Here is a 72,089-nt window from a genome sequence, read left to right on the forward strand (position 1 = left end):
CCTGTGTTGATCATTGTTGGTCAATTAAACTTACTCTGGACATTCCTTTGTGTCTTCTCTGCTTTTTGTTTTGCCATAAACAGCCAAGCCTTCAAATTAGCTTTGAAAGTTCACTGAAGAGAGAGAGAGGGAGATTGCTCCAGATATGTGGTGAGAGAAAGAAAGAAAACGCTGCTTCTGGTGGATACACAGTGGGCAAATTTGGGACTGGGAAGAATTAGATGGTGATCATTAAGGGAATGAAGGGAATTGGCAGGAGAATAAGGGATGGTGAGACAGGCAAGATAGTCACTGAGGTCCACTCTGAGGGCCTTAAATGTTAATAATGCTACCTTAAAGTGATATTCAACAGGCAACCAGTGATGACATTTTAATAGTGGGGTAGTGTGCTCTATGCAGCGGGCATAGCAAAGCAATCTGATGGCAGTATTATGAAGGGTTTGCAATCATTTCAATGAAGAACGGGATAGACCTGCATAATGATGTTGCAGTAGTCAAAGCAGGATGTAAAAAATGAGAAGGTAAGCGCATGGAAGTTGCTATGATCAAAAAGGACTCCATACGTAGATGGTTCAACTGGATCCAGATTGGGTGACTTCGGAATAGGAGTTAAAACTATCCTGCCTAAAGGTTCTGAATATAACTTGACTGCAAATTAGAATTCATATGTGTTGTGATCCAGTGAAGAATCACTGGTGGAGGCCAATTCAATAGCTTATTTGGGCAACAAGCAAGAGAACAAAAAGATTTCTAGAGAGTAACAGCTCACTATTGCCATAGAAACTGTATGCAGATTTTTCATTTTGCTTTTATATAGTTTTTCTTTTCAAGGCAATTTTGTTCACTAAAAAGTGCAACTTCTAAAACAATAACAACAAAAAGAACCCTACTCATATTCATAGCAAACATTCCCCCCCCTAATCACAACCTAAGCTCCTCATGACAACTTGTAGCCCCCTGAGAGCATCATCCAACCCCCTCTGATCCCCCAACCCCTGGTAACAGCACTAGAAAATATATCATCCTGCCCCAAGAGGGTCAGCATCACCCCCTCCCCATCCAACAAAGAGGCACCCAATCTTTCCTCCAACCCCTGATCATCCCCAGTACTTTCAGGGAGTATTATTGGTGGTATAATGTTGAGGCAGGTTGATGCTCAGGTTCAAAATGTTAGCTCAAGCACCTAGTGGTAGTCTTGTGGTACTACCACTAGGAGCCAAGCTGCCAAATAAGGAGTGTACTTGGAATCTCTACCTGAGTCTTTGGAGTAAGTCTTGAGATCATGGAAGTTGAATTCAGCAATGCAGGATCCCTTGAGGCCAGGTTTAGAACCATGGAAACTGGAATTTCTGGAGCTGGGGGTCTCTGGTGCAGAAGCAGGAACAGCCAGGTCTGGAATCTCTTGAACTGGAGTCTGAAGAATAAGAGACCCCTTGAAATCAAAGCTGGAGGCATGGGTGTTGAAGTCTTGGAAGAAGGGGACACTGAAGCAAAGATAAGTATAACCTGGACTGGAATATCAGGAGTTGGAATCTTGAAAGCAAAGATGATTATAGCCTAGACTAAAATTCTGGAACTAGGGCAGGGGTTCTCAATCCAGTCCTTGGGACACATCTTGCTAATCAGGTTTTAAAGATACCCACAACAAATATTGTTGCTCCCTGCAGGCAGGCTTGAGCTGGGGTACCCTTCAGGGTGAGGTTCAAGGTAGAAGAGACAATTCTCCTTCACTTCAAGTCTCAGACTCTGATAGAGGAATAAATCCTCCCAGGTACACCACATGTTAAGCACAGTTCAAAACACATACAAGAAAGCCTTTAATCCATGCCACATTTTTATTCTCCCCGATTTCAAAATCATTAGACATGTATGTGATAGTGCATAGCTACAAAGGTATTCTCCTTCCTCAGTTACTCAGGCACTATAGCCTAATTAGATTGTAAGCTCTTTTGAGCAGGGACTGTCTCTTCATGTCAGTGCACCTTTTCTAGCAAAAAAAGGTGCCAGTACTCAAATGCCAGGCCACCCTTCAAGGGTGGGGGTGACCACTTAGGAACCCACCCACAATAGCCAGGCCTCCTGCAACCTGTCACAGAATCTATGACAAGGCAGAATTGTTGTATAGAGCCTGAGCTCTTTCATTAACGCTTGGGGTCCATGGGTCAATTTTAGCAGACAATGGAAAAGGTGCCGGTACTCAGTACCCCCAAGTACCCCCTCAAAAAAGCAAGTGTACAGCGCTGCGTAGGTCTAGTAGCGCTATAGAAATGATAAGTAGTAGTAGTAGTAACTCATAGAACCAGTCCCATTTGCATTACCCCATGAACAACCAGGTGTTTTAATTATTTAAGCTTTCACTGCTTCTCCTTTTCAGAATTTCAAATGTGAATGTCCCTGCTCCATAGAGCTAACTTCACTTTCTTGACTTCCTTCTGCTACCAGGGCAGCTAGAACTTTATTCCAAATGTCAGGTTGATTCTTTTCCTTGTTTGCATTTACACTCAGCACCATATCGAGCAGCTTTCAACTTCCAGGGCTTCTTTAATGACTTTCAAACTTTTGCTCCTCCATGGCATTTACCGGAGCAAAGAAGAAGACTCCACCCAATCTCTTTTACTTCAGGGAACCTTCCCACACCTTCCTTGGGCAGGTAGCGATAGCAACAAACAAAAACAATTCCCAAAGTTTCCCCTTTCACTTCAAAAACACAGCATCCAAATTAAACCATGGGCTGGACTCTTTCAGGTCATCTTCCTAACTAACTAATGTCTAAACTTAATCGGGAAACATTTTAGGAAACACCTACTACAGTGACCCCTACAGGTTTAAACAGTGTGTTTTTTCTAGCAAAAAAGGTGTCGGTACTCAAATGCTAAGTCACCCTTCAGGGGTGAGGTGATCACTAACCTGCTTATAATCGAACGAGAAAAACGCCCAAGTTCCGACCTAAATCGGGAGATGGACGTTTATCTCACAAAAACGAATAACGCGGTATAATCGAAAGCCAAACTTGGACGTTTTCAACTGCACTCCATCGCGGAAGCGTACAAAGTTGACGGGGGCGTGTCGGAGGCATGGTGAAGGCGGGACTGGGGCATGGTTATCACCCGAACAGAGATGGGCGCCTTTCACAGATAATGGAAAAAAAGTATGCGTTTGTAGCTAGAATTTAGGGCACTTTTCCTGGACCCTGTTTTTTCACAAATAAGGCCCCCAAAAGTGCCCTAAATGACCAGATTACCACCGGGGGGAATCGGGGATGACCTCCCCTGACTCCCCCAGTGGTCACTAACCCCCTCCCACCACAAAAAATGATGTTTCACAACTTTTTATTTTCACCCTCAAATGTCATACCCACCTCCCTGGCAGCAGTATGCAGGTCCCTGGAGCAGTTGTTAGGGGGTGCAGTGGACTTCAGGCAGGTGGACCCGGGCCCATCCCCCCCCCTACCTGTTACATTGTGCTGCTTAATGCTTAGTCATCCAACCCCCCCCAAACCCACTGTACCCACATGTAGGTGCCCCCCTTCACCCCTTAGGGCTATAGTAATGGTGTAGACTTGTGGGCAGTGGGTTTTGAGGGGGATTTGGGGGGCTCAACACACAAGGGAAGGGTGCTATGCACCTGGGAGCTCTTTTACCTTTTTTTTTTGTTTTTGTAAAAGTGCCCCCTAGGGTGCCCGGTTGGTGTCCTGGCATGTGAGGGGGACCAGTGCACTACGAATCCTGGCCCCTACCACGAACAAATGCCTTGGATTTATTCGTTTTTGAGCTGGGCGCTTTCATTTTCCCTTATCGCTGAAAAACAAAAACGCCCAGCTCACAAATTGTCGAATAAAACATGGATGTCTATTTTTTTCGAAAATACGGTTCGGTCCGCCCCTTCACGGACCCGTTCTCAGAGATAAACACCCATGGAAATAGACGTTTTTGTTCGATTATGCCCCTCCACGGGACCCACCTCACAATAGCCAGGCCCCCTGCACCCAGTCATGGTTCCATGGATCAATTTAGCAGACAATGAAAAAGGTGCTGGTACTCAGTACCCCCAAGTACCCCCACAAAAAAAGCCCTGGATTTAAATAAAGATGTTGAATGGTCCGCAGTTTAGGTCACATGACAATACTCGACCCATCATATAAGAGGAAGAAGATTTAGTGTGCATGTCTCAGCATTTTTTGAGACTAGTGGTATCCAGCTCGGGGCAGTGACTGTGAAAGTGTTTCAACTAATTTTAAAGTATACGTGATTTTTTAACTTTTTTAGAATATGTGAAGGAATAAGTGTATAGATAGTAAATGATTTATGGTACCTCCTATATGGCTTTTTGTTTGTTATTTTAGTCCAGGGCCGCCGAGAGGGGGGGCAGGGGGGACAAGCGGTTAACAACAAATATAAATACATAAGTAATGCCATTCTGGGATAGACCAAAGCTCCATCAAGCCCAGCATCCTGTTTCAAACAGTGGCCAATCCAGATCACAAGAACCTGGCAAGATCCCAAAACAGTACAATACATTTTATGCTGCTTATCCTAGAAATAAGCAGTGGATTTCCGCCAAGTCCATTTTAATAATGGTCTATGGACTTTTCCTTTAGGAAAGCATCAAAACTTTTTTTAAACCACGCTAAGCTAACTGCTTTTACCACATTCTCTGGTGACAAATTCCAGAGTTTAATTACACATTGAGTGAAGAAATATTTTCTCCGATTCATTTTAAATTTACTACTTTATAGCTTCATTTCGTGCCCCCTAGTCTTAGTATTTTTAGAAAGAGTAAACAAGTGATTCACGTCTACCTGTTCCACTCCACTCATTATTTTATAGACCTCTATGATATCTCCTCTCAGCTGTCTTTTCTCCAAGCTGAAGAGCCCTAGCCACTTTAGCCATTCCTCATAGGCAAGTTGTCCCATCCCCTTTATCCTTTTTGTCGCCATTCTGTGTACCTTTTCTTATTCCACCACATCTTTTTTGAGATGCGGTGGCCAGAATTGCACACAATATTTGAGGTGCGGTCGCACCATGGAGTGATACAAAGTCATTATAACATCCTCATTTTGTTTTCCATTCCTTTCCTAATAATACATAATATTCTATTTGCTTTCTTAGCCACCGCCGCACACTGAGTAGAGGGCTTCAACGTATCATCAATGATGACGCCTAGATCCCTTTCCTAGTCGATGACTCCTAATGTGGAACCTTGCATTGCATAGCTATAATTCGGGTTCCTCTTTCCCACATGCATCACTTTGCACTTACTCACATTAAACGTCATCTGCCATTTGGATGCCCAGTCTCCCAGTCTCGTAAGGTCCTCTTGTAATTTTTCACAATCCTCTTGTGATTTAACAACTTTGAATAACTTTGTGTTATCAGCAAATTTAATTACCTCCCATCTCTAGATCATTTATAAATATGTTAACAAGCAGTGATCCTAGCACAGACCCCTGAGGAACCCCACTATCTACCCTTCTCCATTGAGAATACTATTTAACCCTATTTTCTGTTTTCTATCTTTAACCATTTTTAACATAAAATCAAATTATGGAAAAGGAACACCATCATAAATAGAAAAGTTAACAATCATCCACACAAAAAGGAAAAAAAATATTTTAAACTAGCGTGCAATCCAAACAGAAACAAGCTAGTCGAAGCTAACAAAAACTGGACTGAAAGGCTAATTGAAAATAGTGAGACTTAAGTTGTTTTATACATTTCGTCAGGGAAGGTTCAGACCTAATATCTAAAGGTAAACTATTTCAAAGAAATGGGTTAAAAAATAAAATGCAGCATTTCGGGTTGACTCATAATGGGTTCATTTAGTGGATGGTAATACAAGACGATTGCCATCAAATGAACGAAGAGTATGGGAAGGGGTATAGGGGATAATTAAAGAAGAAATGTATGCAGGACTACCAGAATGTACTTTCTTAAAAGTAAGAAACAAAATCATCAACCAATATAAAGTATAACTATTGTTAAAATTAAGTCATAGTTATTGCATGTTTGAGTATTTATTATCAGTGTAACTATACTGACAAAGTACAGTCACGCCCAGCATTATTGATTGAAACAACTATCTTTAATAAAGACTCTTTATCTTCATTCCCAGATTAAGGATTACCTCTCTAGGCTGTTTTACCCAGCTTCCTCACAGAGGCACCTTCCCCCTTTTCAAACATACAGTGGAAGATCCTTGTAAAGACATTTATTGAGCTGCATATGCCCTTCCTGGGGTTTGGCTGCTTACTCCACTTTGGCTGATCTGATCCCACTCTCCCCCAGTCTGCCATAGTAATACCTGAGGCTTGTCCCACTCTCCCCTGAATGGCCCTGATAATCCACAGGCTTCGCTACTTGCCTCACCATGACTGGACTCACATCATCCTCCCCTAGATTGCCCTAATAATCCCCTATATGCCCCTTCCCCAGCTTCTTATCTGAACCCTTAAGGTTCCCTCTGCAACTCCCACCTTAATCTCTGGGATTACAAAATATTCTGATGCTTCTTGAGTCATTACATTCCTGTCTCCCCACCATGGTGACTTCTGTGACACCCTTAGGTATCACAATATGTATGAGAGATTTGCATAGAATGGAGATAGTGCACGCACATTTATCTCATGCATATTTATTATAGATATCCTGAAAACCTGACTGGCTAAATTTGTCCCAAGGACTGAATTGAGAATCCCTGAGTTAGTGGCTTAGAAGTAGGAGGCTGTGAATCACAGCTTGAAGCCATACACGTTGGAGCAGGTGAGGTCATTGCAGTTCCAAAGTTCTTTCAGATTGCACAAGAATAGGCTATTGTCATCCAACAGGGGAATAACCCATGGCCTTTTCTGTAAGAAATTCCACTGGGAGCACTTCATAAGGAAACTCTAATGCAGAGATGCCACGTTAACCATTTCCAGAAGGGAGACTTTGGCCAATCTTGGTTTTGAATATACATCCCAAAGCACTGTGGGATTTAGAGTCCCTGATTCTACCCAGTGTAATTCATGTTGCAGGCCTACTAATGAAACCTGACAGGGTGCTAAGGAAGCCAGAACTGGTCTAAAATCCCCTTTTTACATCTGGGGGACTTGGCACCCAAGAAGCATTAGTACAGTTGCCATCAAACATATTTATTTATTGAAAAAAAACATAAAGCTTGGTACTTCTAAAATCCAATGCATATTACAATGAACATACATAATTAGAACAAAGATCTTGTTTTCCCCTACCTCAAGTGTAATAGATATAAAACCACAAACATATGAATCAGGAAAAGGCTCAGAAGTTTCCTGAAAGGTCACTAGGGGTTTCAAGACACAGGGGATAACTGCAGCCGTTACTTTCTTAGCTATTGTTTCAAAGAATTTCTGAACTGGATCACTAATTGGACAAGCAGGATCTGGAGTAGGATTGGTAAGTGTCCCTGATAATATAATAGCAACTGAGAAATTCTAACTGGGAATTTCCCACAATGATTCAGGATTCTAAGTCCAAGAATTCAACAAGAAAATGTTTTAAACAAAGGTTCCAGAATAATTTCCCCTCAACTTACAGAACTAGGAACATGGCCCAAGAAAAGTCTTTGGAGTTCAGTCTCTAGAGCAGGAGTCAATAGAGTTACAAGGCAAAAAAAAATACAGGAGGAATTTCCCACTGAGTTTAAGACCAGACAGTAACATTTTGAGCCCATCAGGAACCAGGAACCAAGATTACCAAAACTACAAAACACAGCTAAGAATAGGTTGCCTAAAGAAAGAACCCCCAGGAGGCAGATAACTTCCAGAACTCCTTCTGGAAATCTGGGGCTTTCCATCCAAGGGGCCCTCGCCTCAAGACTATTCCATGACAACTATTAAGGACAAAGGATAAAAAATCTAATTTTCTGGGTTTCTTTTGTCTTTTCAGATTTAAAAGGCAACACTAGGCAACGTAAGACCGGACCAATCAGAGGAAACTACATGACAATAAGGGAGGAGCATTCCCCAGCAGAATGGCTCATTATCTGTGCAGCACAGAGAGCACAGAAACCAGCGCTGGGACGAGAGAAGAATATTCCTGCTGTGGGTATGTGCAAAAATAGACCGGGGGGGAGGGGAGAAATTTTTAAATGCCTAATGCCAGTACTGAAGAGTGCCAGAGTGCCCATAGCAAAGACTATTTTGGGATCGCTTGACATGGGATTCAGAGGATCCGAAAACAACGTGCCCGTCACCACTGGGACGTGGGCGAACAGGACAAGCTGTGGCCCAGCTGGAAGGATTACCCCGTGACCCAGCCAGTAGTAAACAGCGACAAAGGAAGGGGAGGAGTAGGGAAACACGCGGAGCGTGTTTCCCTACTCCTTCCCTGCCTAGGAATCGCTGGAGACTTGGCTGCCAAACTAACGAAACACCGCACACCGACGCCACCACCTCCATCTTTCAAAGGCATCCACTCTTTCTTCAACAGAAATGCAAACTAATAATACAAAACAAAGAATACCCGTTTTCTCAACGCAGCTACAGGTAACTCCCCCCCCCTTCCTCTTCCCCTTTTGCCAAAGCGGCCGTGCCCAACCATCCCCAGCCTCAGGCAAGCCGTCTCCCACCTCGGGGATTCCCCGAGCACACGAAAAAGACGGCGCAGCTTCCTGCAGCGCATATTCCAGATGGACCGAACATACCGGATCACCACCCGATGGCCCGAGACCGTGCTCCTCTCCCTTCCGCCAACTTAAAACAACATCCCCGTCCTCAGACAAGCCGTCTCCCACCTCCAGGATGCCCAGAACCCCAGCCCAATGGAAAAAGATGGCGCTGCTTCCAACAGCACATTTCTCTTCCAGCATTCCCCTACAGCAGCCCTGAAACGGCCAAAAAATACCGACAGACCAAGAACGTGCCTCCTCTACCTTCCGCCCATCTAAAACAACACTGCTGCCTCAGCACAACACAAAAAAAAAAAAAACGGAGAAAACAATCCACCACTCAGCAAAGGCTGACCCCCCTACAACCACATTACATTTCACCAACAGAAGACCCCCCTCCACAAACCTCCTTGACAGACAAAAACACACACACACAATACAACAGACACACACCCTCAAAGCCACACACCAATCCATCCCACTTTTCCAGCATAGCACAGCACATCCCCCAACCCCCAAGCAAAAAAACAACAAAAAAAAAAGACACACATCAACAACCTGCCACACACCCCACCCTCACACACTCACACACACCACACACACACACAAAAAACTCTGTGACACATACACACACAAAAAAAAAACACATGCTAGCGCACGTTCATTGGTTTCGGAAACGGGCCTTTTTTACTAGTGTAAATATATAGAATGATATCACTTACACACGTAGTATATACTAACCCACATGTGTATATGCTAACCCTCAAAAATGCCAGCAGGATGCCTGAGCTGTACTCTGTAAAGGTGTGACTTACATAGATAGAGTGTAAATGCAAGGGGGGGGGAGGGCAAGAACATGAAGATGAGGACACCCACTCACATGTGTAGAATTCTATAAGTTACGCCAATCTCTGCCACATTTAAGTGCCCACAGTTATGACAGGTCTATGGTTGGTGTGACTACAGGCCTGTAAATATGCGCACAAGTGTTACACTAGTATTCTGTAATAGAACCTGGGCACCTACAGAATAGACTTCCACTGTGTATCCTCAGGGTACTATATGGAGACACCCCATTGTAGAGTGACTATACTAGCTAGTTCTAATGGTACTAGTGGGTGCTGAGCGCCCCTAATAATGATCAAGCTTCTTGAGTCAGGGAAGGAGAAATTTGAAGTTGTGCTTAGCCCTGGCCCCCTATCACTGTGAAATATTGGCACCCATGGAGTTGACCCCCCCCCCCCCCCCCCCAAAGTGTGTGCTAAATTTAATAACATTGTGTATACTTAAGGTGAACAGTTTTCTTTTGCTCATGTAAACAGCCACTTGCAACCTTCCTGCTCCCAAAAATGCCTTCTCTTCCACCATGTTACTTGAGGTCATATTTTTTCTTTGACCATACTTAAAAAATTAATCAGACATCCTCAGTGAGAGAAAGGCTGATTTGTCCTCCTTGACCTCTCTCTGCCTTTTTCACACAGCTCTGCCCACATGTCTGATGCTGCTGAGGTATGTAACTGGTGGAAAGGTGAAGGAGAAACAGGAGGGCTGGCTCCCAGCTTTCCCCGCCCCTTCAACATATTTATAAGGCACATTACTGAATAGTCAAGAAGGTAGCGACAGAAGAACAGCGTAAAAGAGACTTATAGTGGTGGTGTGTAGAGACAGTGAGATAGAAACAGCAGTACACAAAGACAGTGAGAGAGAGACAGGTACAGCAAACAGCGGAAGAGAGAGAGAACTCAAGAGAATACAGGAAACCAGTGAAGGGACACAAAGTAGAGCTGCACATTGCAAGGTAGGAAAATCTATGGTGTGAAAAGTAAGAAATGGATCTGTTCACAGGGAAGGTGGTTTTCTAAAGCTTCTGTGTATATGTATGCTTACATGGATGGAAGAATAGCCTAATGGTCAGTGCTGTGGCCTGAGAACCAGTGGAACTGGGTTCAATTCACACTATGACTCTTTGTGACCCTGGGCAGCTCACTTAACTTTCAGTTGTCTCAGGTACAAAAGTTTAGGCCCACTAGGGACATAGAAAGTACCTGCATATAATGTATACAATACTACGTACCTCTAGTAGCATCATAGAAATGATTTGTAGTAGTAATAGGGATTTTTATAAAACTATCCCCACACACACACACACACACACATACATAGACAGTGTGAATAAATGTGCCTATGTTTGTGCTGCTACATATGGACTTTTTCCCATGGTGTAAGGAAGACATTTCTGGATGGGATTAGTGTGGCAATGCAGTACTGAGCCTACATTGCTTTTTCAAAACTAGGCACATTAAGTCCCCTATTCAGAAGCTCTTATGGCGTTTTGGCAGAGGTGCCAAAACATATAATTGATATGATTGTGTTTTTCTTTTATCAAAAGCATTTGCACATCTACAGGACTTCTAGGTAGGAGAAGCTCCCACTAACTGGGCCATACCTGGTTTTTAGCAGCACTTAAAAAATAATACAGGCCCCAAATAAAAATCAGTCCACTAACTGGGTTTCTATCTGTATAAAATTAGGACATCAAAAAGGCTTTTCTAACTTTATTTGGTTACTTATCTGGATACCAGTCTGAGTGCCAGCAACTGCCGAAAACCAAGATTTCAGCACAGGTATCAAGGTACAGCCTGATGCTGAAAGTCTGGTATAACCTGCCCATGGCACTCAGTGTTTAAAAATGCCAAATGCCAAGGGCTGAACATTAACCTCAACTTTCACTGTTCACTTTGCTCTCTAGCCAACGATATGCTTTGGGAAAGGGAAGTGTTTTGGGTGCAGTGAAGATGGGAAAAACTTCTGTTTGGCTGTGAAATTCAACTGCTGCTCCTACATTAAATTAAATTAAACTAAGAAACGGACAACACTCAATCCCTTTCCACATGATCCCATTCTTGCAAACTGCATGGGACAATCCACACCAATTCTAATTCATTGTACTTCTACTCTGTATTTGTCCACCAGAGTCTGTACTCACCTCTCCGGAACTTTGTAAGCCAATTGAGCCTATTAATATGCAGAAAAATGCGGGATACAAATCTAATAAATAAATAGCAGGTATAACGTCTACACATAAAACTATACATCTAGAGTTGTACATGTTACTTTCTGAGTGGTACTTATGCATATTTTCAATTGCATGAATACACATATCTTTAGCTGTCTAATATATCTAGGTCTTATATAGCCAGCAGCAGGATGAATCTCAACTTCATTGTTTTTTTCTGGAATAAATATCCTCAGAAACAGGATTTCAAAGAGAAAGTTTATGTGTAATTCCCTTTGAGAGTTCATGAGAAATCCTTGGGCAAAAGTAGCCTCAAACTTTGTACCTACTTCAAAATTACCCTGATAATATAGTTCTTATTGAACAAAGGACTTTGTCTCCCCTGTTGGCTTCCTCTGGGACTTTGGTGTGACTCAGACTTCAAGCACAATTATTTTTTTTTATTAACGTCTCAAAAATTTTACACAAACACTTTGTAAGGTAATAAGAGTACAAATGAAACACTGACTCAACCAAACAAATTAATTATGATCCTATATGTCTGGATCTTTCACAATGAATCTTACATATGTTCCTCAAAACTAGACCACATTGGTGGAGCAAGACAAATCCAAAAGCCTAGGTGAAATGGCCTAAACAAGAAAAAAAGCAAACAAGAGAGAGAAAGAGAAAAAAAAAGAGAGAGAATCAACCCTAATACTATTTCAAACATGGTCTAATGATATGTCGCTAATACTGAATCTACTACTACTTAACTTGAAGCCTCCTTGCCTTCTAAAAAAAAAAAAGTGTAGTTGAGGTTGGTCACAGAAAACATACTTTACATTCTCAAACAAAATTACACATTTGCAAGGGTATGTTTGTTTGAATTTGCAAGGGTTGTTTGTTGCCCATAAGGACAAAGCTTAACCATGTAAGTCCAGAAATGTTTTCCTCCTAACTTGTGTCCACTTGCAAACATCAGGAAAAATACTAATTTTACCCCTCCCCCATAAACCTACAATCAGTACTATGAAAAAAGAGTCTAAAAAAAGGGCCTCTTTATCTTATAAAAAGACAAATGAGGCAAGTAAGTTGCTGCAATCTCAGTGCTGAGGGCAGAACTGGTCTTTGTGGGCCAAGCAAAGTTTCGCTCTCGAGTTCAGAGCTCTTCCCTATGCTCTGAACAGCCATTACACTCTGTGATGAGGGTTGCAGAAAGCTGGGGATCTCCATCTAACGAAGGGGATCTATAGTGCACAGTCAGGTAGGTAACTGTTGTTTTCCATGACGTTTATGCATATTGAAATATAGTAAATAACAAATAGGAAACTTTTCCCAGAAGAAAGGCAACAGAGAAAGATTCACAGTGTCTCACTCAGTAGCCATCTTGTTTCCCCCTCAAGTGTAATTTGCCTGACTTGCATCTGATCTGAGGACAAAAGCAGTGATAGAATTCAAAAACATATTGGATAAAGACAGAGGATCCCTATATAGAAAGAGGATGGAATCAAAGCAAAACTGAAATGGCAGCTATAACTCTGGCCGAGCTGTTGAACAGACTGGATGGACCACACAGGTCTTGACTGTCATCGTTTACTATGTAACTATGGGCCCAATATTCAGTGGATGGCAGTCAGTGTTGTGCTGCTGGCTGCCAGCTTTATCCCTGGTATTGAATATCCAGGTGTACACAGCTGGTCAAAACTTAACAGGTTAAGTGCGATCTTCAGCACTTAACCAGTTAAGAAGAACCATATAAAGATAGGACTGTCTTGATTTTCTACGTTTGCACGTGTTCAAAATAGTATTTTCAAAACTAAAAAAGATAGGGGTTTTTTTTTTCAAAAATGACTTTCTTTCCTATTCAAATCTTGGACATTTTGTGCAAAATGTCCAAAGTCGGACTTAGACATCATATTGAAAATGCCCCTCCACGTAATCAGTCAGTAAGCAAACCAAGCCAAACTCCTGCTTCCCTCCTGGGGAACACTCAGGTGACATCTTTTTGCTGTTACACTGCTTCCAAAGACCACAGGCCAAGTGATTGCTTAGATTACAAGATGAATTTCTATTTATTGAGGAAGTGTGGAAAGTTAATTTCTTATAGATGTCATTATGCTAAGACATAAGTTCTGCTGCAAAATGGCAGGGCTCATAGTAAAGTGGAGGGGCATAATCGAACGTCGCCGGCCAAATAGATCGCCGGCGATCTATGTTGGCAGTGGCGCTACAGCTGGCTGGAAACATATTATCGAAAAAGATGGCCGGCCATCTTTTTTGTCGATAATATGGTTTAGCCCAGCCAAATGCTGTGGAGTTCGCTGGGTTTGAGATGGCCGGGTTTGTTTTTCAGCGATAATGGAAAGTTATGTCAGCCATCTCAAACCCCGGCCAAATTCAAGGCATTTGGCCATGGGAGGAGCCAGACATTTTAGTGCACTGGCCCCCCTGACATGCCAGGACACCAACCAGCCACCCTAGGGGTCACTGTGGTGGACTTCAGAAAAGCTCCAACGTGCATAGCTCCCTTACTTTGGGAGCTGAGCCCCCCCAATCCCCCCCCCAAACCCACTACCCACAAATGTACTGCACCCACTAAAATTGCTCCAGGGACCTACATACAGCCTCTAGGACTTATTCTTATAACTTTGGCACACCAGTTCACACCGGAATACTAATCTCTCTGAAAAAGTCCTTTCTTGAAATAACCACATTTACTCACAGTTAACTGCAGATCAGAGATTGTGCCCCACTGGCAAAGAGTCCCCTGGAACTAAGATTAGCAGTAGGTCAGAGCTGGCACAATGGTGTACAATGCCCTCTTTCAGCACCATTCAAGGTAAGAACTACGTTCTCTAACGTGGGTAACACAGGAAAGGGAACTAAAACTGGCTTACAAAAATGGCCACTACCGCATGGACTACAACAGGAAACAAAACAGGGCACACTCTGACCCAGTTAACAGGGGGGAAAAGCACCATGGGAGTAGCCCAGTAACCTACACCCACCACAATGCATTGCTAATGTGACTCTGCAGGGCACCTAACAGAAAAGGTGTCACACTCACCCGAGAGCCACATCGCAACCAGGGAAAGGCTGTCTGAGGATACAACACAATCTGCTGTCATGGAGGTGGGTACGGCATTTGAGGCTGGCATACAGGCTGGCAAAAAAGGTTTTTAGTTTTATTTTTTTAGTATGGAAGGGGGTTGGTGACCACTGGGGGAGTATGGGGAGGTCATCCCCCATTCCCTCCAGTGGTCATCTGGTCAGTTGGGGCACCTTTTTGAGGCTTGGTCGTGAAAATAAAAGGAACAAGTAAACCCGGCGAAATACTGCTTAACGCCACTTTTTTTTTCCATTATCGGCGAAAGCCGGCCATCTGGTAGCCACGCCCATGCCCGCCCATGTCCCGCCTTCGCTAATCTACCGACACGCCCCCTTGAACTTTCACCGGTGAAGCAACGGGAAAGCGGCGATGCTGTCAAAACTGCCGCTTTCGATTATAGCGATTTCGCCGCTTTTAAGAAATCGCTGGCCATCTCCCAATTTGTGTCGGAAGATGGCCGGCGATCACTTTCGATTATAAGCTGGATAGTAACATAGTAGATGACGGCAGAAAAAGACCTGCACGGTCCATCCCGACTGCCCAACAAGATAAACTCATATGTGCTACTTTTTGTGTATACCTTACCTTGATTTGTATCTGTCATTTTCAGGGCACACACCGTATAAGTCTGCCCAGAACTATCCCCGCCTCCCAACCAGCCCCCCTCCCCCCCACCACCACCGGCTCTGCCACATTGTCTGAATAGATGAAAGGGTAAGGCCTTTGTTGGATAAGGACTTGGCTAGTGGGGTCATCATTATGTTGAAGAGGATCGGTGATAGCGGTGATCCTTGTGGTACCCTGCAGTCTGCTTTTCACGGAGATATGTTTGAGTTTGATTTTACTTGATATGTTCCTGTGGTTAGAAAACCCTTGATCCAGCTAAGTATGCTTCCACCAATCCCGAACTTATCTAGTAATCTTATGAATATATTATGGTTTACCATGTCGAATGCACTAGACATGTCGAATTGGAGGAGGAGTATGTTTTTGCCTATTGCTATTTCCTGCTTGAATTTGGCTAGGAGAGTGAGTAGTACTGTTTCTGTGCTGTGGAGGGGGCGAAAACCTGACTGATTCGTGTAATATTGAGAATTTATTTATATAATCTGTAAGTTGTTTGGCTACCATTTCTTTAAGCCACCAAGAAATAGTGGGCTTAGAGGCCATGAACCCTTGGCCTCTAAGCCCACTATTTCTTGGTGGTGATTGTGATGAAAAATAACCTGGCAGCAATGGGTTAATGTTAGTATTGTTATATAAGTGCAGTGCTAATTCTTATTTTAAGACTAATCACCATTATGAAAGCTCTGGAATTGGAATTTCCAGAGGGAGCTTTTCCCAGCTGTCTCTCTCTGCCTCCCTTCTGAAGTGTCTCATTTATATACAGGTCTCATTAAGCTATCAGCTTGAAGAACTGAAATCTCAATGGCAACAGGGTTATAGTGAAAATCCAAGATCAAATGGGAATGAGGGTGACTTGTAGGGAGTGGGATTCTTGAGGAGGTTTATTTAAGACAGAGGATGTCTGGTGTGGAGGACTTGTTTGGAAGGTGGGGCTCATGAGTTTAATGTCTGTAGATATAGTGAGTGGGGGCAGGTTAATGGGAGTCTTGAATTCAGGGGTTCTGTGCCTCAGGTGCTTGGGTGTGGCATTTTCAGGTTTGAATTTTTTGAGCCTTCGGGTGTCTTGGAGGTCCTGGGATCTTGGGACCGGGGACTCAGGTCAGAAGGTGTTGGATCCAGAGGTCCTTGGATCCAGGAGTTTCATGTGTGATTGTCCCAGGTCTGAGGCTATCAGCTCTAGTGTTCCCAGACCAGAGATCTGCAGACTAAAACCACCTAGATTAAGGAGGTTTTTAAAGCACTTTTTCTTATTAACAATTTTTAGTGCATTTTGGTTCAGCAAGAGCAACTGTTATAAATGGCATGTCCATCTTCCTGTCTATCTGTCCCTCCATCCCTATGCATTAATGCATGTATGAATGTGCAGTCACACAGTAAACAGATTCCTAGAGGAAAAGTCCATAGTCTGCTACTGAGATAGACATGGGAAGAAACTGCTTGCCCTGGGATTTGTAGTATGGCGTGTTGCCATGATTTGGGTTTCTTTTGTGACTTGGCTTGGCCACTGTTTGGAAAACAGGATACTGGGCTAGATGGACCACTGGACTGACCTAGTATGGCTTCTCTTATGTTCTTAGGTACAGAGCAGTGGGATGAAGTTCAGGTCAGTGATATGGAGAAATCCACAGTACCAGGGGAAGAGACTTACAAGATAATAGGGGGAGGAGAGTAGGAGAATTTAGAATGTGGGGTGAGAAAGGGGAGGGAAGGAGAGAAAATGAAGGGGAAAGGGGAGAATGAGAAGTGCTTTCGGGGGAGCGGCAGAGAATCGGTGGGTGCCTGGAGGGGGGCAGGGGAGAGAGGGGAATCGTTGGGTGGCTGCGGGGGGGGGGGGGGGGGCAGGGGACAGAGGAGAATTGCTGGGTTTCTGGAGGGGGGCAGGGGAAACAGGAGAATCTATGGGTGGCTGGAGGGGGGGCAGGGGACAGAGGAGAATCGCTGGGTGGCTACAGGGGGTGCAGGGGACAGAGAAGAATCGCTGGGTGCCTGGAGGGGGGGCAGGGGAGAGAAGAGAATCGCTGGGTGCCTGGAGGGGGGGCAGGGGAGACATGAGAGGACATGAAATGAGATTGAAGGGGGGCAGACTCAAGAAAAATGTCAGGAAGTATTTTTTCACGGAGAGAGTAGTGGATGCTTGGAATGCCCTCCCGCGGGAGGTGGTGGAAATGAAAACGGTAACGGAATTCAAACATGCGTGGGATAAGCATAAAGGAATCCTGTGCCGAAGGAATGGATCCTCAGGAGCTTAGTCAGGATCGGGAGGCGGGGCTGGTGGTTGGGAGGCGGGGATAGTGCTGGACAGACTTGTACGGTCTGTGCCAGGGCCGGTGGTGGGCAGCGGGACTGGTGGTTGGGAGGCAGGGATAGTGCTGGACAGACTTGTACGGTCTGTGCCGGATCCGGGGTTGGGAGGCGGGGCTGGTGGTTGGGAGGTGGGGATGGTGCTGGGCAGACTTCTGCGGTCTGTGCCGGAGCCGGTGGTTGGGAGGAGGGGCGGGTGGTTGGGAGGCGGGGATAGTGCTGGGCAGACTTATACGGTCTGTGCCCTGAAGAGCATAGGTACAAATCAAAGTAGGGTATACACAAAAAGCAGCAAATATGAGTTATCTTGTTGGGCAGACTGGATGGACCGTGCAGGTCTTTTTCTGCCGTCATCTACTATGTAAAGGACTGAGGAAAGAGAGGGAGTAACATGGGAACAAAAGTGTATGGGGAGAGGGTATGAGTGATACACAGTCCCACACACTGTTCTCGCAAAGAGACTCTTATAGGCCTCCCCACACTCACCCCCTATGAGTGGTCATCAAATTTGCAGATGACACAAAATTATTCAGAATTATTAAATCACCTGCAGACTATGAGAAATTTCAGGAGGACCTTATAAGAATGGAAGACCAGGTATCGAAATGGCAGATGAAATTTTATGTGGACAACTGCAAAATGAAACACATTGGAATATATAATCCAAATTAAAGCTACAGGATGGTAGGTTCTACATTAGGAGTCTCCATCTAGGAAAAGGATTCAGGGTTCATCGTGCACAATATGTTGCAATGTTCTGCTCTGTGCATGGCAGCAGCTGGAAAAAAAACCCAAACAAACAATGTAAGGAATTATTTAGGAAAGGTATAAAGAGGAAAACAAAGATATTATAATGCCTCTTATCACTCCATGGAGTGACTGCACCTTGAGCATTATAGGTAATTATGGTCATCACATCTCAAAAAAGATATAGTAGAATGAGAAAAAGTACAAAGAAGGGCGACCAAAATAATTAAGATGATGAAATAATTCTCATGGATAAAGAGGTTAGGGCTCTACAGCTTAGACAAAAGCCATTTGAGGGGAGATATAAATGAGGTCTTTACTACTACTACTACTTATCATTTCTAAAGCACTACTAGACGTACGCAGCACTGTACACTTGAACATGAAGAGACAGTCCCTGCTCGACAGAGCTTACAATCTAATTAGGACAGACAAACAGGACAAACAAGAGATAAGGGAATATTACTAAATGAGGTCTTTAAAATTGTGAGTGGTGTGGAACAGGTAAATTTGAATCATTTCTTCACTTTCAAAAGGTACAAAGACTAGGGGAAAATGTTTTTTTCACTCAATGCATAGTTAAGCTCTGGAACTCATTGTCAGAGGATATGGTAAAAGCAGTAAATGTAGCTGTGTTTAAAAAGGTTTGCACAGATTCCTAGACATGAAGACCATAAACCCTTAAAGACCTGGGGAGATCCACTGCTTATCCCTGGCATGAAATCGTACTACTTTCTTGGACTCTGCCAGGTACTTGTGACCTCAATCAGCCACTATTAGAAACAGGATATTGTGCTAGATGAACTTCTGTTTTGCTCCAGTATGGCAATTCTTAATTTAGTTTAATCACACATTTATATTCCTCTTAACCAGTGTAATAGCTCAAGGTGGATAACATGCTCTTATGTTAACTTTCTGCACGTCTCCTTTCACATAATTCCCCCACACAGACAAATGTATATTCATGTTATCCCGTACATATATAACAACCCCGCCAGCACACACAGACTCGCTAAGCTAACCGCCATTACCACATTCTCTGGCAACGAATTCCAGAGTTTAATTACACGTTGAGTGAAGAAAAATTTTCTCCGATTCGTTTTAAATTTACTACATTGTAGCTTCGTTGCATGCCCCCTAGTCCTAGTATTTTTGGAAAGCATGAACAGACACTTCACATCTGCCCGTTCCACTCCACTTGTTATTTTATAGACCTCTATCATATCTCCCCTCAGCCGCCTTTTCTACAAACTGAAGTGCCCTAGTCCCTTTCCTCATAGGGAAGTCATCCCATCTCCTTTATCATTTTCGTCACCCTTCTCTGCACCTTTTCTAATTCCACTATATCTTTTTTGAGATACGGCGACCAGAATTGAACACAATATTCGAGGTGCGGTCGCACCATGGTGCGATACAAAGGCATTATAACATCCTCATTTTTGTTTTCCATTCCTTTCCTAATAATACCTAACATTATATTTGCTTTCTTAGCCGCAGCAGCACACTGAGCAGAAGGTTTCAACGTATCATCAACGATGACACCTAGATCCCATTTTTGGTCTGCGACTCCTAACATAGAACCTTGCATGACGTAGCTATAATTCGGGTTCCTCTTTCCCACATGCATCACTTTGCACTTGCTCACATTAAACATCATCTGCCATTGAGACACCCACTCTCCCAGTCTCGTAAGGTCCTCTTGTAATTTTTCACAATCCTCCCGCGATTTAATGACTTTGAATAACTTTGTGTCATCAGCAAATTTAATTACCTCAATAGTTACTCCCATCTTTAGGTCATTAGACTATATTGACATTTTTATGGGCTGGACCTAGAATTATTAACTGTTTCAATGGATATGTTCCAAGAGATGGTATATGAATAAATAAATAAATGAAAACGTTTCCCCTCCCAGTCCCCCCCCCCAGTCTAGATAGACACTGTTCCCTCTAAGCTGAACAGGAGTCCTCCACCTACAGTCCTGCTAGTGGGGAGGGGGGGGGGGTTGCTGTTTCACTATCACATTTTCAATAGTGAGGGACAGACAAGCTCTGCAGGACTCCAGGGAACCTGCCTGTCCCTTGTGATTGAAAACACAACATTCAAGCACTAACCCCCCCCCCCCCCCCCCATTGGCAATTTCTACATTAGTAGTAGAGCTAATTTTCAGTGAAGGAGCTAAAAGTGCACTATTTTTAAAACACATTTAACACGTGCTTTTAACATAGTTTTATTGTTCAAAAAGTAAACAGTAGTTACACTAATTATTGCCCAAATAAATTTTAAACCCCGCGAAAGGGGCAATAAGGGTCTTTTGTGGGCACAGTGATATTTTATCCAGAATGCACTGATTCAGCTCCATCTGACTCATGAGAGACAAACATGTCTGGTTGATTTGAATACCCATCCTAAAACTGTCTGGATATGTCTTAAGGGTGTGTCAGCATTAACCCCCGGATTTTATATATTGCGCTGAGATTTCTGTGCAGAAATCGAAGCGTACTCCATAACAATGTGCATAACCTAATTGGTTAACAAGCTAATCAGTGGCCATAACTGGATGTTAACAATCAATTATCTGCACTAATTGGCATTAATTAGAATTTACATGCACTGCTTGCCAAGCATATTCTAAAAAATGGTGCATGTAAATTCTGTGTGCTGCCAAAAGGGGGCATGGCTATGGGTGTGGATTGGGCAGTTCATGGGCATTCCAAAAATGTACTTACTCTCCGGCTAGGGTATTCCACTCTTTAAATGGCCACCGCTTGGTACTACTGAGTCCTACATTTGCACACCTGGAATCCACTAGACATAATTCTTTTTTCTTTCTTTCTCTCCACACCTGGAATAGTCTCCCTGTTTCTCTTCGCAGTGCCCCTTCCTTAAAGACTTTCAAATCCAATTTAAAAGCCTGGTTCTTCAGACAAGCCTTTGATCAAGTAGCATAAGCAGCAGCTTCCTCCAGCTTGAGAACTATTAACCTTGTTAATCTTTGCCTATCTCTGTGTGCTGATTCTCCTTCTCCATTCTCTCTGCCTTTGTGTGAATGAATGAATATCTTTCCTTTTTTGTGGAGTTCCTTTGATTTCCCATTGTTATGTATTTTTCGCCTGTACGCTGCTCTGCTCTGCTTTGGCAGCTAGAGTGGTCTAGCAAATTACCATAAATGAAACCATAAATTAGAATACACCTGCTCCACGTCTAACTTAGGCGCCGGTATTGGCTCAACAGTGCCAAGCCCCTCCGTGAAAAACTGCATTGGCTGCCAATCAAAGAACGTATTACTTTCAAAATCTGCACCCTGGTCCACAAAATTATCTATGGCCAAGTCCCAGGATACATGACAGAACTTATAGACCTACCACTCAGAAACATAACCAGATCATCTCAAACATACCTAAAGCTCCACTATCCAAAATGCAAAAAAATTAAATACAAAACAACCTATGCGTCCAGCTTCTCCTATACAAGCACACAATTAAGGAAAGCACTGCCAAAAGTTGTGAAGACAACCTATGACCACCTAAACTTCAGGAAATCATTAAAGACCTACCTATTCAAAAAGGCATACCCCGCCGACCCAACATAAATGCCTACACTCTGCAACACAACATAACCAAAGCTTGTACTGGACACTAAATAATCTTTCCTCTCCTTGATTCTCATTGTAACTGAAACATATGTTCCTTACTCAACCATAACACCACCTATATTTGTTTCTTTACTGGACTGGCGAATGCCTCTACAGTACTATGTAAGCCACATTGAGCCTGCAAATAGGTGGGAAAATGTGGGATACAAATGTAACAAATAAATAAATAAATATTTACAGCAAGTTTTCCTTGGTGTAAATGGATGCACCTAGAGTTAGGCGCCGGCATGGCCGCAAGGTGTATTCTATAAACCATGCCTAAATCTACATGCAGTATACAGACTATGCCTAAGCGGAAATTTTTTCTGTGCCAATTTTTCAGGTGCCATAAATAGAATCTAGTCCTAAATGTGATTTGGTTGACAATGTACTAGTTATGAATAAGCATAAAATTGAGATTCCAAGTTCCAAACTCACATTCAGCCGGCTGGCATTAAATATGTTGACAGAAACATTCTTTGCTAGCAAAGATTAATTCGAGTTTCATCTGGCAGCTAATAATGCCATCCAGATAAGTTCTCTTATCAGTAATTGCTTTTCTAACTCCTAAGAACTTATGAAACCCTAATGATACAATGAACAAAATATCACATTGTCTGCCTCGCACTGCCACAGAATAATTTATCTATCTGACCTGTGGCACTAAAAGCTTTATGACCTTTTGGAGCACATGATAATGGAGAATTTATACATTTAACTGTGCACTCTGTCCAACTGCACCCAGAGTTCACCTATATATACATAGTAATGATAGTAACATAATAGATGAGAGCAGATAAAGACCTGAAAGGTTCATCCAGTCTACCCAACAGTCACACTCATTTTCATTTTATGATTAAACCAACAATGAATGTGATATAAAATACTTGATCATAGTCTTTCTTTGGCATTTCTGGGACACAGTCAGTAGAAGTCCGCCCGGCCCTGTCCTCATGTTCCAGCTACTGGAGTTGCCGTTCAAGCCACTTCCAGCCTATCCAAATCCATTGTTGTAATTTGCGGGACACAGACCGTAAAAGTCTGCCCAACACTCTCCTCACATTCCAGCTACTGGAGTTGCTGTCAAAACCCTTTCCAGTGAATCTTTATTTATTTATTAGGAATTATTTACTGCCGTTTTGAAGGTGGTGTACAGGAAGAATAAATCAAACATGAGCAATAAACAAATACAGTAGTAATGCTTTTTCGATTGTTTTTTAGGAACCGGGAGAAATTATTCCTAGGCCTAAGATTAAACTTATTTCCAGATATTTCGAAGGAGACCCAGAAAAGGTGTAAACAATTCCTGTTATTAAAGCCCGCTGTTCTCCAACTCGGAGGAGTATTTTACTTAAGATTCCCTTGTAAATGCGTCATTCGACTTAATTCACTTAAGTATGTTTTTATGGACCCTTCACATTTGTCATCATTCATAACCTCTAAAAGAACTGAGGGAGTTTAAACTATTATTTTCTGTCCTCTACTAGTTGCTGCTTAACCTTTGTACTTCATTTTAATTTCATGTACTTGGAATCTTGGATCTACATAATAGTGGACTTGAGTGTTAGAACTTGTTTATTATGTTTATTATATTTTTCTTGTGAAAAGTTGACTTCTATAAACACTTTACCAGATCAAGCGTACAACCTTGAAATATATTGTAAAATTGCAAAAATAAAATAATTAAAAAAACAAAAACAAATACAGTAGTAAAATATTCAAATAACAATGCAAAGTATGATAGTATACTACTTACAATGTCAACACAATACATAATATAACATTTTAATTGACAGTGTAGGGTAAGAGGAGTTAGAAAATAAGTTGACTAATTTAAAGAAAGGTGCACATGAGGCCAGAGAGATGGTTAAATACTATCTCAGCTAAGGTACGAGTGGATAAACATGTCCACCTGCAGTACGTACAGCCCGTGTCACTCCTTGTATGTGTGTGAGTCTAAGAAGTTAGTTACTTCTTCCACTAAAGGCCTGGTTGAAGAGCCAAGCTTTAACAAGCTTCCTGAAGTCATAGGCGCCCCCCCGTATAAGAGGCTTGGGGAGGCTAAGCCTCCCCAGCCCAACCGTGACCTGCTTCCCCTGCCTTCTCCTTGAATTCAGGGAAGAAAAAAATTGTACTTTCCTCTCCCTGCCAGCGCCAGCCTGCCCCCACCCCCTCATTTCTTTTCTTACCAGCTGCCTGCCGACTCGCTATATCACTAACCTGCTTATTTTCGAAGGAGAAGGGCGCCCATCTTCCGACACAAATCGGGAGATGGGCGCCCTTCTCCTAATGGTGGCCAAATCGGTATAATCGAAAGCCGATTTTGGCTGCCCTCAACTGCAGTCCGTCATAGGAGCGGTGAAAGTTTAAGGGGGCGTGTTGGAGGTATAGCGAAGGCGGGACGGGGGTGTGGTTAACACATGGGAGCCCTCGGCCGATAATGGAAAAAGAAGGGCGGCCCTGACGAGCATTTGACCGACTTTACTTGGTCCATTTATTTTCAGGACCAAGCCTCAAAAAGGTGTCTGAACTGACCAGATGACCACCGGAAGGAATCAGGGATCACCTCCCTGTACTCCCCCAGTGGTCAACAACCTCCTCCCACCCTAAAAAAAAAAAATTAAAAACATTTTTTTGCCAGCCTCTATGCCAGCCTGAAATGTCATACCCAGCTCTATGACAGCAGTATGCAGGTCCCTGGAGCAGTTTTAGTGGGTGCAGTGCACTTCAGGTAGGCGGACCCAGGCCCATCCCCCCCACCTGTTACACTTGTGGTGGTAAGTGTGAGCCCTTCAAAACCCACCAGAAACCCACTGTACCCACATGTAGGTGCCCCCCTTCACCCAAAAGGGCTATGGTAGTGGTGTACAGTTGTGGGGAGTGGGTTTTGGGGGGATTTGGGGGGGCTCAGCACCCAAGGGAAGGGAGCTATGTACCTAGGAGCAATTAATGAAGTCCACTGCAGTGCCCCCTAGGGTGCCTGGTTGGTGTCCTGGCATGTGAGGGGGACCAGTGCACTACAAATGCTGGTTCCTCACATGACCAATGGCTTGGATTTGGCCGATTTTAAGATGGCCGGCCTCGGTTTCCATTATCGGCGAAAACCGACGCCGCCCATATCTAAGTCCCATGATCTCAACATTTAGTTCGACCATCTCTAAGGTTGACCTAAATGTTGAGATTTGGCCGGCCTCGACCGTATTATCGAAATGAAAGATGGACGCTCATCTTGTTCAATAATACGGTTGGCTTCGCCCCTTCCTGGGGCTGGCCCCGGAAATGGGCGCCCTTATAGATGGGTGCCCCCGTTCGATTACGCCCCTCTAAGGCTCCTTCCACAGCAGTTCCAGCTCTACCGGAAGGGAACCTCCCACCTGTAACACATTTCCTGCCTGCTGCCTTTCCCGCATCAGAGCCTGGCTGTGACTGTGAGCCTGAGTGTTGCAGCACGCGGCGGCTCTTTTCAATCAGTGACTGACACCGACCAAGCCAGGGAGGGAGTCAGCGGATCGAGCAAGCAAGCGGTAAGGAGTATTTGGGTCTCTTATTGCTTTTTGTTGAACAGGAGACTGGTGAGGGGATGAGGTGATGATGCTAGATGTTGAAGGGAGGAGAATGAGATGGAGAGGACATAGAGGCAATGTTAGATGGTGGTGGGGGGCAAGAGAATGGGGCAATTTTGGATTGGGGCAGAGAGAGAGAGAGAGAAGTTTTATAAGTCAAAATAAAAATAAATATTTTGTTTCATGCAGATCTCTTTTGTTTAAACATAACTAAATGGGCTATAAGCACCTAATGCAGTCCAATTTGTTCTTGTGATGACTTATACTGTGCCAAAATTGAAAACTGTTATCTCTATCTGGTCGTTAATAAAAGGAGTTCATTGTGAACACTATCCACCCTGTTTTATGGCTGTACATTAGGAATTGTGATATTATGATCCCTTGTTTCATATTGAAATATTGTTTCATATTGTAAGCCACATTGAGCCTACTGCTATGCGGGAAAATGTGGGATACAAATGTAATAAATAATTAAAAAATATTGTTGATGGTCTGTGTTTACCGTATGGGTGGTATATTGGTGTATTAGGATCTTCCCAGTGTAATATTTACAGTGCTGCCTTTTCATGCATAATGTTACTTCACTAATGTGACCATTTCATTTTGGGATTTTCAATGGATGGAAATAGCAGTGTTTAATAATTGATAACATTTTTGAATAGTATACATTGGTTAATATGTGCTTTGAACAACCACTTTATTCTTTGACATAAGATATATATCTAATATCTAAGTTTCATAAAAGGCAGTAATTGTGACTATTTTACTTTTACTTATTTTTTTTCTGTGTGTTGTCAGACAATTGTGGATATAAGCCCCACCCTCGGCACCACCCCTAACTCTGCCCCCTTTAGCCTCCCCAAACAGTTGGGCCACCAACCACCTATGCCTGAAGTAGAGATAATCTTGTGTTAAGCAGAGCCTTTCAGGGAGTGCATTCCAGAGTGTGGGGGCTACTCCTGAGAAGGCTCGCTTGCAAGTATCACATCGTGTAAAGTCTAACATCAAATCTAAAAATCTTAAACTTTGCCATATACGGGACACAGACCATACAAGTCTGCCCAGAACTGGCCTTAGTTATTCACATCCAGAGTCATCATCTAAGTGCCACTCAACTCATTTAAGGTTTTTTTTATAGCATCCATTTTCTAATATGGATCCTCTGTGTTCATCCCACAGTGTTCTGACTTCTGTCAGCATTTTTGTCTCCATCACCTCTTTCATGAGGTCATTCCAGGCATCGACCACTCTCTCTGTGAAAAAGAATTTACTGACATTCCTCCTAAGTCTACCACCCTGCAAACTCAGCTCATATCCTCTGGTTTTACCATTCCTCTGTTTCTGGAAAAGATTTGTTTCTATATTAATACTGTTCAAGTATTTAACTGTCTGTATCATGTTTTATGTTTTCTTATATTTGATACAAGCCGTTAAGCCCATTAAAACGGGCAACATTTTTTATTTGTGAAATGTAATTCCCTTACTATTGTAATATTTTGTGTGTGTGTGTGAGGGAGAGAGACAGTGTGTGTGTGTGAGAGAGAGAGAGAGAGAGAGAGAGAGAGAGTGTGTGTATGTGTGTGCCTGTCTGAAAGAGAGAGTATGAGAGTGAGTTCAGAGAGAGAGTGTGTGGGTGTGTGGAACTTTCTCAACTCTCTCTGCCCGTCCCGCGCGGCCCACCCTTGAAGAAGGAAGTTGTCGCGGGGGTGGGCCGCATCATCAGTGGCAGACCAGGACTGTCTGCCACTCAGGAGGACCGAGCAGGACGGATCTACTAATCTGCTGCAGACAATCTGCGGCGCTCACGCATGCAGCATGCATCGAGACCATCACACCATGCAGCCCGGGGGGTCAGAGGTGCGGACTCACTCAGGAGGAGAGGTACGGTCCAGAGCGGCGACTGGGCGAGCAGGGCAGGGAGCGCTGCAGCCCAGCTGCTGCAAGTCTCTGGCAGGTAGCCGGCTCATGTGCAGCAGAGCAGTCTGGCTGGGTCTGGGTTGCGGGTGGTTGGCAGCGGACTGTGAGCGCCGGTGTGGGAGCGGGATGGAGCAGAGGAGGCAGAGTTGAGGCACGCCACGCGGGGCCCCCTTAAGCGCGAGGCCTATGCAGCCGCCTCGGTCACCTCGGCCTAAGACCAGCCCTGTAGATGGTGTACAGGAAGTAGCTAATGAGCTTAAATATGAAGGTTGCTGTTTATAAAAAGCATTATGGTTTATTTTCAAAATTTTTAAATTAATAATAAAGGGGATAGTAAGCCAGTGGTAATGCTTATACAATGGTGTAATAAGGTCATATTTATAAACACTGCCTAAGAGCTGTCTGCAAGTACTTTAGCTTTGATTCTGTAATTCTGGCATAACTCATATTTCCATAATCTAACTTTGAGATTAAAATCCAGTTAGACCCATCATTAATATTACTTGGAATACCCATGCTACACATTGAGGATGTTTCTCGTTTAGGGGGGAAGGGGGCTGGAACTTGATATACTGCCTTTCTATGGTTTTTGCAACTATATTCAATGAGGTGGCTATGGGCAGGGAAATGGATGTGTCATGGGCGTTCCAAGATTTACGCATGTAGTTATAGAATATTGCCCGGTGCGTGTAAATCTACATGCAGGGATTTACACCATGTTTTTGTTAGTGTAAATAGACACACATAGTTTTAGGCACTGGGATATCAACTAAGCATATTCTATACACCACACCTAAATCTAGTCACCGCTTATAAAATATGCTGATTTTTTAGGCGCCATATATAGAATCTGGACCATAGTGGGTATGGAAAAGCTCAACTGGCTCATGAAACAAAAACCATGGAGGTACTATCAGATTTAGCTACATTTTCTATTATTATATTAATTTCATTGAATTCCAGGATTTGCCTTTTTCTTTATATATATTTTTATATGATTGCGTTATATCAGTTTTTCTTTGATAATATCTCTCCTAGTTTACACTACTGTATTAATATATATCTCCACTTCTGCTAAGCTCTTTTTCTCTTCACATACTGTAGTTATCACTTTGTTATGATGGTCTCCTTCATTTGTTTGTTTTATTTTAGTATTGTTATTTGTTTGATACTGCTAATTTACCCCTCCCCTTTTTACAAAGCTGAATGGGTTGTCTCGGCATTGTTGCGTGGCTTTGTAAAAGGGGGTGTTAAATGTTAATGAAATCCATCTCAATGAGTAGTTCCTTCTCTTTGGCTTTGTGCAATGATACTTTTACCTTTTTGTTAAATCTTTGATATAAAACCGTTCATAGTTATTTAAGTACATGATCTGTAAATGTTTTATTGCTTGTTGATGTCATGCTGTTTTACGATATCAAGAGAAAACATAATAAAATACTTTAAAAATGCATGTAGCTGTTTCTGTACTGTTGCTTCGTTAAAACAATGTTGCACCACCCTCAACTGTCTAATGGCCCTGTTTACTAAGCCGTGTTACAGGCACGCTAGCGTTTTTAGTGCACGCTAAATATTAGCGTATGCTAACCATGTAGGTGCCCACAATATTCCTCTAGGCACCTACACTTTTACTGTGTGCTAAAATCACTAGCGCACTTTAGTAAACAGGAACCTAAGAGTATAAAATCCTATTTTTTTATCAATGAAAAAATTTGCTGATCATAAGTTAGCTTGGAGTCTATGATGATCCCTAGATATTAAAAGCTGTTCACTGTTCATTGTTTTCCCAAGTAAAGTAAGGGGCCTTTTTACTAAGCCACTTAAGCATCTACGCGTGCCCAACGCACGCCAGAATGGCTCTTGCAGTAATTTCATTTTTGCCGTGCATCCAATTTTATTTTCGGACAAGCACATTGGACATGCGCTGAGTGGCACTTGACACGTACATAGGTCATTACTGCCTGGTTATCACTTCAGACTTTACCACTAGGTCAAAGGCTGGCAGTAAGGTCTCAGACCCATAATGGACTCGCAGCAATTTTCATTTTCCCGCACATCCATTTTTTCGGTAAAAATGTTAAAAAGGAATTTTTTACAGGTGTGCTAAAAAATGATTCTGCGCGTGCCCAAAACACACGTCTACACTACCGCAGGTTCTGTGTTTCTGGGTGCCCATACCCCCAGGTAATTTGTAAGAGCTTACCTGAGTGCAAAAAATGAAGTTCTACTGCTCTAATCTCTTATAAAATTAATTTATACATTTATTTCTTTACTTACAATATTTATTACCTGCTTAATGCATCACTCTAGGTGGAATATAATAAAAACATACATAAAATACTTAAATTCAATAAAATCATAATAAAAAGACTTTAAAAATATGCTACACAATAGTAAACATCAGTTATCCCTGTGATAAAACAGTGTGTTTTAAGCCTGTAAAGCTGCCTTTATTAATCCTTGAAGTACATTTCTCTAACCAGCAGGTGGTGCATGTTATGTTTTAAGCTGTATCAAAGAACGGACCTTTCTTTCTTTTAGTTAACACACAGATAAAGGAAATGCCTATAGTTATGTAACCAGCTTTCTTTTAAAAGTTGTTCACTGGGCTCTGATTGGCCCAGGAGCTGTTTTCATTTGGATTGTACTGGTTTTTGCCCCCGTTTCAGCCCAGGGAAAAGAGAAAAAGCTCTTTCCTGGAAGCCCTGTAAACAGTTGTATTTGATAACTGGTGAGCAGCTATAAGTCCTGATCTCCCCAGGTACTTTTTAGAAAGTAAACAAATGTCTAGTTAGTGTTATAATTGATCCATTTTTCACTTACTTGTTACTGTTTGCTGATTGCACTTTTTCTGTCCACTGTTCAGTGTTTTTATGAGAATAAACATTATTCACCCTGCTTGTCTGGACTGATAAAGAATCCTGGTGGTTTGTGTGTTGGGTCTGTGGGTACTTTCTGGGAGCTGTTTGTGCATGGGAGTGTGATCCCAGTAACCTAGAAATCACTGGAGATAATTTGAGAGCGGGAGACTCATCCAGAGGCAGTTGTGACCCAATCAGTGGGAGGAGGGTGCTAGTGTAGAGCACATGTAGCAGGTGGACCTGAGCTGTGCTGGGGATAGACCCTCTAAGTGGCCACAGGGTAACCCCAGGTGGGTGGCTAGGCATTTTGTGACAATCCTCCAAGTAAGAAACATATGTGTTAACTGGATTTTGAACTGGATCTTACAGTTTTGCAAGGGTTTTTTTAAATCCACAACTGTATATTTTTATCTGTGTTTTTTTTTTATTTAAGATGATTTACCTTGAGCTAGCCTAGGTATGGTAGGCTAATAAATATGACTAACTAACTAACTAAATAAATAAATAAATAAAACCTTATCATTCATCTTTCATGTGATGGAAATACACAAATGTCTCTTTTTTGCTTTTCTGTTTCTTGTAGATTGTAGGGAATGAATCCTGAGGCAGCTGGAGACAATGGGGTGACAGTATTCAATCAGGTTATTCCACCAAATGGCCAAAATGTCATACAGATGGGGCCCAATGTTCCTCAAAACACCCCAGGCCATGTCTCACAGGCTCTGCAGGAATTTGTCAAAGGAGAACCAAAGGCTCTGGGGGTAAGTTTACTCTACTTTATATGACACAATCAGAGCAACTAGAGGAATGTTGTGATTTAGTGCCAGTGAAGAGTCTACACAACTCCAAGTTTCCAAGTTAATTAATGGCTTATACCCCGCCCATCAAGTAATATCTGAGTGGGTTGCAGTAGGAGAATAAGAAAAGGATAGAAAGTGCAATAATAACTGATTATGAGGGAGGAGGGAAGGATCAAATGCAGAGGGGTTAGTGAATTTGCCGGCAATTCCCTTTTCTAGGAGAAATCTATGATTTCAACAGACTCTAACACTATCCTACAGTGAAAAATGTTAGGTTAAAATCAATAGTTGAGAATTATTTTCCTTTTCAAGGAGCTCATTTTTGGAATGTGCTACCTGCTAATATGAAAGCTCTGCCTTCTTATCTAGTTTTCAGGAAAATATTAAAGACTTATATATATAAAAAGTAGTTTCACGAGTTTGTTTTAGTGAGTTATATCATTTTAGTCTATGACTTTGTTATGGTTCAAAGATTTTATTGACGATCAGCAGAATATACAAAACTGACATCCCTCATACAACCAGTGACATTTGGTTTCATGTTACACATCAGTAAGTCTCTCCTACTGCATCATCAAGCGTTTATATTTTCTCCCTCCCTCCCTCCCTTTATCCCTCAACATTCCAACAAGTGGTAGCTACTGACTTTCAAGGCATTATCGGTATAGAACACAGCTTATAGGTACCTAGAGAATTCAGTACATCGAACATAACGATAGTACGCTGCAGTAGAACCAAAACCTGCTATCTAGGTACCATAATATATTATACCCATTCTTTGTATCTAAACAGTGTAGAAACAGTTAACAGGTAGCAGATTATACATGTACTACCAAAACAATTTGAACAAACCTCCCTATTAGAAATTGCTGGCTCTCTGTGGAGGCCATCTACCCACTTTGTTTAATGGTTACCCCCTCCCATCGAATCTTCTCCATCCCACTATGCCTCTATAGTCATATTGTTCATAACTCTATATTTAATTAGTGGGATTATAACACCTAAGTAGCGTAGCCAGATGCCCTCCCATTAGAGGGACGTCATTCTCATAGTATTTGAATCATTCCATTTCCTACCACTGGCCCTGTAGGCAACGCTTAAATAATTCCTAGCCTACCCCTCGATTCCCCCCCCCCCCTTCCTTGCCCTCCCCCCCTGTATCCTTCCATTTCCAAATGCTCCAGGAGTCTGTTAGAGCCTAGCCCCATTTAACATCACGTAATGATGTGATTCTTCCTACTTATCTCGAACTCCTGGATCCTATGCTGTAAACTAGTTGTGGTTGCGTCCTAAGTCTTTAACTTCCCCCCGACGGCCTATGCCTCGGGCCCGTAGCAGTGAGTCTATGACTTTGTTATTCTCTCTTTATTGTTGAGACCTCTTGCTTTGTGAACCACTGTGAATCCTGTTAAGAACAATGGTCAGTATACAAGACTCAGAATAGAATTATACGAAAGCTGGAGGGGGGGGGGAGCACAAAAGGGAGGGGAACATTGTAATGTCCAATAGACCACAGAGAAGGTAGAAGATGGTTCTAACTACATGCATCTATGAATAAAACATTTTTTTAGGTCAGTCTTGAATTTGAGCATAGAAGATGATAGACACAAGCAAGCAGGTAGTTTATTCCAAAGTTTGGGACCTTGAACCGAAAAGTTAGAATGGTCATGAGGTGTCATGACTGATTTCTCAGAAGAATTGGACTACAAGTTGATTCTGGTGGGCAGATCTGAGTGTGCGAGGGGGACAATAAGGGGTGAGAAAACGGGATAGATAGAATGACTCACCAGATATATGGATTTTGTAAATGAGTAGCAGTAACTTATAGGTTATATGGTGGGTCAATGGGAACCAGCGAGCTGTGTTTAATAGCGGGGTAACATGATCCTCTCAACAGTACCTCTTCATGACTAATGGGCAAACCAATTGAAATTAAATATCAATGCAATCAAAATGAATTAAAGAAGGAAATCAGTGTGAAATATCTGAGCTGTTCTTGACTTGACTTGGATTTATCCATGGCTCTTGTGGTATTTGCACAGCTCAGATATTTATATTCTGGCCAATATTCAAAGCAATTTCAGTGGGCCCTGCCCTGCCCACTTAAATCGCCTGTAGCCACCCACCCCCTTATATTCAGCAGCACTAAACTGGGCAGTGCCACTAAATATTGTCTCTGACCACCCATTTTAAAAATGGGCGTATCAGGGGAAGTACAGGGGTTCAGTATTGGGGAGGAGCTGGCAGTTATGCGAGAGCGATATTCAGTACTGGCTAAGTGGGTGAATTTAGGACAGATCAAAAGCAGTCCTAATTCCAACTGCTTAGGTAAGTGAGAGCCAGTCCTGAATATCAGCTGGCACCCACATAACTATTCTTTACCTTTAAAGCAGCCCTGATCACCCTCCCAGCATCCAAAAAAGTCCCCCCCCTTTCCCAGCCCATGAGAATCAAAGCCTCCCCTCCAAGGGCTAGGTAGGCCACCCTAGGCCTACCCGTATCCCTGGTGGTCCTAGTGGGGACATTGGGGGCAGGAGCAAATCCTCCTCACTCATGTCCCTTGCAGCTAGCCTCTGTAAATGGCTGCCGTGACCTCTCATGGGGGGGGGGGGGTCAGGGGAAGGGCTTTGATTATCACAGGCTAGGGAAGAGTGGGTAGGAAGTTGGGGGGCTGTTTGGGAATCTGGGAGGGATATCAGGGCTTCTCTAAATGTAAAGAGCAACCCCACTGCTTGAAACACTACACTGCCTACCAGTCAAGGCAAGAATATTTTCCAAAGCGAGCACCCTAATCTTCATGATTCTATTCGGAATGGCACCCGAATATATGCCATTCCGATATATGGCATATCCTCAAGAAATGCCAGCCCAGAAAACAGAAACTACCTACTCCTACATTTACCCAACTGCAAAAACACCATCTACAAAACTATCTACGCAGCAGGATTTAGCTACCTGGGTACCAAATGGTGGAACTTGATACCAAAAACCATAAGAAGCATCACAAATCTCCTCCAATTCAGAAAAGAAATGAAAACCTACCTCTTCAAAAAATTCTACATCTAATCACAAAGATATTGTTGCCTTCCTTTTAAATCAACCACTTTAAAAACTATATAAATAAATATCTCCAAAACTCTACAATTGAACACAAAAGCTACCACTACCTTTTCCACGTCAAATCTACCTCTTCAAAAACTCTATGAATAAGTACACAAAATAGATGCCCTCTCCACATTGCACAACAGTATTGTAAATCCATCAAAATGTAAATTGTAAGCCACTTTGAACCAAAACTTGTTTTTGGATAATAGTGGGATACAAGAATGCATAAATAAATAAAATATGGTTATGTGGTCCTGGCCGATATTCAGCAATGGTGCCCAGACATGGCCTAGCATTGAATATTGGGGATCTAATCTAGCCGGTGACAGTAAGCGTTTAAAAAAACACTGACCACCGGTGGCTGAATGTTGGCCACATTGTGTTTTAGATGCAGATATCAGAGAGTCATTTGTGCATTCAGAGCTTTTTGGTGTATAATATTTGAATAGTTTGAATCTGTGGCAATTCACATCTGATAGGAATGACACTGGTTACAACGGCAGCACTCAGGAAGCAACTGAGGGGCTCAGGGATAAGGTGCTGATCCTCTCTATATTTTATATAATCTACTTTGGGCCTTACCCTGAGAAAATGCAGAATATAAATTTAATCTCCCCGATATTCAGCCAGAGATTGTCAGTATTTTTATAAACTGGAAGGCATTCTAATCACAGAAACTGTAGATAGAATCCATCCAACAGAAAGCACTGGATGAGGGAGCACTGGGAGGCAGCTGTAGTCACCGGAAAAGATGAGGTAGCTGGGGACATTCTTGGGCTGTGCAGGTAAAGCTTCTACATGAGATGGGAGAAGGGAAAACAAGCTCTGCAGGAGGCACTGGGCTGAGTTGGAGAGAGGCAGTGAGTGTCCTGGGGAGGGAAGATGGTGAGAAAAAGCAGAAATGGGAGAGGGAAGGGGGGAAGGGGGAAACAACATGATAATAGTGCATATTCTTTAGAGATCGTGTGCATTATTTGCAAAGAGGGCACCCTTTGCACATGTGCAAACCACTGCACATGCATCAATAATGTGCACTCTTTTGCATCTTGCAAAACAGCGTGCACTCAAACACTTTGCAGCCATGATGAAAAAAATGGCTGAACGAAACCAAATAAAATTACAATGCTCAGAAAGAATGCAAAGCAAAAATTTTCTGGCTGCCCATCCCTACAAAAGGGGTCAAGAATACAGTGGGGGAAATAAGTATTTGATCCCTTGCTGATTTTGTAAGTTTGCCCACTGACAAAGACATGAGCAGCCCATAATTGAAGGGTAGGTTATTGGTAACAGTGAGAGATAGCACATCACAAATTAAATCCGGAAAATCACATTGTGGAAAGTATATGAATTTATTTGCATTCTGCAGAGGGAAATAAGTATTTAATCCCTCTGGCAAACAAGACCTAATACTTGGTGGCAAAACCCTTGTTGGCAAGCACAGCGGTCAGACGTCTTCTGTAGTTGATGATGAGGTTTGCACACATGTCAGGAGGAATTTTGGTCCACTCCTCTTTGCAGATCATCTCTAAATCATTAAGAGTTCTGGGCTGTCGCTTGGCAACTCGCAGCTTCAGCTCCCTCCATAAGTTTTCAATGGGATTAAGGTCTGGTGACTGGCTAGGCCACTCCATGACCCTAATGTGCTTCTTCCTGAGCCACTCCTTTGTTGCCTTGGCTGTATGTTTTGGGTCATTGTCGTGCTGGAAGACCCAGCCACGACCCATTTTTAAGGCCCTGGCGGAGGGAAGGAGGTTGTCACTCAGAATTGTACGGTACATGGCCCCATCCATTCTCCCATTGATGCGGTGAAGTAGTCCTGTGCCCTTAGCAGAGAAACACCCCCAAAACATAACATTTCCACCTCCATGCTTGACAGTGGGGACGGTGTTCTTTGGGTCATAGGCAGCATTTCTCTTCCTCCAAACACGGCGAGTTGAGTTCATGCCAAAGAGCTCAATTTTTGTCTCATCTGACCACAGCACCTTCTCCCAATCACTCTCGGCATCATCCAGGTGTTCACTGGCAAACTTCAGACGGGCCGTCACATGTGCCTTCCGGAGCAGGGGGACCTTGCGGGCACTGCAGGATTGCAATCCGTTATGTCGTAATGTGTTACCAATGGTTTTCGTGGTGACAGTGGTCCCAGCTGCCTTGAGATCATTGACAAGTTCCCCCCTTGTAGTTGTAGGCTGATTTCTAACCTTCCTCATGATCAAGGATACCCCACGAGGTGAGATTTTGCGTGGAGCCCCAGATCTTTGTCGATTGACAGTCATTTTGTACTTCTTCCATTTTCTTACTATGGCACCAACAGTTGTCTCCTTCTCGCCCAGCGTCTTACTGATGGTTTTGTAGCCCATTCCAGCCTTGTGCAGGTGTATGATCTTGTCCCTGACATCCTTAGACAGCTCCTTGCTCTTGGCCATTTTGTAGAGGTTAGAGTCTGACTGATTCACTGAGTCTGTGGACAGGTGTCTTTCATACAGGTGACCATTGCCGACAGCTGTCTGTCATGCAGGTAACGAGTTGATTTGGAGCATCTACCTGGTCTGTAGGGGCCAGATCTCTTACTGGTTGGTGGGGGATCAAATACTTATTTCCCTCTGCAGAATGCAAATAAATTCATATACTTTCCACAATGTGATTTTCCGGATTTAATTTGTGATGTGCTATCTCTCACTGTTACCAATAACCTACCCTTCAATTATGGGCTGCTCATGTCTTTGTCAGTGGGCAAACTTACAAAATCTGCAAGGGATCAAATACTTATTTCCCCCACTGTATCTGTCTATGTGTGGGGGTAAGATAGCTCTCAAAAATGTTATAGAATGGATGAAACTTGTCATGAGGGGAAAAACGTGTAAAAAGACACATTGAGTTTGAAAATGGGCCAAATCACACTCAGAGTTCCAGAGAAGTAAGCACCCCCAAAATTGCCCAGTTCATTTCTATGTAAAAAGAAGTTCCAGCTTCTATAGAATAGAAAATAATATAGAGTGAAATGTAGGTGTTAGAGAACAGAGCAAGGTGGCATTCTCTACTCTTCCAACCCCAAACTATCCCCTCTTGCAACTGCACCAAACTACAAACTACCCCTTCAACTGTTCCATGCTACCCTGTATACTTCCTCCACATCCAAACTATATCCCCTCTGCTTGCCATACCACCCCAAATTGCCCTAACTACCTGCAAACTGTCCCTCTCCAAAAACTACCCCCACGGCTATTCCTCCACCCTATAAACTGCCCCACTCCATAAAAACTAATCCCCCATGACTGCTCCATTACACCGCAAACTACCCCACTCCCCAGAACTACTCTACTTGTAACTGATATAACACCCTGCAAAACCACCCCAACCCCGAATACTACCCCTTCCAACTGCCCCATCAGCCAACAAATTGCCTCCACACAAAAAAACTAGTCCCCCACCGCTACCTCTAAATGCTCCAAACTGCCACACCTTTTAAAAATTGCTACCCCACAAGTGAATCCACCCTTGCTACCTCCCACAGAGACACAACACACACCAAGCAGACATACAACAGGGAGCTTTATTCCATTTTATTTGTTGTTAATTCTGTCAGGTTCATACATTTTTCTTATTGGTAGCTATGGGAGCATTTATACATAATCCAGCTAGATAACCTGAGCACATGGCATGGGAGATTTTCTATAATGGCTTCTTTCCTATGTCCTATTCTAAAACATGGTCACCTAAATTTCATAACGCACAGCTCAAAAGGAGGTGTTGCTGTGGGAGGAGCATGGGAGGTCAGGGGTGTTTGCAAACAACCAAAAGAAGTACGAGGAGCCTTCAAGATATGGGGGAGCCTCAACTGTACTTTATTAATCAGACCCGACATGCTCTGTGTTTCAGCTAGAAATGCCTGAGGCAGGGGTCTAGACAAATTAAAAAATCAATAAATAAGTATAAAAAATTGCAAAAAAACAATCAAAATAAATGAATAATAAAAAAGCAAGTGTGATAAAAGATAAAAATGAATGAAATTATAAATGCAAATATAAAATTATGAAAGTATCAATACTGTAAAAGGCAGAACATACATAAAAGTAAAATGCTCACTTATATAAGCAATATACCATAAATGTAAATAGTTCAAAATATCAGTACAGGAAAGGAGCCAAACATAGTAATGGAATCACAACATAATAGACATGCGTCTCACACCAAAATATAAATAAAGCATAAAAGGAGGTCTCAAACATAATATGTGATCAAATGGGAGCCACGTGTAGCTCACACCTAATGGTGGTATCAGTATCCGAAGAAAAAGGTTGTCCAGTGGGGCTGAACATCTTTTGTCTTGAAAAAGACAAATCTATTGGAAACAAAATGACAAGCAGGAAAAAACTGACAAGCAGAAAAATGAAAGGCAGTGAAGCAATGGGAAGCTGAATAAATAAAATGTGACTTAGGGCTGTTCCCAGAAATTAGATGCCCTTTTATAGAATACTTGGCTTTCCGCACCATCAGTTGGGCACAAGGATTTACACCAAGTTTCAGCAGGTGTAAGTCCTCGTATCCAATGGGAATGTGCTCTAAGTGCTAATCTATAAAGGTTGCTTAGTGCTAAGCGACTTTTATAGAATTGGCACTTAGAGCCAGATTCTATATATGGTGCCTAAAAAATCTTCACAGAACTCAGTTTCACCTAAGCGTATTCTAGAAGATTTATGTGCGGTATATAGAATACACTTAGTTGATGTCATCGCACCTAAATCTGCACACACCCATTTACACCAACGAAAACCTGGCATAAACCCTAGTGCATAGATTTAGGTGGACTGGGCCATATTCTATAACTAAGCGTGTAAATTTTGGAATGCTCACGAAATGGCCATAAACATGCCCATACACACGACCCTTTTCAACTGTGCACATTTATTTTGAAGTGTGCGCTTCACCATTTAGGTGCAGTTCATTAAAGAATGCGCTTACTGAGTTGTGGGTCCCTTTTACCAAGCTGCGGCAAAAGGGGGCCTGCGCTGGTGTTGGCGAGTGTTTTTCACGTGCATCGAGGCCCCTTTTTACCACAGCTTGGTAAAAGGGACCCACAACTCAGTAAGCATGGAGTGGAGTGGAGGAGTGGCCTAGTGGTTAGGGTGGTGGACTTTGGTCTGGGGGAACTGAGGAACTGAGTTCGATTCCCACTTCAGGCACAGGCAGCTCCTTGTGACTCTGGGCAAGTCACTTAAGCTTCCATTGTCCCAGGTACAAATAAGTACCTGTATACAATATGTAAGCCACATTGAGCCTGCCATGAGTGGGAAAGAATGGGGTACAAATATAACAAAAACAAACAGAAGGTAAAAGGGAAGTTTTTCTTTCCTGCAGAAAATGGCCATGCGGCAAGTAAAGCACTTGCCTTGTGGCCAGTTTTGGGGGGAGCCCTTATCGCCACCCATTGAGTGGTGGTAAAGGCTCCCGCACTAGCCCAGCAGTAACTAAGCAGCACACTGCACTGCAAATTACCACCAGGTACACCCCAGTGCTACAAATATAAATATATATATGTATATAAATAAATATATTTTTGTAGCGCCGGATATGATGACGCGCTAGGGGTGGGAAGTACCGAAGTACCGCAAGGCTGCTGTGGTAGCCCAGCGGTGCTTCCTGTTTAGCAAGCGGTAAGCCCACCGCTTAGTAAGAGGAGCCTTGTGCGTGTAACTTGCAATTATTGTCAGTTATTGCTCCTTATTGCTTTTTAAGTGCTGTTAAAAATGCTGATTGGCTTGTTATTAAGTTATGTGCGTAGTTTTAGAATTCAGCTGGATTTCAGCACACAAATCTAGGCGCCATATATAGAATCTTCCCGTTAGCGTGGCTCTTAACAGCACCTAACTATGGGCGCCATTTACTACAACCAGCCCTATGTATGTAACTGGAAGCCCTGCCCTTGTGCTACCCATGCTCCGCCCATATATACACCCCCTACATTTATAAGCTATGCCACATATGTGCGCCATTAGCGAATAGCGCTAAGCTGGCACTTTCGTGGGTAACTGTACATTTACATACATAAGTTCTATTAGTCTGTACACTTATGTCTGCCAAGGGTGTGTAAGGATGCATAGTTCCAGAATATATGCTAGATTTAGTTTTACCACCCAGAAACAGATCTAATTCCTCCCGATCTTATTTAAACCTACACTATCCGGATTGTTTTGGCCTCAAATACAAATCTACATATGCCTCCAACTTTCCTTTCTTGGGTACTTAACTGTGGAATGCCTTACCCAAATTAATTAAATCAACCCAGAACTATCTAAAGTTTAAAAAATTATTAAAGTCCACCCTATTCAAACAGGTCTATTCTCCAGATGCAACATAATCAGATCAATTTCTTTGGTTTCAAATAATCCAGAAACACTTAAATCTATGTTCTTTACTACTCTGCTGTTTAATATAATGCCAAGCTTTAATTTACTGTTTGTATTGTTTTAATGTACTATTGTACTGTAGTCCTGATATTGCTTTGTAAGCCACATTGAGCCTACAACTAGTGGGAAAATGTGGGATACAAATGCTTTAAATAAATAAATACATAAATGTAGGTATCCAGTTATAGAATCCCCCTTTATAACAAAGAAATACAAATATTTAAATAGAGATGTCTTAATGCACTTTCTTATTCACAGATCATCCAGATCATGATAAGTTTGGTGCAGTTCATCTTGGCGATTGTTCTGGTCTCTGCCAATCATAGTGTTCACAGCTTTTTTACGTGGACCGGCTTTCCTTTCTGGAGCAGTGTCTTCGTAAGTACATGGAATATTTATTAAACATTGTGCTCAGCTTTCAAACTGAATTCAAAGAGAAATCATAAAGCATTTCCCGCTGCAGAAGTTCCTATTTTCAAAGCCATTATTGTGAGTAAATAGTAAACTAACCATCTGAAAATTGCCCTCCATGAATCCACAGTACGCACTGTGCACCACAGGTTGCAGTGTTGTAGCCAGACTTTTAGTGGAGATATTCTGGAGGCAGAATTTGAAATACAAACTGGTAGAAAAGCCTGTTAATGCTTATTACTACAGCAAATGTCAATGGAGAATTCTCTTCCTGCATTATTTTCTCTCTCCCCCCCCCCCCCCCCCCCGTTTACTAAGTCACGTTAGTGGCTGCCATGTGCTAATGCCGACACAGCCCATTCACTTTGCCGACACAGCCTATTCAAAGTGAATGGGCTATGTCGGCATCGCCGCGTAGCAGTTGCTAGCGTGGCTTAGAAGCCAGGGGAGGTTGAAACTCAGAGCAAAATCAACAAGTAAAACATAGCTGCAGACTTTGCCCTGTGTGTATGGTTGGAAAATTGTTTCCATCATGCTATTTTTCACTGAAAACTGGAACACATTTCATTTCAGCTATTTTCTAATTTCCATTCCAACATTAATTTATCCAATCTAAAGAAAACTGATTTGGGAGGCTCATTTTCAAAAGAGAAGAATGTCCAAAAAGTGACATAAATCTGCATTTGGACATTTTTCTCACAAATTGGTATTTTTGAAACCAATTTTTAGATGTTTTTCTATGAAGTTCATCAGAAGTGCATTCAAATCACAAGGGGGTGTGTCAGAGGTGAGTTAAGGGTGGGATCTGGGCATTCCTTGGACGTTTTTCAGCCATAATAGAACAAAACAAAACTGTCCAGGACTAAAACTAAGACATTTTGAGCTAGACCTTTTTTTTTTAATAACAAATAAGCAACAAAAAGGTGCCCTAATTGACCAGATGACACTGGAGGGAATCAGGGATGATCTCTCCTTACTCCCCTAGTGGTCACTGACCCCCTCCCCCCCCACCAAAAAAAAATGTGATTTAAAAACATTACTTGCCAGCCTCTACGCCAGTCTCAGATGTAATACTCAGGTCCATTAGAGCAGCATGCAGGTCCCTGGAGTAGTCTAGTGGTGGGTGCAGTGCACTGAGGCCCATACCTGTTACACTTGTGGTAGAAACTGTGAGCCCTCCAAAACTCACCAGAAACCCACCATACCCACATATAGGTGCCCCCTTCACTAGTTCTGGTTTTTAAACTTGCATCCCAATACACTGTAGGATTTGCAGTTCTGTTTCTTCCATTTTACATCAACACCACAGGCACCAAAATGCAACAGGAGGGGGTGTCAGGAAGGAATGATTGACCCAAACTCTCATGCACAGAATCTGTAAACTTTCATTGATAGACATTAAAAGTGATTTTCATGACCCGCCTTTATGAAATGATTCACCCGAGGCAGAGCACAGCAGGTACAGTTTAACATATAACTTACAATTTTGTTAACAGCATAACAATAGTAAAACTACCAAATATGAACATAAATACAATAAACGAGGTGAACTTGAAAACAGCCAATAAAAAAATTAAAGCAAAGTTCACAGTAGAAAAAGAATACATTTGTTAGTTTCCCACTGGAGGAACCAACTCTGCAAACCATTTCAATGTTTAATTCATTTGGTCATTTGCATCTATGTTCTTTTCTTTATTAGTTCATCAGTTCAGGATCTCTGACTGTCGCAGCACAGAATAAAGCAAACATGTGTTTGGTAAGTGTCTATAAATCTGTCTTCTTTCAATCTGTTCTTCTTTTATTTGAAACAAGCTGTTAGTGAGCTTGGAAGCAAGAGAACTAAATTACCAATTCTGCTGAGTGTAAGGGTTATGGTAGTAAGGGGTGGTGGTAATTATATCTGTGATGATTAGTGTAATGCTTCTTTTTGAGCGTCCCTGGCTCCAGGGCCTACCAGGCAGGAGTCTTCCTCAGGCAGGCTCCATCATTCCCTCATTTGCTTAGCACCTGGTGCTTCTACCTGGGGAAGAAAGGTGTTAATGAGTGGGTTTTTCCTTCTTTCCCTCCAAGAAAAATAAAAAAGACTGCTGTGAGCAAGGCTGGCTGAATTGTTAAACAGTTTATTTAATTAATTACAACTTACATCGTTTTAGAGTATAATAGTATTAACCTTATGAAGTGTACTTGATAAGTAACTTATAAAGCTTCCTTCAAACTTATAAAGCTTCCACAATATACTACTAAAACTCTTAGACTATTTCGGGATTGCTGGAAACATACTTAACTGGATCAAGGGTTTTCTAACCACCAGAACATACCAAGTGAAATCAAACCGAAACATATCACCACCTTGGAAAGCAGACTGTGGAGTACCTCAAGGATCACCACTATCACCAATACTATTCAATATAATGATGATCTCACTGGCCAAATCCTTATTTAAGCAAGGCCTCAACCCATTCATCTACGCAGACTTTGTCACTATATACATTGCCTTCAGACACGATCTAACAGAAATCACCAAAAAAATCAAACTTCGATTGAACATCATGGACTCATGGGCAAACACTTTTCAACTGAAACTGAACACTGAAAAAACACACTGCCTCATCCTCTCATCTCAACACAACACGTACAAACCCACAACCTTAACCACTCTAGAACACACCCTCCCTCTCTCAGACAACTTGAAAATACTCGGCGTCACACTCGACTGCAACCTTACACTCAAGAGCCAAGTGAACTCCACAACAAAGAAAATGTTCCACTCAATGTAGAAACTTAAACGAGTAAAACCTTTCCTCCCGAGGGAATCATTTCGTAACCTAATACAATCAATGGCACTAAGCCACGCAGACTATTGCAATGGAATCTATGCGGGATGCAAAGAACAACTCACAAAGAAACTATAGATCACTCAAAACACAGCAGCCAGGCTGATATTTGGCAAATCGCGATTCAAAAGTGCCAATCCCCTCCGAGAAAAACTGCACTGGCGCTAAAAATGCTGGTGCGCCTTAGTAAAAGGGCCCCTTAGGTTGTACTATGACTCAATCTGTGATACTTTCAGGAGACCCCTTCAGTCATGCTCTTTAGAAATTTCTTCAGTTTTATTTATTTATTTATTTAACACATTTATACCCTAAAATGGGCTAAAAATCAGATGCCTAAATTTAGTCACTGTCACCCACAGATGGTATACCTTCAGATAGGTATAAGTCTCATCCGTAGATGTAAACCGTCACACAGGTATCAGTGAATGCCAATTGTGTCAATTTATAGTTTCTCTCTCTTTCTCTTTCTCTCAAACAATGAATTTCGTACTGAGCTCAGATTTACTTAAATTTAGAAATGTAACCCTATCTCAGATCTATTCTAATTTGGCCAAGACTCACTACAACATTTAATCCCAGAGGAACAAGTAAAGCATAAACTCCGACTCCACTTTTGAACTTGTGTTCATACCAAATCCTCTGCTACCATATTTATTATTATTATTAACATTTGTATAGCGCTACCAGATGCATGCAGCGCTGAACACCTGACACAGACAGACAGTCCCTGCTCGATAGAGCTTACAAACTAAAAATACAGACAGACAAGACAATTAACGGCGAGGAAAGTACTGGGTGAGAAGGAACAAGGATAGGGGAATTGAGTAGTGGTTAGGAGCCAAAAGCAGTGGTGAAAAGGTGGGTTTTCAGCATACATTTGAAAACAGGTAGAGATGGAGCTAGGTGTACAGGCTCAGGAAGTCCTTTCCAGGCATAAGATGCCGCGAGGGAAAAGGAATGAAGCCTGGAATTAGCAGTGGAGGAGAAGGAGGACGACAAGAGAGATTTGTCCAGCGAGCGAAGATTATGGGGAGGAATGTAGGGAGAGATGAGAGAGAAGAGGTAATGGGGGGCTGCAGAATGGATGCATTTAAAGGTCAGTAAGAGAAGTTTGAACTGTACGCAGAAGCGGACAGGGAGCCAGTGAAGTGACTTGAGGAGTGGGCTAGTGTGGGTAAACCGATTTTGGGGGAAAATAAGTTGTGCTGCAGAATTTTGGACAGACTGGAGAGGAGAGAGATGGCTGAGCGGAAGACCAGTGAGAAGCAAATTGCAATAATCCAAGCGAGAGGTGACAAGGGTTTGGATAAGGGTTCTAGTAGCGTATTCAGAGAGGAAGGGGCGAATTTTGCTAATGTTGTAGACAAAGAAGCGACATATGTTTATAGTGGAGTCTGTTAGGGCCTCCTCTGACAGCCTAGTATCAGTGAGGACCGTGATTATGTGGGAATTATTTCTCTGATATATCTACGTATCATAAGAAATATACAATTTGGAAGTATGGGGCAAATAAGGTTTTTCTACCTCCTTACACCCACCCCAGATATGATGGACCAACCACCCCCAAGGTAAGTGGTGATAGAAAGGACAGAAGCTATTTACATCCAAAGGGATAGTCTTTATTCCAGTACAGATAATAACAAGGCAATAAGATGATAAAGCAATTAGACAATAATCTATTTAGGCAATAAAACAATTAGGCAAAGTAATTAGGCAGTAATTAGAAAGCAATTGGAATTAGGAAGTAATTGGACAGTAATTGGAAAGTAATTAGATAGCAATTGGAATTAGAAAGTAATTAGAGTAAGTAGACAGAATAATTAGATGGACGGAGTAATTAGGTAGAGTAGGTTGGATATTACTATTACTACTTAACATTTCTAGAGCGCTACTAGGGTTACGCAGCGCTGTACAGTTTAACAAAAAAGGACAGTCCCTGCTCAAAGGAGCTTACAATCTAAAGGACGAAATGTCAAGTTGGGGCAATCTAGATTTTTGAATAGAGGTATAGTGGTTAGGTGCCGAAGGCGACATTGAAGAGGTGGGATTTGAGCAAAGATTTGAAGATGGGCAGGGAGGGGGCCTGGCGAATGGGCTCAAGGAGTTTATTCCAAGCATGAGGTGAGGCGAGGCAGAAAGGGCGGAGCCTGGAGTTGGCGATGGTGGAGAAGGGTACTGAAAGGAGGGATTTGTCTTGAGAGCGGAGGTTACGGGTAGGAATGTAAGGGGAGATGAGGGTAGAGAGGTAAGGAGGGGCTGCAGATCGAGTGCATTTGTAGGTTAGTAGGAGAAGCTTGAACTGTATGCGGTACCTGATCGTAAGCCAGTGAAGTGATTTGAGGAGAGGGGTGATATGAGTATAACGGTCCAGGCAGAAGATAAGACGTGCAGCAGAGTTCTGAACGGACTGAAGGGGGTATAGATGGCAAAGTGGGAGGCCAGTGAGGAGTAGGTTGCAGTAGTCAAGGCGAGAGGTAATGAGAGAGTGAATGAGAGTTCGGGTGGTGTGCTCAGAGAGGAAAGGGCGAATTTTGCTAATGTTATAGAGGAAGAAGCAACAGGTCTTGGCTATCTGCTGGATATGCGCAGAGAAGGAGAGGGAGGAGTCGAAGATGACTCCGAGGTTGCGGGCAGATGAGACGGGGACGATGAAGATGTTATCAACTGAGATAGAGAGTGGAGGGAGAGGAGAAGTGGGTTTGGGTGGGAAGACAATAAGCTCGGTCTTGGCCATGTTCAGTTTCAGGTGGCGGTTGGACATCCAGGCAGCAATGTTGGATAAGCAGGCCGATACTTTGGCCTGGGTATCCGCAGTGATGTCTGGTGTGGACATCACTGGTGTGGTAGGTAATTAGGAAATAACAAATAGTAATTTGTTATTGAGAGGGAGTGAAACCACAGCTGCAAAGAATTACTCTCTGTTGGTCATCTCAGCCCTCTGACTAAATCCAGCACAGCAGCGTCTTATATACACTGGACTGAGCAAAAATCCCCTCCCATCCAGTCTACAACTTGCAATGTCAGCCAAATTTATTGTAACATCAGCTAAATCCTGTCTTACGTTATTGTTTACAGAATACAGAATAATGCTTATAAAACTCAGCATCTTAAAATAAGTTCAAGGTTCTTTTACAGAGGATTATAGACGTCATTTTGTTATAGGAATTCCGTAGTACCCAGGGCTTATCAAAGTGTTACCTAGATCCTCAACACTTCTCTGTGTTCAAACCTTGTTGAGTAGTCTCAGTGGCACCGACTCTGTCAGGGAGGGTGGAATAATGCTCTTAAGAGTCAGAGTGACCTCGGATACACAGCTTTTCACAGCTCTCAGCAAAATTGCTGCTGTATTACATAGAATACTGAAGTCAGGGCTTTCAGAAAGATTCAGCCCTCAGCAAAAGTATAGAAAAGTTTGAGCCTTATAGCTATGCAGTTCATAGGTCATAAATGACCTGTCAGTGGTCAGAAATGAGCAAATCAGTTCAATGGACACTATCCGCCTTATTTTCGAAAGTGAAAGACGTCCATATTTCGACCCAAATCAGGACATGGGCGTCTTTTTCGCATGGGTGCCCAAATTGGTATAATCGAAAGATTGGAGGGTGGCCAATGTAACGCCGATTTTTAAAAAAGGCTCCAGGGGAGATCCGGGAAATTATAGACCGGTGAGTCTGACGTCAGTGCCGGGGAAAATGGTAGAGGCTATTATTAAAAACAAAATTACAGAGCACATCCGAGGACATGGATTACTGAGACCAAGTCAGAATGGCTTTTGTGTGGGGAAATCTTGCCTGACCAATTTACTTCAATTCTTTGAAGGAGAAAACAAACATGTGGACAAAGGGGAGCCGGTTGATATTGTATATCTGGATTTTCAAAAGGCGTTTGACAAGGTACCTCATGAAAGGCTACAGAGGAAATTGGAGGGTCATGGGATAGGAGGAAATGTCTTATTGTGGATTAAAAACTGGTTGAAGGATAGGAAACAGAGAGTGGGGTTAAATGGGCAGTATTCACAATGTACATAAGTACATAAGTAGTGCCATACTGGGAAAGACCAAAGGTCCATCTAGCCCAGCATCCTGTCACCGACAGTGGCCAATCCAGGTCAAGAGCACCTGGCACGCTCCCCAAACGTAAAAACATTCCAGACAAGTTATACCTAAAAATGCGGAATTTTTCCAAGTCCATTTAATAGCGGTCTATGGACTTGTCCTTTAGGAATCTATCTAACCCCTTTTTAAACTCCGTCAAGCTAACCGCCCGTACCATGTTCTCCGGCAACGAATTCCAGAGTCTAATTACACGTTGGGTGAAGAAAAATTTTCTCCGATTCGTTTTAAATTTACCACACTGTAGCTTCAACTCATGCCCTCTAGTCCTAGTATTTTTGGATAGCGTGAACAGTCGCTTCACATCCACCCGATCCATTCCACTCATTATTTTATACACTTCTATCATATCTCCCCTCAGCCGTCTCTTCTCCAAGCTGAAAAGCCCTAGCCTTCTCAGCCTCTCTTCGTAGGAAAGTCGTCCCATCCCCACTATCATTTTCGTCGCCCTTCGCTGTACCTTTTCCAATTCTACTATATCTTTTTTGAGATACGGAGACCAGTACTGAACACAATACTCCAGGTGCGGTCGCACCATGGAGCGATACAACGGCATTATAACATCCGCACACCTGGACTCCATACCCTTCCTAATAACACCCAACATTCTATTCGCTTTCCTAGCCGCAGCAGCACACTGAGCAGAAGGTTTCAGCGTATCATCGACGACGACACCCAGATCCCTTTCTTGATCCGTAACTCCTAACGCGGAACCTTGCAAGACGTAGCTATAATTCGGGTTCCTCTTACCCACATGCATCACTTTGCACTTGTCAACATTGAACTTCATCTGCCACTTGCACGCCCATTCTCCCAGTCTCGCAAGGTCCTCCTGTAATCGTTCACATTCCTCCTGCGACTTGACGACCCTGAATAATTTTGTGTCATCGGCGAATTTAATTACCTCACTAGTTATTCCCATCTCTAGGTCATTTATAAATACATTAAAAAGCAACGGACCCAGCACAGACCCCTGCGGGACCCCACTAACTACCCTCCTCCACTGAGAATACTGGCCACGCAAACCTACTCTCTGCTTCCTATCTTTCAACCAGTTCTTAATCCATAATAATACCCTACCTCCGATTCCATGACTCTGCAATTTCTTCAGGAGTCTTTCGTGGAGAAGGGTAATTAGTGGGGTTCCTCAGGGTCCGTGCTAGGACCGCTGCTTTTTAATATATTTATAAATGATTTAGAGATGGGAGTAACTAGCGAGGTAATTAAATTTGCTGATGACACAGAGTTATTCAAAGTCGTTAAATCGCGACAGGATTGTGAAAAATTACAAGAGGACCTTACGAGACTGGGAGACTGGGCGGCTAAATGGCAGATGATGTTTAATGTGAGCAAGTGCAAGGTGATGCATGTGGGGAAAAAGAACCCGAATTATAACTACGTCATGCAAGGTTCCACGTTAGGAGTTACAGACCAAGAAAGGGATCTGGGTGTCGTCGTCGATAATACGCTGAAACCTTCTGCTCAGTGTGCTGCTGCGGCTAGGAAAGCGAATAGAATGTTGGATATTATTAGGAAAGGTATGGAAAACAGGTATGAGGATGTTATAATGCCGTTGTATCGCTCCATGGTGCGACCGCACCTTGAGTATTGTGTTCAATTCTGGTCGCCGCACCTCAAGAAAGATATAGTAGAATTGGAAAAGGTGAGGAAATGAGGAAACTGATGGCCAAGTGGAATGGGGAATTAGGCACTAGCTACACAGAACCAACATTTCAGAAGCTGTTTGTGACACTTTATGAAATGGTTAAGATAGCGGAGCTGCAGGAAACGCAGTATAAGATTTTGCATAGAGCATTTATATCTAGGGCAAAAGGGAAACAGTTGGGACTCTGGGCAGATGAATGCTGTATCAAATGCCATGGGGCGGGGGGGACGCTGCTGCACTCCTTTTTAGAATGCCCGGCCCTGGCACTGTGGAATGAGGCCCTGCAGGTGCTTGATAGTGTTGTGCAAAGGACCCTGGAATGGGACTACGCAACTTTGCTGCTGGGAGAACAAACCCTTCTAATTCAACAGGGCCTAACACAACCATATAGAAGGCTGGTGTATGTTGTCCTTCTGTTGGTCAAGAAAACGATCTTACAGTTTTGGATTGCCGAAGAGGGGGCATTAGGAGAGGTATGGAAAGCTAAAATGAGGGAGGTTGGCACATTTGAAAGAAGACTTTACTCCAAGGCCAATAAACCAGAGACCCGGAAATATGCCATGCTGTGGGAGGAATGTTTACATGTGCTCGTTTGAAGACAGGAAGGGGGTTGGGAGAAGGAGTGTGTAGGGATGAGAGTGGGGGAGGGGGGACGGTGTGAAAGTTGAGAAGTGGACTGGTTTGCCTGTGGGAGTGCAAGGGTGTATGGCTGAAGGGGATTAATAAAATAAAATGCAATGCGGGTTGTGTTGGACACCTTGGATTGACAGGGTTGTAGATTAAAACCACAAATTGGAGCTTGTAGATTGTATATTGAGCATTACTATGTATACTTTGTGCATACAGCCTGTCATTGTATGAATAAAAATATATTTCAAAAAAAAAAGAATTGGAAAAGGTGCAGTAAAGGGCAACTAAAATGATAGGGGGGATGGGACAACTTCCCTATGAAGAAAGACTAAGGAGGCTAGGGCTATTCAGCTTGGAGAAGAGACGGCTGAGGGGAGACATGATAGAGGTATATAAAATAATGAGTGGAGTGGAACAGGTGGATGTGAAGCGTCTGTTCACGCTTTCCCAAAATACTAGGACTAGGGGGCATGCGATAAAACTACAGTGTAGTAAATTTAAAACAAATTGGAGAACATTTTTTTTCATCCAACGTGTAATTAAACTCTGGAATTCGTTGCCGGAGAAAGTGGTGAAGGTGGTTAGCTTAGCAGAGTTTAAAAAGGGGTTGGACGGTTTCCTAAAGGACAAGTCCATAAACCACTACTAAATGGACTTGGGAAAAATCCACAATTCCAGGAATAACATGTATAGAATGTTTGTACATTTGGGAAGCTTGCCAGGTGCCCTTGGCCTGGATTGGCCGCTGTTGTGGACAGGATGCTGGGCTCGATCTTTTCCCAGTATGGCATTACTTATGTACTTATGATCTTGGGCGTCTTCAACTGCACTCCGTTGCGGGAACGAATAAAGTTGACGGGGGCGTGTCGGAGCCGTGGTGAAGGATGGACTGGGGCATGGTTATCGGCCGAGTAGAAATGGGCGCACTCGGCCGATAATAAAAAAAAAAAGGCGTTTTGACCGCGATTTTGGGTCACTTTTTTTGGCCCCTTTTTTTCATGAAAAAGTCCCCAAAAAGTGCCCCAACTGCCCAGATGGCCACCGGAGGGAATCGGGGATGACCTCCCCGGACTCCCCCAGTGGTCACTAACCCCATCCCACCAAAAAAACCTTTAAAACACCTTTTTTTCCAGCCTGTATGCCAGCCTCAAATGTCATACCTAGCACCATCACACCAGTGCACTACGAATCCTGGCCCCTCCCATGACTCAATGCCTTGGATTTGTTCGTTTTTGGGCTGGGCGCCTTCGGTTTCCATTATCACTGAAAAACGAAACCGCCCAGCTCAAATCCGCATAAATCCAATGCATTTGCCCGGAACAAACCATATTATCGAAAAAAGATGGACGCCCACTTTTTTCGAAAATACAGTCTGTCCCGCCTCTTCAGGTATCCGTTTGCGTACATAGATGCCTATGGAGATAAGCATTCGCATTCGATTATGCCCCTCCACATAACCTACCTCTCCTCGATCCCCATTGCACCTGAAACACATTTACCTATATTTGACTACATCACCTTGTATTTGTTTCTCTACCGGACTTGGTGAATGCCATTACGGTACTATATAAGCCACATTGAGCCTGCAAATAGGTGGGAAAATGTGGGATACAAATGTAACAAATAAATAAATAATCTTCATTCCTAGAACTAATCAGTCACTTTCCCCTGGTTTCTATATATATATGGTGCCTATACTTTGGCGCCAATATTTGGGTGCCGATCCAAGATGTGCACCACACTAAATTGGCTTGTGCTAATAATTGAGTGCTAATTGACACCAATTTGGATTTGTGTGCACATCTTGCAATGTGTTATTCTATAAAAATGTGTGCCATGTGCAACTCAAAAGGTGGTATGGCCATGTGTTGATTAGGGGCATTCCTAAAATTTTTTCACAGTATTATAGAATACCCAGGATGTGCACCCAACTTGGGAGCAAGAATTACACCTGGTTTCAGCAGATGTGTCAGCAGGACTGTACATCCTATGCAAGAGTTTAGCCATCATACCAGGAGTAACATTGCTACTTCAACAAAAATTGTCCCAGATTTCTCAATGTCCATTGAGTGCCTGGACATCCTTTTAAGAATTTACTTGAAAGGCAGTACTCCCAGTAGCTCACCACTGACCTACAGGCCCTTTTACTACAGCTTAGTGTGCACTAATGAACATTAGAGTATGCTAAGAGCCATGTTACCCATAGGTATAAAATAGGATGTGCAGCATTTAGCACATGCTAATGTCTACAAGCACACACTAAGCTTTATTAAAAGAGCTCCTTAATGACATAGGGGAAGTGAAGACCAGCAACCTAACATTCTGCTGGGCTTTGGCTCAGTACTGACTCAGACAGGAGGACTGTCCCCTACTGAACCTTACTTCAGGAACACCATTCTTTACAGACCTCCCATCCTTGTGGTGGTCCATTCTAGCCCAATCAGGCGTATGAGACCCTAAGGGATCAGATCCTATCCAGTCTTTTATGGCTGCACTTTGGCTGTTGTAGTAATGGTAGTAGTGTTGTTGGGGTTAATGGCATGGCATGTAAATGACAATAGAAGATAAAACAAAGGTACAAAAAGACTCCACAGAAAGCAGAGAAGTCAAAAAGTGGAGATGGCCATTTTCTTTTCTTTTACAGTAACTATGAACATGTGAGACTGTGAATATTTCTGTTCAGTACTGATCTGAAAGATGCAGCAGAGTCTTTGTTGGGTCAACATTTTGCATAAGGAGCTTAGTGTTTGTATAAACATATTGACCTTACTCACATAGAGAATTAAGGACCCCTGATGCAGGCACTTGCCAAAAAAAAACCCACGACTGTATTGGTTCATCAATAAATTATGAATCTGAGTGTGGCTCCTTATCCCCTTGGCCATCTCCGCTTCCTGCCTTCCATGGCAACGATGATAAACACAATAGTGAAGAAACAAGTTGAAGAGATGGGATGATAAACAGTAAAAGACAGATGAAGAAAGATGATGCTATGTACCTTCTTTTTCTTCTAATATACGCTATATAGCAATAATAGAAAGCTAACACACTATTATTTTATTCCTTGTGTTGCAGGTGAAGTTCAGCAAGTCGATGAATAATCTCAGCTCCCTCATTGCATTAATTGGAATCATACTTCTTTGCATTGATCTGGGAAATTTCCCCAATCACCACTTATGTGAATACTATAGTAGTAACCTTTCTCATAGAGACTGCCTTAGGCTTGAATATTCCTTCAAACTTGTTTATAATGACTGCCAGAGGCTTGAAGATTCCATGAAGGTAAGTTTTTTTTCAAATAATAAAGCAAGCATTAGTAACTAGTTTCTATAGTGTACAGCCCTTTCCCCCTAGTTTTAAACTGAAATTTTCTTTAGAGGTAGAAACTTAACAGCCACAAAACATTAAAAAGGATTGTAGCAAGCTTCACATTTTGTTCTAAAAGACAGTTATTTTCTGTTATTTGGCTGCAGGAAAGGTAGCACTGCTACTGATCTGAATTAGGTGTTAATTGAGGTGTGAGGAAGTAGAAGATTTGCAAAGGTTATTAAAGGTAATCTGATTACCGGGTTAGCTTGAAAGGATCTGTTTGAAGCAGTCCCCTTAGATTTAAAACTATAGAGGAAAGGTTACAATTAATTTTCTTTCTGAAAAGTTCAGAGAGAAGAGGACATTTCTCTGATAACTGAACATCATTTTGCTCTGTGCTTTGGGAACTTAAAGATTGGGGTTTAAAGGAGGAATTGTAGGTTATTGATAGGCAGAATAAAAATATAAAAAGCAAACTTTATCAACTAGTCTCCATACTCTTTCCCCCTAGTTTTAAAACTTGAATTCTGTACTGCAGCATTAACAGCCTCTAGCAGGCACAGCAGGACCTAGTTTAGTCTTCAATCCCACCTACCCTCCACAACTCCTGCCCATCCCTAGCACAACTCCATTTATAGTCAGTTATTCTAATTAGGATAACAAGGGAGGAGTGCTCTTACAGAGTTTAAATTACATTTCATTACTTTCTAAGAAGAAAACACTAAATAAATCGCACATTATAGAGGGTCACCTGATGCGCTGTGAGTAGCGGCTGTGTTTCAGCGCTGCTCTGGGGTCCCCGCTTTTGCCTTCTAAATATAACGCCAATACAATACCCTCTGGGAAGGAATATTCATCTCAACATTTGCGGAAACAGTGCATGGACCAGTATCTGATCTCGATGCTGTCTGGAGTGCCACGACGTGGAACCAAGTCGATAAAGAAAAATCATCGTCGCCCTCTGCTAATGGCAAGATGGCGGAGGCGAAGAATGATAGGAACGGCGAATTTTCAGATAAACAACTGGCCCAAATCACTGCTGCAGTTGGAGCGGTGATGACCCCAAGATTTGATGTACTGACTGGTCAACTTGAAAAACTGGATGTAGTGCTGGCCGAAACTGTGAAAAGAACGAGTGAGGCTGAGAGGAGGGTGTCGGAGCTTGAAGGTACATGGGCCCGATGTAACCCGGAAATCTCGCACCTAAAAGAGCAGTTAAAGGCCCAACAAGAAAAACTTGAAGACATGGAAAATAGAGCGAGGAGGTGCAACCTAAGGTTATTTGGAATGCCTGAGAAAGTGCTGAAGAAGTCGCTAGGGCACATGCTGGAGCAATGGTTCTGTAAAGAGTTTGCCTTCTCTGATAGTTACGGAACATTTTGCATTGAACGAGCTCATAGATTTGGGAGGTTGCAGCCCGATAAGACACGGCCTCGGGTGATTATAATAAAGGTACATAACTACTTACATAAGGAAGAAATCTCAAGGGAATATAGAGCGAAGAGATACACCTTGGCATTTGACGGATCCCAGATTCGAATTTTTCAAGATTATTCACCCGGGGTACAAGAGAAGAGGCGCCGCTTTCATCCTTTATGTTCTTCAATGGTGGAGAAGAAAATATGTTTCATGCTCTTATACTCTGCCATTTTAAAGATCCAACACGAGAGAAAGTGGAGTTCCTTTGACTCAGTACCTGCAGCTCAGAACTTTGTGGAAAAAGAAATGCAGAGAGACAAGACTGGAGATTACAACAGATGAAGAAGAAATTGTTGTATGGACAGTTGATACTTGGTGAGATGGGTATATCAGCAGTACGTTATGGTATTCATGGGAGGTTGCAGCCCGATAAGACACGGCCTCGGGTGATTATAATAAAGGTACATAACTACTTACATAAGGGAGAAATCTTGAGGGAATATAGAGCGAAGAGAGATACCTTGGCATTTGACTGATCCCAGATTTGAATTTTTCAAGATTATTCACCCGGGGTACAAGAAAAGAGGCGCCGCTTTCATCCCTTATGTTCTTCAATGGTGGAGAAGGAAATACGTTTCATGCTCTTATACCCTGCCATTTTAAAGATCCAACACGAGGGAAAGTGGAGTTCCTTTGACTCAGTACCTGCAGCTCAGAACTTTGTGGAAAAAGAAATGCAGAGAGACAAGCCTGGCGATTACAACAGATGAAGAAGAAATTGTTGTATGGACAGTTGATACTTATTAAGTAGTGAGATGGGTGGGAGGGAAATGACGTCACGCACCAAAGTGGAGGTCTAACTGAGGAGCTCCGCCGGAGCGGATAAGAAACGGCGCTTTAAAAACTTACCCTGACACCGAGTGGAAGTTCGAGAGTGAGGGAGAGCGTCTCCCTGGGTTATGCCACCTAAAAAGACGCTGGAGCGTTTTCGCTTCACCCCGGAACACCGCGAAAAAGCAGAAGAAGTGAAAGCGGGGCCGGAGCTGCGAGGAGCCAAGATGGCGGCGGAGCGCTCCTTGCCGGAGACAGCGGTAGGGAGCGAAGAGGTGGTGGCAGCTAGCAGCATGTTGCAGTCGGATGTTACGGGGATATTACAGGATTTAAAAGCGGACTTTGCAGGGATCAGATTGGATGTCCAAAACGCGCTTAAAGAAATAAGAGCAGAGATTCACGAACTGGGGTCCCGCGTGGGAGAGGTGGAGGAGGGGCTGGTAGCCCTGCAATCCGAGGTAGATACTATGAGAAGGAAGGGGACAGAAGATCATGGCGAATTAAACCAACTCAGAGATCAAGTCGAAGACCTGGAGAACAGGTCCAGGCGTAACAATCTCAGATTCAAGGGCATTCCTGAACTGGATATCTTTGCTAACAGTGAAGTGGTAATAAAGGAGCTCTGTCAACATATACTGGCGCTTGGCTCGGAGGCCCAACCCCCTGAAATACAGTTACAACGGGCGCATAGAGCATTAGGGCCACGTAAAGACCATCAGCCCCGAGACATTGTGGCATGTTTCCTTGATTATCCTATAAAGGAACGGATTTTGCGTCAGGCCAGAGCGAGCAAGGAAATTATTTGGAAAAACTATAAAATTGAAGTCTTTCAAGATTTGGCCCGCGCTACATTGCTGAAACGTGGAACTTTTAAAGATGTTACCAGGTTTATGCGTTCCAAGGAGATCCGTTATAGATGGCTGTTCCCCTTCGCGGTGTGGATTACAGTGGATGGAAGTCACGGAAGGTTGTAGCACCTGAGGAAGCGTGGTCGGTTTTGAGAGCTTTGGGCTGCAAAGATGTCCCACCACAGAATCTGGACCAGCGAGACCCGGCTGCTCCTAGGCGGGACTCTGCCTGGCAGGTGGCGGTCGGGAGAGGAAAGAATAAAGATAAACAAGCGTCTTGAACTATTTCATGTTGTGGACCCAGTGCCTGCCTGGGGATTTCAGATCGGCGGCATGGGGAGGAGGAACCAGCTTGGTCTGCTAACACATGAGGAATGATAAACATGTGACGGAGATGGAGATTTTTCAGCAGACTACTATTTGAGTTAACTGTTAAAGATTAGAATTGGAGCCAATGGATGGAGAGGTGCTTGGAGAGGAGGTTGTTAGAGATCTGGGGTATCCAGGCTTAATGTGTGGTCTGGTACAGTGAAGACTGCCAAGTTGGGCCTGAGCCCCGGATTGAGACAATAGACCTTAAAGACTGCTTAATGTTGTTGTAAGCAAGAGGGCAGGAGGTGGGAGGGTAGAAGTGCGCCTCTCTCTTAGCGGAAGAGGTAGCTAAAATGAGGATTTGGGAAAATGGGAGGGCAAACGGGAGGGTATGTGACCCGGGAGGGAGGGGGAATAAGGGGAGTTTTTGGAAGGATTTAGGAGACCAAAGCTCTGGTTTAGTGCGTTCAATTTCCTACCATGGCTGGTCTTTCGAATCAGGGATCAGCAAAGGGAGGGGGGGGAAGGGAGGGTGGATCGGGGGAGGGCAGGATTAACAGTGGGGTCGTGGAACATAAATGGTCTCAACCATCAAGGGAAGAGATGTCGAGTATTTAAAGAGCTGAACAGGCTAAAGTGGGATGTGATACTGTTACAAGAGACGCATCTCAGACCGAGAGATGTGCACTTGTTGAGGCATAGATCCTACTGTATAGGATCACTTTGACACACCAGGGACGGGAACCTAGAAGGGCTGGAGGGGTGGCTATTTTGGTGCGGCACACCTGTGGGTTGCGCATACAGGAGGAGTTTCGAGATTCAAGTGGTCGTGTGGGCTTTAGGGGGCTCCTACAGGACAAAGAAGTTACAGTTGTCAATATTTATGCCCCAAATGACGGTCAGAAGCAGTTTTTGATTTGCTGAAAGAAGAACTCCATGGTTTCTTAAAGGTCAAGTAATAATAGGCGGGGATTTTAATATAGCCCCAGATGTGGACTTGGATCACTCCAAGGGGAGGAGTGGGGCAGGGAGATCGGGGCGCAAAGCATTACTATCTTTCTTGAAGGGGTGTGAAGTGGTAGACGGATGGAGGTTGTTGCATGGAACTCAAAGAAATTATACACATTATTCACATGCCGCCCAATCATATGCTCGATTAGATAGCATTTGGGTACATCGCAATAATTGGCATCTGTTAGAAGTGGCAGAGATAGAGCCATGTCAGATCTCCGACCATGCGGCGGTCTGGATAAGGCTGAAGGGGTTGGAGGGTAGAAGGAGGGGAGGACATTGGAAATTAAATGAAACATTATTGGGAGATGAAATAGTGAGAGAAGAGGTAAGGGGAGCTATAAAGGAATTTTATCAGCTTAATGATAAGTACATAAGTACATAAGTAGTGCCATACTGGGAAAGACCAAAGGTCCATCTAGCCCAGCATCCTGTCACCGACAGTGGCCAATCCAGGTCAAGGGCACCTGGCACGCTCCCCAAACGTAAAAACATTCCAGACAAGTTATACCTAAAAATGCGGAATTTTTCCAAGTCCATTTAATAGCGGTCTATGGACTTGTCCTTTAGGAATCTATCTAACCCCTTTTTAAACTCCGTCAAGCTAACCGCCCGTACCACGTTCTCCGGCAACGAATTCCAGAGTCTAATTACACGTTGGGTGAAGAAAAATTTTCTCCGATTCGTTTTAAATTTACCACACTGTAGCTTCAACTCATGCCCTCTAGTCCTAGTATTTTTGGATAGCGTGAACAGTCGCTTCACATCCACCCGATCCATTCCACTCATTATTTTATACACTTCTATCATATCTCCCCTCAGCCGTCTCTTCTCCAAGCTGAAAAGCCCTAGCCTTCTCAGCCTCTCTTCATAGGAAAGTCGTCCCATCCCCACTATCATTTTCGTCGCCCTTCGCTGTACCTTTTCCAATTCTACTATATCTTTTTTGAGATACGGAGACCAGTACTGAACACAATACTCCAGGTGCGGTCGCACCATGGAGCGATACAACGGCATTATAACATCCGCACACCTGGACTCCATACCCTTCCTAATAACACCCAACATTCTATTCGCTTTCCTAGCCGCAGCAGCACACTGAGCAGAAGGTTTCAGCGTATCATCGACGACGACACCCAGATCCCTTTCTTGATCCGTAACTCCTAACGCGGAACCATGCAAGACGTAGCTATAATTCGGGTTCCTCTTACCCACATGCATCACTTTGCACTTGTCAACATTGAACTTCATCTGCCACTTGCACGCCCATTCTCCCAGTCTCGCAAGGTCCTCCTGTAATCGTTCACATTCCTCCTGCGACTTGACGACCCTGAATAATTTTGTGTCATCGGCGAATTTAATTACCTCACTAGTTATTCCCATCTCTAGGTCATTTATAAATACATTAAAAAGCAACGGACCCAGCACAGACCCCTGCGGGACCCCACTAACTACCCTCCTCCACTGAGAATACTGGCCACGCAATCCTACTCTCTGCTTCCTATCTTTCAACCAGTTCTTAATCCATAATAATACCCTACCTCCGATTCCATGACTCTGCAATTTCTTCAGGAGTCTTTCGTGCGGCACTTTGTCAAACGCCTTCTGAAAATCCAGATATACAATATCAACCGGCTCCCCATTGTCCACATGTTTGCTTACCCCCTCAAAAAAATGCATTAGATTGGTGAGGCAAGACTTCCCTTCACTAAATCCGTGCTGACTTTGTCTCATCAGTCCATGTTTTTGTATATGCTCTGCAATTTTATTCTTAATAATAGCCTCCACCATCTTGCCCGGCACCGACGTCAGACTCACCGGTCTATAATTTCCCGGATCTCCTCTGGAACCCTTCTTAAAAATCGGAGTAACATTGGCTACCCTCCAGTCTTCCGGTACTACACTCGATTTTAGGGACAGATTGCATATTTCTAACAGTAGCTCCGCAAGTTCATTTTTTAGTTCTATTAATACTCTGGGATGAATACCATCAGGTCCCGGTGATTTACTACTCTTCAGCTTGCTGAACTGACCCATTACATCCTCCAAGGTTACAGAGAATTCGTTTAGTTTCTCCGACTCCCCCGCTTCAAATATTCTTTCCGGCACCCGGTGTCCCCCCCAAATCCTACTCGGTGAAGACCGAAGCAAAGAATTCATTTAATTTCTCCGCTACGGCTTTGTCCTCCCTGATCGCCCCTTTAACACCATTTTCGTCCAGCGGCCCAACCGACTCTTTGGCCGGTTTCCTGCTTTTAATGTATCTAAAAAAATTTTTACTATGTATTTTTGCTTCCAACGCTAATTTCTTCTCAAAGTCCTTTTTTGCCCTCCTTATCTCCGCTTTGCATTTGGCTTGGCATTCCTTATGATCTATCCTGTTACTTTCAGTTGGTTCTCTTCTCCACTTTCTGAAGGATTGTTTTTTGGCTCTAATGACTTCCTTTATCTTACTGTTTAGCCACGCCGGCTGACGTTTAGTCTTTTTTCCCTTTTTTCTAATACGTGGAATATATTTGTCCTGAACCTCCACGATGGTGTTTTTAAACAGCATCCACGCCTGACGCAAGTTTTTTACTCTGCGAGCTGCTCCTTTCAGTCTTTTTTTCACCATTTTTCTCATTTTGTCGTAATCACCTTTTCTATAGTTAAACGCTAGCGTACTTGATTTCCTAGTTTCACTTCCTTCAATGCCAATATCAAAACCGATCATATTATGATCACTGTTATCAAGCGGCCCTCGTACCGTTACCCCCTGCACTAGATCATGAGCACCACTAAGGACTAAGTCTAGTATTTTTCCTTCTCTTGTCGGCTCCTGAACTAGCTGTTCCATGAAGCTGTCCTTGATTTCATCAAGAATCTTATGTCCCTTGCGTGTACAGATGTTACATTAACCCAGTCTATATGCGGGTAGTTGAAATCCCCCATTATTATTGTGTTGCCCAGTTTGTTTGCGTCCCTGATTTCCTTTAACATTTCCGCATCCGTCTGTTCGTCCTGGCCAGGCGGACGGTAGTACACTCCTATCACTATCCTTTTCCCCTTTGCACATGGAATTTCAATCCACAGTGATTCCAAGGAGTGTTTTGTTTCCTGCAGAATTTTCAATCTATTTGATTCAAGGCTCTCGTTAATATACAATGCTACCCCTCCACCAATCCGATTCACCCTATCACTACGATATAATTTGTACCCCGGTATGACAGTGTCCCACTGGTTATCCTCCTTCCACCAGGTCTCAGAGATGCCTATTATATCTAATTTTTCATTTAGTGCAATATATTCTAACTCCCCCATCTTATTTCTTAGGCTCCTGGCATTCGCATATAGACATTTCAAACTATGTTTGTTGTTCCTAAGTACAACAAGTAATGGGGAGGTAACAGATGGGTGCCTATGGGATGCTATGAAAGCTGTGGTGAGGGGAGTCTTCATAAAATGGGGGGCTCGGAAAAAAAGGGAGAGGGGACGAAAATCCCTGGAATTACTTACACGCCTTGGGCAGCTGGAGAAGCAACATAAAAGACGGCCCACCAATAAGTTAGGGGAGGAGCTCAAAAAGGTGCGGGGAGATCTGGCACAACTGCAAATGATAGATATGGAGTACATGCAAACTAAGTTAAAGCAGAGAACTTTCGAATTTGCGAATAAATCAAGTGGGCTCCTGGCGCGTAGGTTGCGAGCGAGGAGGGTCAAGGCACTTATCCAAAAAATTGAAAGACGGTAAAGGTGGGTGGTATTATGATGATAAAGATATAGCAGAAAGCTTTAGACTGTTTTATGAACAATTGTATACAGCAGAGAGGGAAATAGATAAGGGAGGAGTGGGGGCATTTTTGGATCAGATACAGTTGGGCCATCTAGATACAGCGGTACAAGCGCGATTGGAGGAGCCGATCCGGTGGGGGGAGGTGAAGGGGTAATTAAGAACCTTCCTAACGGTAAGGCTCCGGGGCTGGATGGCTTCACTGCGCAGTTCTTTAAATGTTATGTAGAAGAACTAGGACCACAGCTGGTTCGCCTAGGGAATGGGGTAATGGAGGGAGGAGAGCTGGCGACCTCAATGATGGCGGCAGGGATCTCTCTGATATTGAAACCAGGTAAGGATCCCACTAACTGCGGGTCATATCGTCCTATTTCTCTGCTGAATGTGGACGCCAAGATAGTAGCTAAGGTGCTGGCAAACAGATTGGGGCGGGTCTTGCCGGGTCTCATAGGGGAGGATCAGTCGGGGTTTATACCGGGCCGACAAGTGGGGGATAATGTACGACGTACCCTGCATTTACAGTGGGAAGCACAACAGCGGCACCCGGGAGCCCTGATGCTGGCGATAGACGCTGAAAAAGCGTTTGACAGGGTTGAGTGGGAATTTTTGAGGGAAGTGATGCCGGCGTATGGTATGGAGAAAACTTTAGTAGGTGGATAGCAGCTCTCTATAGAGCCCCAGTGGCCTGTGTGCAGGTCAATGGCCGGTATACACCATTTTTCAAGATAGAAAGGGGAACCAGGCAGGGCTGCCCCCTGTCGCCACTACTGTTTGCTATTTATGTAGAACCTTTGGCCGAGATGATACGCACCCATCCTGAGTTTAGGGGCATTAGAGCGGGAAAGAAGGAGCATCGTGTGGCTTTATACGCTGACGATCTGTTACTTTATGTGACGCACCCAGGAAGGACACTTGAGGTGGTGGAGGAGATGCTGAGGGAGTTTGGAAGGTATGCTGGTTTGCGGGGTTAACATGGACAAATGTGAAGTCTTGGGATCTCGGTGTCACAGGAAGAGGAAAATAGTTTGTTAAGTAAGTTTGCCTTTAAAATGGTCAAAAAATTATATTAGATACTTGGGGGTTCTTATTCCCAAAGATTTAAACCAACTTTTTGCTCTTAATTATGGGAAACTATTCGACCGCATTCAAACGGAATTATCTCATTGGAAGGGAATTTGGCTGTCCTGGTGGGGGCGTATGGCGGTCATTAAAATGAATACCCTACCAAAGCTATTGTTTTTGTTCCAGTGCCTGCCGGTGGCAGTGCCCAAGGGGACGCTGCGGCGGCTACAACGTCAGATTCTACAGTTCGTTTGGGAGGGGAAGCACCCCCGGTTAGCAGGGAAAGTGTTGTGGGGGGAAGTAGACAGAGGGGGAAGAGCAGTACCGAAGCTAGAATGGTACTATCAGGCGGCGCAGGTTAAAATGATATTGGAGTGGGAACGGGATCACTTAAAACCAGTGGCCCAGGTGGAACAGGAGTATTTTCCAGGGCGGCGGTTAGACTCACTACTATGGACTTCAGAAGGAATGGGGGACAGGCTGAAGGGGGTGGATAACCCATTCTTTAAGCATCTACTGCAGGTCTGGGAAGAGTTTAGGCGCCAATGGGGACAAGGAGAGGGGGTATCTACTAGAGCGGGTATTTGTTGGGAGCCGAGATTTGGAGCAGGGAGGGATAATAGGGTCTTTCGGAGGTGGGACCGCTCGGGTCTCTCGAACTTTCGGGACCTGATGAGGGGAGACAGGATCAGAAACTTTGAGGAATTGCAACAACAGTATGGACTCCCGGAGGGAGATTTTTTTGCCTATGCGCAGGTTAAGTTATTCATGGGTGCAATGGGTTGGAGAGGGAGTGGTACACAGGAAAAGGAGAGTTTGGAGAATTTATGGGGAATACTACAGAGGGTGCCCAGATCTATTTCCGTACTTTATAGATTTATCAGAGGGAGTGATCCAACACCATTTCGTTTTCAGGGGGCGTGGGAATCAGATCTAAATTGTAAATTTAATGATCAGGAATGGGAAAAGATATGCAGAGAGGTGCAGCAGGCCTCAACATGTGCATTAGTGCAGGAAAATGCGTATAAGGTACTCTCACGGTGGTATTACACCCCTGAGAGGATTAAGAAAATGTATCCCGCTGCTTCTGACCGATGCTGGAGGTGTGGACAGGATAGGGGTACCTTTCTGCATATTTGGTGGTCCTGTGAGAGACTGCTGCCTTTTTGGGTAGCGGTGATTACAGCGATGGTAAAAATGACCGGAGACTCCATGGTGTGTAGCCCGCAGGTGTGTTTGCTTGGATTGCATAATGATAGAGAATCTTGGGAACGGAGTAAACTAGTCCGCTGGGGTCTGGCGGCGGCTAAGTGCCTGGTCGCAAGGAAGTGGAGAGACATCAACCCCCCTTCCATGGGCGAGTGGAGGGGGAAGCTTGAACAATTTATAATGATGGAGAGACTCACGGCATATCGTAGGGATGGTGAGCTGAGGCGCAGGAGGGGATGGGCTCAGCTAAAAATGTGGGTATAGACAATACAATCATAATGGGAGGTGGGGGTGGGCAGGGGGGGGAAGGGGGGAAGGGAGGGAGGGAAGGGAGACGGGGAGGGAGGGATGGGAGGGAAGGGAGGGGAGGGAAGGGATATAAGGAGCTGCAAAAGTCTGGATAAGAGCATTATATGTAAAGGGAAGGGAGGGGAGGAGGATTGCCCTTTCCAGTTTGTAGTGGACACGAGGATTTGAGTTTGCTTGTATGGTCAGTTATTGTGTTATTGTTGCTGCAATAGTGTGGAACAGGTGGGATGACTCTGTGTTAAATCCTGAACAGCAGTTGTTGTTTATATATACTAAGATGTGTATGTTTTACCAGCTTACTTAATAAAAACATTTAAAGTGAAAAAAAAAAGTAGTGAGATGGGTATATCAGCAGTACGTTATGGTATTTATGAAGATCTGGGATAAATGTTACGAATTAAACTATGATGACTTAGGTAGTCCTCAGGAGAGGACAGAAGAGGGAAGGGTACTGTTGCAAGTTGATCTGTATATGCAGGATGTTAAATAAAGGGTTAGACTGGTTGAAGGGCTAACTGGAAGAACAAAACACGACGGGCGTTGTTAAGGGTTTGAAAGATGAAGGGGAGGGGGGACCCTTGCATGAAGGGTGACCTGACTGATAGGCAATTGTTCATCAGCTGTAAGATGGGTACTTAGAGGGGGGGTAGTAGGGGGGAGGGAGGGGGAGGTTGGGGGTGTGGATATATGGGGGGATTGATGTGAGACAAGTTCTTGAAGTACGGGGGCAAGGTAAAGTAAGAAATTCTCTGAGAGGTGGTTATGTTCTGGGGCAGGATGTTGGAGTGTCGGCTGGAGTGGTCTGGGGGAAGGGCTGGGCCAGGACCGTGCAAACACGGTAAGCGGGGTAAGCACGGCAGGAGGGTTGCCCCGCCGCGCTTACCTCGCCCACCCGCTCCCACATCCCAACTGGCCTCTCTTCTCCCCCCAAAGATCCCTGACCCTTTCCTTTTTTTTCTTTTAAATTTACCTCCGTCGGGGCGTCCGGCAGCGTCAGTGAAGGAGGCGGCGCTCCCGACGTCTCTCTACTCTTCCCGCTTCGCTCAGTGTCCCGCCTTCTTCTGACGTCAAGGATGACATCAGAAGAAGGCGGAACACTGAGCGAAGCGGGGAAGACAGAGACGTCGGGAGCGCCGCCTCCTTCACTGACGCTGCCAGACGCCCCAACAGAGGTAAATTTAAAAGAAAAAAAAAGGAAAGGGTCAGTTGGGACATGGGAGCAGGAGGCCAGGGCAGGGGAGAGAGGAGCGGGAGCGGGAGCGGGGGGGGGGGGGTGGAGGGCGCCAACTGCTAGTCCACGGGGGGGGGGGGGGCGCCCGAGACCCTAGGCAACGCCCTGGGCTGGGCCCCCGGACCATGTACACTGGAAGAATCTGCTGTGGATCCCAAACAAAGTGGGGAGCTGTCTCAATGTAAAATAGTGGTCCTGGAATGTGGGGGGTATTACCTCCCCCAATAAACGAAAAGAAAATATTGACACATTTAAATAGGGTTAAAGCTGATATTGCATGTATTCAGAAGACTAGGCTTTCTGAGAAGAACATAAGAAACGGAGAGCAAACTGGGTGGGTCGAGTATTGTATGCGTCCTCGGGTACCAGGAGAAGGGGAGTAGCGATACTTTTTAGGAAAAACTTAGTGTATACTTCAGAAGTTACACTACAAGATGAGAATGGGAGGTATGTGATGGTAAAATTATGTTTGCAAGGGCGAGAGGTTTTCTTACTGTCTGTTTATGCACCCACACCAAGTGATCCAAATTATTTCCCAGCTTGTTGAAGGCATTAGTCCCTTACCTAGATAAGAGGTTAATAATTGTTGGGGATATGAATGCTTTGATGGAACCAGGGGTGGATTGCACTGGGAGCAGGTATCTGGAGATAATAGGTGGGGGGGGGGGGGGAAGTCAAGGGATGTTACCATGTTCACAGCCTCGCTGGGGGTGACTGATGTGTTGCGAGCATTACATCCAGAGGACAGAGATTACACCCACAGATCAAGGGCACATCAATCGTGGGCAAGATTAGATTATATCTTTTTGTCAGACTCATTATTTCCATGGGCTACAGAAGCATGTATTGAACAGGTGTTGATCTCGGACCATGCTCCAATATGGATAGATTTAGAAGCTTCTGTGGGGTTTCAACAGATAAAATATTGGAGATTTCCAAGTTACTTGGGGAAGGACAAAGAATTTGTGGAATTTTTACAAAAGAAGTGGGAGGAGTACTCGACCTTTAACCTCCAACATAGGTCTGACCCCAAATTGTTTTGGTGTACTGCAAAGGTGGTAATGAGAGGTGAAATCATTTCTTATGTGGCTGAGAGGCGGAAAAAAACTGCAGCCAGCCTTCTAAATTTGTCCAGGCAATTGAGGGGGGCCAAGCGCACATATATAAATACACCATCTTCATCTAACAGAGACCTTTATTTGACCTTGGAGGTGACAGTCAACTACATGAGCAGACGAAAAGGCAAATGGTTTACCAAAAATATAGACTTCATAGATATGGAGACCGTCAAGGCGGTCTCCTGGCAAGAGTGGTTAAATCGTGGGGAGAAAATTGAACAATTTCGGCTCTTAAAAACTCTAGAGGGCAGATGGTAACCAGAACTTATGAGGTGCTACAAATTTTACAAGAGCATTTCCAACACTTATATACGAGTAGCATCTCCCCAGGTAAAAAGGAGGTAGTAAGTTTTTTTGGGAAAGTCTGGGATGCCTAAGATACTTAAAGAAGGGGCAGTGCTTTTGGAGAAGCCATTACAACCCAAGAATTTCAGAAAGCTATTAGGGGATTGAAATTATGCTCGGCTCCAGGAATCGAAGGATTTTCGGGGGAGTTTTATAGAGCACTGCAACTCGCTTGGTCGGGGCCTCTGCTTGAGTATTATCAGGCAGTGATCTTAGAGGGTGAGTTTCCAAAGCATGAAAATGTGGCATTGATTACTTTGCTTCTCAAGCCTGGGAAACAGGCAGAAGACCCAGACTCCTATCGGCCAATTTCTCTCATTAATGTTGACGTTAAGCTCCTGGCAAAGCTTCTAGCTAACCGATTGACTGAACTTCTCCCGGGTTTGATTAGTAAAGCGCAGGTTGGATTCATACCTAAGCGTCATTCAGTGCTTCATGTTCGTCATATTCTTCCATCTATGTCCCAGAATATGCATCGGAAAGATCCTATTATGTTGGTGAGTCTGGATGCCGCTAAGGCGTTTGATCATGTGGAATAGAAACATTTGTTCTATGTTTTGGAGTGGTTAGACTTTCCTGTGGGGTTCCTATGGGCCTTACAAGTGCTTTACACAGAGCTGAAGGCACAAATTGTATCTAATGGAGGAAGATCGGAGGGATTTGTGGTCCAAAGAAGGACAAGGCAGAGGTGTCCCTTATCCCCCCTTCTCTTTGATTTATCTTTAGAACCACTGATTCGAATGCTGAACAATGCAAGGGAGATCTCAGGGGTGAATATAGGGCCTGAGGTGGTAAAAGCTCTGGCATATGCAGATGATATCTTGTTAGTTTTATCCAACCCGCAGACCTCATTGCAATATATGTTAATGATCATGGGGCAGTACGGGGGCATTTCAGGCTTTACCCTTAATTTGGATAAATCGTGTGCGCTCGCAACTGATGACATTATAACGGACTCTTGGAAGGGGGAATTTCCTTTGCGTTGGGAGGACAGGGCTCTGAAATATCTGGGGGTATATATACCAAGGGATCTGGCTACTTTGTATGCTTTGAATGTTAAGCCTCTTCTCGAGCAGACGAAACACAAGTTGGCTTTATGGCAGTCATTGCCACTTTCACTGTAGGGATGAATTGCACTACGTATTTAATATGCTGTTGGCCCCCCAAGTGGTTGTACTCATTTCAATAACTTCCTCGGTATTTGAAAACTAGGGAAGAGAGGCAATTGAATAGATTTATTCAAACGTATGTTTGGCAAGGCAAACGGCCTAGATTACCCCTGAAGGTGCTTTGTGTGTCAAAGGATTATGGTGGGATGGGGCTGTTGAGTGTTAGATCCCTTACTATCGCTTGTGCGATGAGACACATTAATGATTGGTTTCGGGGCACCTCAGAATTTTCTCTTACTGAGGCAGAGACGGCTCAGTTCCCAAATGTTCATTTTAGCTACCTTTTACATGCAGGAAACAAACTGCTGAGTTATGCTTACAGAAGACAACCTTGCTATTCTCTTTGAGAGCTACCTGGAGGTGGATTTGTAGGTGACATAACTTTGTGGCAAAACCCACTCCCCTCCTGCCAATTTGTAATAATCCAGAGTTCCCTCCAGGGCAGGGGGGTAGCATATTTGATCGTTGGGCTGAGAAAGGAATCCTCTACTTAGCGCAGGGCAATAAACGATGAGGGTCGACTGAGGCCTTTGTCAGAACTCTGAGAGAAATATGAGATAGCAGAGGGTCAGCAGTTGTGCCTACTTGCAATTACGACACTATTTGGCTACATAGTAACATAGTAGATGACGGCAGAAAAAGACCTGCACGGTCCATCCAGTCTGCCCAACAAGATAATTTCACGTGTGCTACTTTTTGTGTATACCTTACCTTGATTTGTATCTGCCATTGTCAGGGCAATAGACTGTATAAGTCTGCCCAGCACTAGCCCCACCTCCCAACCACTAGCCCCCGCCTCCCACCACCGGCTCTGGCACAGACCGTATAAGTCTGCCCAGCACTAGCCCTGCCTCCCAACCACCACCCCGCCTTTCACCACCGTTCTGGCACAGACCGTATAAGTCTGCCCAGCACTATCCCCACCTCCCAACCACCAGCCCTGCCTCCCACCACCGGCTCTGCCACCCAATCTCTGTTATGCTCCTGAGGATCCATTCCTTCTGAACAGGATTCCTTTATGTTTATCCCACGCATGTTGGAAGTCCGTTACTGTTTTCATCTCCACCAGCTCCCGCGGGAGGGCATTCCAAGCATCCACCATTCTCTCCGTGAAAAAATACTTCCTGACATTTTTCTTGAGTCTGCCCCCCTTCAATCTCATTTCATGTCCTCTTGTTCTACCACCTTCCCATCTCTAGAAAAGGTTCATTTGCGGATTAATACCTTTCAAATATTTGAACGTCTGTATCATATCACCCCTGTTTCTCCTTTCCTCCAGGGTATACATGTTCAGGTCACAAGTCTCTCCTCATACGTCTTGTAACGCAAATCCCATACCATTCTCGTAGCTTTTCTTTGCACCGCTTCCATTTTTTAACATCCTTCGCAAGATACGGCCTCCAAAACTGAACACAATACTCCAGGTAGGGCCTCACCAACGTCTTATACAGGGGTATTAAAACCTCTTTTCTTCTGCTGGTCACACCTCTCTCTATACAGCCTAGCAACCTTCTAGCTACGGCCACCGCCTTTCACACTGTTTCATCGCCTTTAGGTCTTCAGATACTATCACCCCAAGATCCTCTCCCCGTCCATACCTATCAGACTCTCCCCGCCTAACACAGGGACTAGTCTCCCTTGGATTTCTACTCCCTAAGTGCATCACTTTGCATTTCTTCGCAATGCAATGGACAATGGACTGACCTGACAGAGGATGTTTAGATGTGCTTACTGAAACATATCTTTAGGGGCTCAGCAGACAGTGCCGCTAAATTCCATCATCAGCAGTTAAAAGATACAACCGCTGAGCTGGACATGTGCACTTGGCCCTTGGGTGGACTGAAGATCTGGGTATGAGGTGACGGTTGATGTGTGTAAGGCATTTATTAAAAGCTCTACTCTATGAGAATGTCAGTCCCACAGCGTGAGAGTATATAAATTTCTCCTAAGAATATATATATCCCTAGAAGAGCAGCTCGAATAATAGAGTCCTGTGATGGTTCTTGCCCAAAGTGTGGGGGTGTGCTCGCTTCTCTGGGACATATGTTTTGGCTGTGCCCACGGGTTTAAGCTGTTTTGGGAAAGAGTCTTACTGACAGTGGACCGGCAGTGGGGCTGCACATTGGTTAACGATCCATTGATACTTTCTACCGGTATAGCTTCACTGTAGTCCACCCCAGGGATTTAGTCAGTTTGTGCAGACCGCTATATATTTTGGGCTTAACACTATTTGGGAGCATGGTTGTCTGATCTGGGACCATCTCTGAGTCAGTGGAGATCTTATTTGATTCATCAAATGAGATTGAACAGATGTGGTATTCACACACTGGATGACATTCCATGGATCTGGTTTCGAGAAAAATGGGAGCCTTTGCGGCTGACATTGCCCTCAAGGGGAAGAAGTTATATTCTGAATTTCTAATGGGTTTGAAGAAGGAAGGGTAGGCAGAGTTAGGGTTTAGGATGTGGGGAGGGGGGAGAGGGTGGGTGGGTAGCAAGTGGGATTTGGGAGGGTGGGTGGCTGAGTAGGGGGGGCGAGGAATATGCTTAAAATATTTGATGATGCAATCATTATTTACTCAAACACTGATGGGTGTGTAATATTCTATTGTATATGGAATGTGTTGATGGTCTACTTTGATGAATCATCCGTAAAACTGTCAAACATAAATTGTTGGGAACAAGGGTAGAAGGGGATGTCAGGAGATAGGGGAGAAAAAGTTTAAAAGTTTTGGATGCTGTTTGCAATGGGCTGTATCTACACAGCATGACTGGTTTGTGAACTTTGTTAAGTGAAATGCATAGCTATGGTTTAACATGCTGAATATCAATAAAAATCGTTTAAACATAAATCACATATTATATCATATAAGCTAAAGACTTTTTAATATTAGACTAATATCTTTAATACCTTAGCAATTTGACTAATTCCCTCGGCTCTAACCCTCGACTTCTTTTCGCCACACTGAACTCCCTTCTCAAGTACCTCCGTCTCCTATTCCCCCGTCTCTTTCTCCACAGACTCTAGCTGATTACTTCCATGATAAAATCCTAAGATTAACCTTGAATTTTCAACCAAACCCTCCCCACCTCTCTCTTCCCTTAGTCCCCTACACTCCTTCCTCTCCTTCTTTCTCCTCCTTCTCAGAAGTTTCTACTGAAGAAACTGCCCTTCTGCTTTCCTCCTCTAAATGTACTACCTGTTCCTCTGATCCCATCCCACTTACCTACTTAACAACTATCTCTCCTACTATCATCCCTGTCATCTGTCACATACTTAATATTTCACTCTCCACTGCAACTGTTCCTAACGCCTTCACAACATGCTATTGTCATTCCACTCCTTAAAAAACCCTCACTTGACCCGACCTGTCCCTCCAACTATCGCTCCATCTCCCTTCCTCTCCAAATTATTTGAACGCGTCATTCACCGCCGGTGTCTTGACTTTCTCTCTTCTCAATCTATTCTTGACCCACTTCATCTGGAGTTCGCCCTCTTCACTCTACTGAACTGCACTTACTAACGTTTCTAATGATCTGCTTCTGGCTAAATCCAGAGGTCTCTATTCATCCTCATACTTCTTGACCTACTCTGCTGCTGTTCGACACTACTGACCACACCTTACTCCTCGATACGCTGTCCTCGCTTGGATTCCAGGGCCCTGTTCTTTCCTGGTTCTCTTCTTACCTCTCACTCCGTACTTTCAGTGTTCACTCTGGTGGATCCTATTCAACTTCCCTCCCGCTTTCAGTAGGTGTGCCTCAGGGTTCTGTCCTTGGACCACTCCTTTTCTCCA

The 72,089-nt window shown here is 43.6% G+C and overlaps 1 protein-coding gene across 1 annotated transcript; it reads left to right on the forward strand.

Annotated features, from left to right (window-relative positions):
* Positions 1-10,343: 10,343 nt before the first annotated feature.
* On the forward strand, positions 10,344-53,619 carry LOC115460885 (membrane-spanning 4-domains subfamily A member 4A-like). Its single transcript, XM_030190512.1, has 6 exons — positions 10,344-10,426; positions 30,969-31,146; positions 40,956-41,075; positions 42,808-42,864; positions 53,426-53,543; positions 53,612-53,619. Exons 2-6 carry the CDS (start codon positions 30,979-30,981, stop codon positions 53,617-53,619), a joined length of 471 nt encoding a protein of 156 aa, XP_030046372.1. The 5' UTR covers positions 10,344-10,426; positions 30,969-30,978.
* Positions 53,620-72,089: the final 18,470 nt, after the last annotated feature.

The sequence above is a fragment of the Microcaecilia unicolor genome, chromosome 1, assembly GCF_901765095.1.
Source record: "Microcaecilia unicolor chromosome 1, aMicUni1.1, whole genome shotgun sequence".
NCBI lineage: Eukaryota > Metazoa > Chordata > Amphibia > Gymnophiona > Siphonopidae > Microcaecilia > Microcaecilia unicolor.

Excerpts from the sequence above, each read along its gene's own strand:
- LOC115460885 (XM_030190512.1), top strand. The coding sequence starts at position 30,979 with ATGAATCCTGAGGCAGCTGGAGACAATGGGGTGACAGTATTCAATCAG. Across the intron at positions 31,147-40,955 it reads GAGAACCAAAGGCTCTGGGG|ATCATCCAGATCATGATAAG; the intron begins GTAAGTTTACTC and ends TCTTATTCACAG. Across the intron at positions 42,865-53,425 it reads ATAAAGCAAACATGTGTTTG|GTGAAGTTCAGCAAGTCGAT; the intron begins GTAAGTGTCTAT and ends CTTGTGTTGCAG.